Source organism: Camelina sativa, chromosome 9 (assembly GCF_000633955.1).
Source record: "Camelina sativa cultivar DH55 chromosome 9, Cs, whole genome shotgun sequence".
Taxonomy (NCBI): domain Eukaryota; kingdom Viridiplantae; phylum Streptophyta; class Magnoliopsida; order Brassicales; family Brassicaceae; genus Camelina; species Camelina sativa.
In genome coordinates this window covers 18,947,612-19,014,498 of record NC_025693.1, presented here as the reverse complement: position 1 = coordinate 19,014,498, position 66,887 = coordinate 18,947,612, and the positions used below count along the sequence as shown (strand labels likewise).

General features: G+C 35.3%; 14 protein-coding genes and 1 long non-coding RNA gene across 21 annotated transcripts; 9 read left to right on the top strand and 6 right to left on the bottom strand.

The window, feature by feature from the left end:
* LOC104711358 (protein INVOLVED IN DE NOVO 2) lies at nt 251-3,528 on the bottom strand. Of its 2 annotated transcripts, none has more exons than XM_010428058.2 (8): nt 3,416-3,528; nt 2,677-3,089; nt 1,798-2,519; nt 1,620-1,709; nt 1,243-1,530; nt 927-1,136; nt 599-837; nt 251-519 (listed from the first exon to the last, which is right to left on the bottom strand). In XM_010428058.2, exons 2-7 carry the CDS (start codon nt 3,074-3,076, stop codon nt 601-603), a joined length of 1,947 nt encoding a protein of 648 aa, XP_010426360.1. In that variant the 5' UTR covers nt 3,077-3,089; nt 3,416-3,528; the 3' UTR covers nt 251-519; nt 599-600. The 2 variants fall into 2 exon arrangements, with proteins under 2 accessions (XP_010426360.1, XP_010426361.1); XM_010428059.2 differs by having other exon boundaries at nt 2,677-3,084; nt 3,416-3,526.
* On the bottom strand, nt 4,404-4,822 carry LOC104711357. The gene has a single exon (XM_010428057.2). It carries the CDS (start codon nt 4,699-4,701, stop codon nt 4,492-4,494), a length of 210 nt encoding a protein of 69 aa, XP_010426359.1. The 5' UTR covers nt 4,702-4,822; the 3' UTR covers nt 4,404-4,491.
* On the top strand, nt 5,823-6,625 carry LOC109126562. The gene is made up of 2 exons (XR_002033461.1): nt 5,823-6,127; nt 6,412-6,625. It is a non-coding gene; the product is annotated as an uncharacterized LOC109126562 (long non-coding RNA).
* Nucleotides 7,226-10,038, top strand: LOC104711356 (non-specific phospholipase C6-like). Its single transcript, XM_010428056.2, has 3 exons — nt 7,226-8,112; nt 8,281-8,783; nt 9,470-10,038. The coding sequence occupies exons 1-3, from the start codon at nt 7,445-7,447 to the stop codon at nt 9,946-9,948; spliced, it is 1,650 nt and encodes a 549-aa protein (XP_010426358.1). The 5' UTR covers nt 7,226-7,444; the 3' UTR covers nt 9,949-10,038.
* On the top strand, nt 10,062-11,422 carry LOC104711355 (nuclear transcription factor Y subunit C-1). 2 transcript variants are annotated; one of them, XM_010428054.2, is made up of 2 exons: nt 10,062-10,866; nt 11,178-11,422. In XM_010428054.2, exons 1-2 carry the CDS (start codon nt 10,151-10,153, stop codon nt 11,179-11,181), a joined length of 720 nt encoding a protein of 239 aa, XP_010426356.1. In that variant the 5' UTR covers nt 10,062-10,150; the 3' UTR covers nt 11,182-11,422. The 2 variants fall into 2 exon arrangements, with proteins under 2 accessions (XP_010426356.1, XP_010426357.1); XM_010428055.1 differs by lacking the exon at nt 11,178-11,422 and having other exon boundaries at nt 10,062-10,870.
* Nucleotides 11,611-12,933, bottom strand: LOC104711354 (probable xyloglucan endotransglucosylase/hydrolase protein 11). Its single transcript, XM_010428053.2, has 4 exons — nt 12,682-12,933; nt 12,489-12,589; nt 12,201-12,391; nt 11,611-12,111 (listed from the first exon to the last, which is right to left on the bottom strand). The coding sequence occupies exons 1-4, from the start codon at nt 12,863-12,865 to the stop codon at nt 11,760-11,762; spliced, it is 828 nt and encodes a 275-aa protein (XP_010426355.1). The 5' UTR covers nt 12,866-12,933; the 3' UTR covers nt 11,611-11,759.
* LOC104711353 lies at nt 15,319-16,399 on the top strand. The gene is made up of 5 exons (XM_010428052.2): nt 15,319-15,536; nt 15,606-15,695; nt 15,778-15,885; nt 15,966-16,217; nt 16,298-16,399. Exons 1-5 carry the CDS (start codon nt 15,327-15,329, stop codon nt 16,382-16,384), a joined length of 747 nt encoding a protein of 248 aa, XP_010426354.1. The 5' UTR covers nt 15,319-15,326; the 3' UTR covers nt 16,385-16,399.
* Nucleotides 23,403-24,624, top strand: LOC109126174 (protein transport protein Sec61 subunit gamma-3-like). The gene is made up of 3 exons (XM_019229267.1): nt 23,403-23,623; nt 23,723-23,857; nt 24,430-24,624. Exons 1-2 carry the CDS (start codon nt 23,530-23,532, stop codon nt 23,836-23,838), a joined length of 210 nt encoding a protein of 69 aa, XP_019084812.1. The 5' UTR covers nt 23,403-23,529; the 3' UTR covers nt 23,839-23,857; nt 24,430-24,624.
* On the top strand, nt 24,978-28,297 carry LOC104711352 (acetolactate synthase, chloroplastic-like). 2 transcript variants are annotated; one of them, XM_010428051.2, is made up of 2 exons: nt 24,978-25,513; nt 26,537-28,297. In XM_010428051.2, exons 1-2 carry the CDS (start codon nt 25,069-25,071, stop codon nt 28,090-28,092), a joined length of 2,001 nt encoding a protein of 666 aa, XP_010426353.1. In that variant the 5' UTR covers nt 24,978-25,068; the 3' UTR covers nt 28,093-28,297. The 2 variants fall into 2 exon arrangements, with proteins under 2 accessions (XP_010426353.1, XP_019084811.1); XM_019229266.1 differs by having other exon boundaries at nt 24,978-26,506; nt 27,530-28,297.
* LOC104711351 (protein SHOOT GRAVITROPISM 5-like) lies at nt 35,034-35,895 on the bottom strand. The gene is made up of 2 exons (XM_010428050.2): nt 35,388-35,895; nt 35,034-35,296 (listed from the first exon to the last, which is right to left on the bottom strand). The coding sequence occupies exons 1-2, from the start codon at nt 35,753-35,755 to the stop codon at nt 35,164-35,166; spliced, it is 501 nt and encodes a 166-aa protein (XP_010426352.1). The 5' UTR covers nt 35,756-35,895; the 3' UTR covers nt 35,034-35,163.
* On the top strand, nt 40,536-42,641 carry LOC104711350 (deoxycytidylate deaminase-like). The gene is made up of 9 exons (XM_010428049.1): nt 40,536-40,846; nt 41,009-41,084; nt 41,176-41,215; nt 41,378-41,436; nt 41,634-41,671; nt 41,841-41,904; nt 42,036-42,089; nt 42,301-42,402; nt 42,510-42,641. Exons 1-9 carry the CDS (start codon nt 40,650-40,652, stop codon nt 42,582-42,584), a joined length of 705 nt encoding a protein of 234 aa, XP_010426351.1. The 5' UTR covers nt 40,536-40,649; the 3' UTR covers nt 42,585-42,641.
* On the bottom strand, nt 42,648-44,844 carry LOC104711349 (SNF1-related protein kinase regulatory subunit gamma-1). The gene is made up of 6 exons (XM_010428048.2): nt 44,640-44,844; nt 44,045-44,217; nt 43,773-43,928; nt 43,411-43,686; nt 43,171-43,334; nt 42,648-43,086 (listed from the first exon to the last, which is right to left on the bottom strand). Exons 1-6 carry the CDS (start codon nt 44,842-44,844, stop codon nt 42,786-42,788), a joined length of 1,275 nt encoding a protein of 424 aa, XP_010426350.1. The 3' UTR covers nt 42,648-42,785.
* LOC104711348 (cyclin-B2-2-like) lies at nt 45,498-47,303 on the top strand. Of its 4 annotated transcripts, XM_019230321.1 has the most exons (6): nt 45,498-45,946; nt 46,187-46,312; nt 46,413-46,501; nt 46,638-46,659; nt 46,752-46,930; nt 47,042-47,303. In XM_019230321.1, exons 1-5 carry the CDS (start codon nt 45,889-45,891, stop codon nt 46,754-46,756), a joined length of 300 nt encoding a protein of 99 aa, XP_019085866.1. In that variant the 5' UTR covers nt 45,498-45,888; the 3' UTR covers nt 46,757-46,930; nt 47,042-47,303. The 4 variants fall into 4 exon arrangements, 2 of the variants coding, with proteins under 2 accessions (XP_019085866.1, XP_019085867.1); XR_755262.2 differs by having other exon boundaries at nt 45,522-45,946; nt 46,203-46,312; nt 46,413-46,659; XM_019230322.1 differs by lacking the exons at nt 46,638-46,659; nt 46,752-46,930; nt 47,042-47,303 and adding an exon at nt 46,575-46,613.
* Nucleotides 47,618-49,261, top strand: LOC104711347 (probable sucrose-phosphatase 2). The gene is made up of 5 exons (XM_010428047.2): nt 47,618-47,842; nt 48,228-48,355; nt 48,442-48,543; nt 48,647-48,841; nt 48,933-49,261. Exons 2-5 carry the CDS (start codon nt 48,254-48,256, stop codon nt 49,239-49,241), a joined length of 708 nt encoding a protein of 235 aa, XP_010426349.1. The 5' UTR covers nt 47,618-47,842; nt 48,228-48,253; the 3' UTR covers nt 49,242-49,261.
* LOC104715426 lies at nt 56,988-58,544 on the bottom strand. Its single transcript, XM_010432833.1, has 3 exons — nt 57,912-58,544; nt 57,690-57,806; nt 56,988-57,521 (listed from the first exon to the last, which is right to left on the bottom strand). Exons 1-3 carry the CDS (start codon nt 58,542-58,544, stop codon nt 56,988-56,990), a joined length of 1,284 nt encoding a protein of 427 aa, XP_010431135.1.

The following is a 66,887-nucleotide window of genomic DNA, read 5'->3' as shown; positions in this document are numbered from 1 at the left end:
GAAACATATGAGGCGAAAAACTTATATAGTTGGATGATTCAGAATATATGGACAAAAACTTTTATAGGGTCATATGATGAAATTGGTGGTATTTAATTTTCAAACGTTAGCTTAATAATTAAGGGTCAATAACTCAATATTCAAGTTTCACTTCAAAAAGTAACTCATGTCGACCAAGTTTGTGTTACTAGTTACTTTATTAGCTTTCAGGTAGGAATTTCTTCTATTGATTTTAGTAACGTACGGTCTAAAATCTAAAGTTGTTTTACAAGTGAAATATATTACAACAATAATTTGTTACGTTTTATTACTCGATTGTCCAAAGAGGTCAAACTCCTACAAATGTTACAATGAAACATCGATGCAAAGACATCAAAGCTGTGTCCATTATTTTCACCAACTTCTAAAACGGAAAACAAATAGAACCCATCACCAAAGTTCCATCAAACCAAACACATTTCTCTGCAGCTACAAACCGCATTAGCTTTTTTATTCAGTACCCTGCCCGTCCTCTTTCACCTGCAAAACATCAATCGAAATCCGACATTAGCGTAAAATATTGGCAAAAAGAACCATAAGTATCAAATAGGTTTTAAACCTTTAGGCCATTCCGCGCTTGCGTTTCGCTTTTTCCCATTGATCAAGTAAACAAGTGACACCTTCTTCAAGTGTAGCTTTCCTATCTTCTTTTATGTTCCATAGCTCTGATGTAATATACCTTCCACTCGGGTTATACTCGTTTATCTCCAACAAAGCTTGCGTTACCGCCTTGTATGGACCATCTCCCAAGTCTGCCTTCAGCTCCCTCAGCTTTTCGTCTGTCTCATCTATCACTTCCTAAACCCAATTCACAACAAAAATCTTTCAGAAAGATTCAATATAAACCACAACACCAAACCCTGGTCGGAAAGACAAGTCTGTCTTACCACTTCTGTTTCTTGATTTTCAAGCTTAACCCGCTTGTATGGTTGCCAATCAGGATCTTTGAGATAGCCTTCCCAAAGTTGGAGAACATCAACTGCTCGGTCTTCAACATCTTGCTGACAATACTTTTGCTGCATTGCATCCATGAATGGTTTCGTCACGAGCTCTCCCATTCTCTTGACACCGATATTTGTTTTCCATTCTTTCATTATCTACAAATGACAATGAAACAAATAAACCAAGATTTAGGCAAAAACTGTCAAGCTTCGTCAGAGCTATATTAGATATGATCCAAAAGAACAATACTATGATACATACGTTTACCAATTCTTTACGAGCTTCTTGAAGCTCATCATTGGTTCTGCGCTCTCTAAGGATAAGAGTTTGGTTAAGTTTATCGAGGTCTGAGAGTTCTTCTAACTTCTCATTTAAATCTTTATAGATGGTTTCCACCTTTTGCACAATTTCAGCATCGCCATCTGATCCCATGTGCTTCATCACATTAAGCTGTCCTTTCAACTGCTCAACCTCTAGCTCAACTGCTTGTTTCTGATCTCTTTGTCTTTCTAGTCTTATGATTTTCTCATGAAGCTCCTCCTTTTGCCTCTGTTAAGAACACATCAACACATGGTATTTCTCAATAATCATGAAAATAAGCCAAACCATTTAAAGAAAAGAAGAGGGAAGTCACTAACACTCTGATCCTCTGCCAATTTTTTAACTTCCTCGTCAGCCTTTTGTTGTTCCATGGTTGCTAGTTCAAGAGAACTATTCTTAGATGCATTCTGGTAAACAAAAAAACGAATTAGTTGTCGAACTTAAGCCTACAAATATTTGTAGAAGAGAGATATAGCGAGTAAGTAAACACAAAACCTGTTCAAGATCTTGAGTCAATTTCTTTCTCTCGGCTTCATTGTGCACTTCGCGCTTTGCCAACTCAATACCTCTGATTTCGAGCTTCTCCTTCTCCGACTCCAGCAGCCTCTTCGATTTCTCATGATCATCAACTATCTTTTTAATGTGACGATATGTTCTCTCATCCAAAGCACTCAGCTCTCGGTAATGCTTTTCTTCATTCTTTTCCTTCTCTTCCATCAACTGATTAAGTTCCCTTGACTTCACTTTACACAGCTCCTCCATCTCCTTCATGTCTTTTTTCTTTTCTTCCACAATTTGTTTCAGATTCTGCACAAGTTTTTGCTGTTTCCTCGCCTCTTCTTCCGTTAGCTCAGCTATAGTTTTCAAATCACCCGTCTTCCTCAAGTTTTCTCCGATGATATTATTACCGTTATAATCATCCGCACGAGCAACCCACGCGTAAAGACCTGATTTTGGACAGTCTTTTTTCAACCAGTCCTTTTTACCATGACCGTCTACTCGATAAGCCTTGTCAAACAAAAGAGCATTGTGAAGTCCATTCCAATCTTTGTTAAACTCCACTATTGCTGTTCCTGAATGTCCCCAGTAATTCCACAAAGGACGAACTCTAGTCGGATTAAACCCTCGTTGAATGTACTCATCCCTAAGCTTTGATCCACTCTCACCTGCAGATCGACCATCCACTCCCTTTGTAGTTGGTATATTAACCACAATACCTGTTTCAACCATATTGCAGTTCAATCTTTAGGACAAAGTAATAACCTTTCGAGACATATTCAAGAAACCCACACATTGCAATTCAAGAAACCTATTTTCAAGAAAACTACATTACTCTAATTCTCATATCTTAAGATAAGCTAACAAAGTGTGTACCTTTCCAAGGACACACGAGCTTCTCGTCCTGGTCACAATCTTGGATAGCATTTCCATTTTTCTGACGTTTCGCGGAAGGCTCTGCTGCATCTGAAGCTGAATCAGCAAGATCTTGTTGAAGGTACTTGACAAGAGCAAGGTGGCTTGCTTTCTCCTTGGCACTTCTTTTCTCAGAATTGCTATTACCAACTCCAGAAGCATGCTGAAGTAGATCTTTGTACTGAAAACTCGGTTTCTTCTTGTTTGGACAGTAAGGACAAAGAAAAGCTTGAGGAGAGAGTTTCACTTTCAGCTTCCCACCTTTTAGATTTAAGTACATTTTGTCTCCATACTCATCCATTTCAGATTCACTGATATCTGAATCTTCATCATCTGAGCTCAATATCACCGTGCTCCCCATCTTGTTTCCTTTGCTTAGGGTTACATACAAATCAAAATTGAAATCGATTAATCAAAAACATGATCTGCTTTTGATTTTTCGACAATGCAACTCAATTCCATTACTTTTTTCTCCGTCAATTTGATTCTTTTTATAAAGTTATTCTATTCGTTCTTTATATCTCTCTACTGGGTCTTTTCATCACAATTATGATTTGCATGTTTGATTTTTTAATGTGTCTAGAGACAGTGAGTTTGGAAATCAAACGAGATCGATCTTTAAACCCTAAATATCTCTGTTTTGGTTTCAAGAATGTGGAAACAAGATGAAAACAGAGTAATTGGGGAAGGAGAAACTTACAAGAAGAAGGCTTGGAGAGTGTGGTGCCCAGTGGTCCGGAAGATGATGAAGAAGAAGAAGAAGCTCTCTCCTCTCTCTCTCTCTCTAGTCTCTCTACACTTGTTTATGTGTTGTCCTTGTACTTGTAGGGTTGAAGAAAAATTATGTCCTTTTTCTTTTTTCTTTTTTCTTTTTTCTTTTTTTTTTTTAACTTTTTTACATCAAACATAAAATAAATAAATATAAAAAAAGTCAATAAAAGTAAAGATGAGAGAGAGAGAGAACACATCGAATATAACGTTGTTCTATCCAAATCAATTTTTTTTATATTTTTTGTAACTGTGGGATGAATTTTTAGATTTTCTTGAAATAGTTACAGTATCTTGATTCTCTATAACGTTTCTTGGAATTTGTAGAAACATTGTTTATGCCACACACTGCAATTTACAATGAGTTAATGGAAGGAAACATCTGTGTGTGTTCGAATGGTGTCGACGCGCTTTACTTACACGCATTAAACGGGACTGACTCACTTTGAAAGTTATACATGGTACGCCGTGAGAAACATCTTCACAGGTGTGCGTAACTGTGTACTTCAACGTCCTATCACATCACATGAGAATCTAAAGAAGACTCACTCCTTCCAGATGGGTCATATCTTGGCCCATTAAAAACTTAATTTTTAAAAGCCCATATTTGTCACAAACCTTTTTTACACGCCTAATATTATTTCTTTGGCATCCAACCAAAAGAACTCAGATATGCATGCATAACCGGGTTAGTTAATACAGTACTTGATTCCAAATTTTGATTCGGAAACCAATGAGCTAAACCGGATTCTAACAAAATCACTAACCCAGAACCAACCAAGTTAAACCAGAAACCAAACAGAGCCACAAAAATCAAAATCAAACAGAACAGATATTTTGAAGATAACTTAATGCATTACATTGAGATATTCAGATTTCAAATGTTTTTTTACACTAGACACAGAATAATAATAGAAAAAAACAAATACAGAAAAGAAAGGAAGCAATTTAAAAATGGAAAAAACATAACCATGAACCAAACCAACCGGGTCCGGGGGACATTACGAATTAACCGGTGTAAATGTGGAGACGAATGGCGATGGTGAAGATGGTGATGAGACCGAAGAAAATGATGGTGTGGACTAGAATAGACGCACCACTAGTCTGCATATTCCCGAATTCGACGACACGACCTCTCGCCGGAATCTGAAAGAGAAGTCCCGGTGTCAGAAGCACGAACAGTATCACAGCGATCACTACAGGTCCCCAATCCGCCATACTTTTCTCCCACTAGAGAGACAGAGATATATATATATATATGTATCAGAGAAAGTTATAAGAGAGAAAATGGTTTTGAGAGTTTTAGTTTGGTTTTGATTTTTGCAGAAACCAAAAACTTCCTCGTGCGGTGTGTAAAAAAGAAACGGCCGGTGGCGATGTCACGTGCGGAGACGTTGTTATCGAAGGATGTGGACACGTGAGTCCGTGACTAATGTGACAGTTAATGTGTCGCCGGTTAAAATTGAAATGGGCCAACTTAGGATCTAATTCAGTTTAGTCTTCTCAAATCAGGCCCAATAAAACATTTTTATTGCTTGTTGCCTAGGTGGATTAACTCTCTTAATCTCTTCTGTCTTTGCAGTCTTGCACCGAGCCACCGAGTCACTAACCTATACTTCTCTCCTGTTCGGGAAACTGTGAATAAGAGAGATAAATTATACTACTTTGAAAATTGGTTAAAAGACAAACTTAAAAGCTTTACGACCATATCAATATGATAACAATGTGTACTGATTACACGACCAAATCTAGTTGATTGCTATGAGCAGTTCACACTACTGGGCAAGCTGCTTGGTGGTGAACTTGTGGGCGATTGTTTTCAGTTTCAGTCCCTTGAATCTTTCTCCTAGTTATTTTTATCGTTTTGGCTTCACTTTTCACTCTCTTGTAGTAAAGAAATGTAGTTGTTCCTTCAACATCGTCTAATGTCACAAAATAAAAATACCACCACCATCTAGCAAATAGGTGATGAGATTTTCAGGTATGGAAAAGCACAAACATTTTTTTTGGGTATGAAAAACAAAAGCACTAAATATTTGTAGTTGTTCTTTAATTTTAAAATTTTTGATAAAGGGTTTTCCAAATTATTTATTTTCCTTAATGGAAGATAAGTGGGACACATTAGACAAAAGTAAGAATTAATTATGAGATCGGTACTTTTTTCAATGGGTATTATAGAATTAGGATCTTCTGTCCGGTTTTACAGGATTAGGTACTTTTGTGTGCATAGAATTACTAAGTTAGCCTCGATCTTATATTCAACATTTATCTCAGTTACGACATTTATTTTTTATTGTTCCTGTTTGACGCCACGCGCTTCCAATCTATTAACCCTACGTTTATCGGGGTCCGTTATTGCTGCCGCGTCCTGAGTTTCAGGTTCTCTTTACTCTCCCATTCTGGTGGCTAAAATTGAAGCTTCATACCACCAACAACTCGTCCTTTACATTCTCCCACCAATATCGTCCGCACCTTACTCTATTAATTATCGTCACAGGTATGGTTTGACTGTAATAGTTACACATCCGACCGGATCTGCATATTTATGTAACTGCACTTGTTCGGCCCGTTTCCGATCACTCTGTTTTCCTTATTCTAGATATGCAATCGCCAGTCAGTCAATCCATTCCTTCTGCCTCACTGGGTATATCCGTATACACTATTTGTAATCAATTTCCCGTACCCTAGGGTTTAATTGTCCTCAACTTTTGTTCCTCACAACGGGATTCTAGGGTTTAGTTGTCCTCTACTTTTCTCCCTCACAAACGGGATTCTAGGATTTAGTTTCTATATACTTTTCTCCATAACAAACGGGGTTCTAGGGTTTAGTTTCTATGTACCACATCTGCTTCAACCGATTTAAGTGCCTCACTTTTTTTTCAATGTGATGAAGTGTAGTTAAAAGTAATTTAACATTTTCTTTTTCAGCTGATTTGCCGCGACGCCTTTTTGACCTCAATTGTTATCCTTCTCATCCAGTTCGTATCAATTCATACTCAAGGCCACGATACCTCCTTGATGTTTTAAATGTCTTGGATGGGATGCCTGAGCTCCAAGAGTTATTGGCATCTCCGCTTGGATATCTTTTCTTGATTCATGTACGTCGAATTGCAAACCCTTAACCTAATTCGCTGTTCACTTTGCCACATCTCTAATTCTTCGCCATAGAAATTATTGTACAGTCCCAGCGCGTGTAATACCGTCATAACTTTCCAATTTCGAAGTCATTTTAATCCCGCTCAATTAATCGGGTTATATCCGTCATTATACAGTAGTAAAACTACCGAAATCTGTAAGACTGGATAGAAGTGCTCAAAATGAAAGTTTCAGAGGAAAAAGTACCTACTTCTATAATAACCCCCAAAAGTAATTAGCATAATGATGACTCTTTATTGGTAAGACACACTATATTTAAACTACATTCTCTCAAGTCTCAAGACTCTCGGTGCGGAGAATTTATACAATAGTCCTAAATTAGCTTTTTACATCAGATCATTCCATTATAAACATTTGTATAGATTATATAGATTGTAGATCCAAAATAAATACATAAAAGTTATACTATACATCTGTGGTCATCTACGCGGTTTTCTCAATGCCATGTCTTCACGTGCATATGTATTTCCAAAATTTAGCTATAAATAATAAAATCAGCCTATATTTAGGAATTTCATTGACCGAGTAAATCTAAAATCTCGAGTTTTAAGTTATTTTTCCGCAGTGAGAACAGAATCTTCTTTTACAAATCGAGAGCCCACCTAAAATCAAAGCCAGTAGTAGTGGCAACAAATATAAAAAGCAGTAACTATACACCATAGCTTTTCTTGCTTCTTGCTCTCTACACTTCACATTTACCCAAAACCTTTATAATTCTTTTGTTTTTTTCCTTTCACTTTTCTCTTTTTTGTTTTTGTTTTCAAAGACAAGACAATTATCTTCAGATTCTTCACCACTGTCTTTTATGTTCTTTCAAGAAACCAATCTTTTAAGGCAAAACAAAACCACAGAATCAAATCCTTCACAAAAGAAAAGCCTAAACCAAATGAAACCATCATCAGTTTCAAGATTTTCTTTAACTTTCTCACACTTACTCACACTCTATTGTCTTCTCATACCAACCCAAGGATCTCATCAATGGGACTCACCAATCAAAACCGTCGTCGTTCTAGTATTAGAGAACCGATCTTTCGATCACCTCTTGGGATGGATGAAGAAATCAGTTAACCCGACGATAAACGGTGTAACGGGTCAAGAATGCAACCCGGTTCCAAACTCTACACAAACCATATGTTTCTCTAGTGATGCTGAGTTCGTGGATCCGGATCCGGGTCATTCGTTTGAAGCTGTTGAGCAACAGGTTTTCGGATCCGGGTCCGGGTCGGGTCAGATCCCGTCGATGATGGGTTTCGTCGAGCAAGCGCTCTCCATGCCGGGCAACTTGTCGGAGACTGTGATGAAAGGCTTTAGGCCTGAATCTGTACCGGTTTACGCTGAGCTGGTTAAAGAATTTGCTGTTTTTGACCGGTGGTTTTCTTCGATTCCTGGTCCGACTCAACCTAACCGGTTATTTGTTTATTCGGCTACCTCACATGGTTCGACAAGTCATGTCAAGAAACAACTTGCTCAAGGGTACGTTATCAAACTCTTTCTTCAAATATATAGAAATTGAATTAGCAATAATTTCTAATTTTGGACTTTTTAAAAATATTGTTTTACGTAAAAAGTAACATAAATTACCATTTTTCTTATATAATCATTATTGTAAACCAATTTATGTATTATAATTTGATTTTTCAGGTATCCACAAAAGACTATATTCGATTCGCTCCATAGCAACGACATCGACTTCGGAATATACTTTCAGAATATTCCGACCACGTTATTCTACCGTAATCTCCGACAGCTAAAATACATTTTCAATTTGCATCAGTACGATCTGAAATTCAAGAGAGACGCAGCGAATGGGAAGTTACCGAGCTTAACCGTAATTGAACCGAGGTATTTCGATCTCAAGGGTCTACCGGCCAACGATGATCACCCGTCGCATGACGTGGCTAATGGTCAAAAGCTGGTTAAGGAAGTGTACGAGTCACTTAGGTCGAGTCCACAGTGGAACCAGACGCTCCTAGTCATAACTTATGATGAGCATGGTGGGTTCTATGATCATGTCAAGACTCCTTATGTTGGTATACCAAACCCGGATGGGAATACTGGACCGGCTCCTGGTTTCTTTAAATTCGACCGGTTAGGTGTTCGGGTTCCTACTATTATGGTTTCGCCTTGGATTAAAAAAGGAACCGGTTAGTTCTCTTTTTCTTTTTATTAATTAGTTAGTGTTTTTCTCTATGATAATTTTATAAATTTTGTTAGTGTGCATTGCTTTTTTTGGTATAACTTTTTTGGTCAAGATTATTATTATTATTATTAATTTAGATAAATTATGGTTTTGAACATGATATATTGATATATAAATAGATTTGAAACTGTTAACAAAGGCGGAAAAAAATTATTATAGGAAGTAATATGCCCATTGCATATATGTTTTAATCGTTAATGATATTTACTTATATTATTTATATATATTTTAACATACTATAGTTTTTTTAATTCACATATGAATTAGAGCCATAAGTTTAGTTGAAAAAACTATTTATTTCTCAACCCCAAATAAGAAAGTCATTTGTTTTTAATGTGTTTCCACTTTCTACTACTATTTCCGACAGACTTGTAAACATTAAGTCTGCAAAAAACCAAATCACATGGATAGGATTTGTGACAACTATAATATAAGATTGAATCCATTAATTGTGGTGGAGAAAATAATTGAATCTGTTTACTATTCCATTGAAAGATGTTTAGTTATTATAATATGTCGGCGTCGTCGCGTGACTCATGTTTTCAACCATCATCTGACCCCATTTGATTAATTTGTTTTTATTATATAGTTTAATAACAATCTTATATGATTTTGTGTTTTTGATTGAAGTGGTGAGTGAAGCAAAAGGACCAACAGAGAGCTCAGAGTTTGAACATTCATCAATACCAGCGACCATCAAGAAACTCTTCAACCTCTCTTCCAATTTCTTAACACATAGAGATGCTTGGGCTGCAACTTTCGAAGACGTTGTATCTCACTTAACCACTCCTCGAACCGATTGCCCCATGACTCTACCTGACGTTGCACCAATAAGAGCCACTGAGCCTAAAGAAGACGCAGCGCTTTCTGAGTTTCAAGGTGAAGTAGTTCAGCTTGCAGCTGTTCTCAACGGTGATCACTTCCTCAGTAGCTTCCCTGACGAAGTTGGGAAAAAGATGACTGTAAAACAAGCTCACGAATACGTCAAAGGAGCTACATCACGTTTCATTAGAGCTAGCAAAGAAGCAATGAAGCTTGGTGCCGATAAATCTGCCATTGTCGATATGCGATCTTCGCTTACTACACAAACCACGCAACCAGTAAACTGATTAAACAATATTGGTGTGATTTAATGTTTGGAAACTGGAATTAAAGAACAAAGTAATAGACCAAATTTAATTTTAAGTGTCATTATTTTATAATCAGCTACATCGCTGTCTACCTTATCCACTTGTACCTCAATCCCTTTGGCAAAAAAAACCCATTTGATCCAAAAAAATCAAAAAAAAATCAAAAATCCAAAACCGACCAATGGACACCAACAACAACAACCACCAACCACCTCCCTCCGCCGTCACCGGAATCCCTCCGCCTCCTCCACCACCAGGAACCACCATCTCCGCCACCGGAGGAGGAGCCTCGTACCACCACCTTCTCCAACAACAACAACAACAGCTCCAATTGTTCTGGACATACCAACGGCAAGAGATCGAACAAGTGAACGATTTCAAAAACCATCAGCTCCCACTCGCTAGGATCAAGAAGATCATGAAAGCCGACGAAGATGTTCGTATGATCTCCGCGGAAGCACCGATCCTATTCGCCAAAGCTTGTGAGCTTTTCATCCTCGAGCTCACAATCAGATCTTGGCTTCACGCTGAGGAGAACAAACGCCGTACGCTTCAGAAAAACGATATCGCCGCTGCGATTACTAGGACCGATATATTCGATTTCCTTGTCGATATTGTTCCTAGAGATGAGATTAAGGACGAGGCCGCCGTGCTCGGTGGTGGGATGGTCGCTCCTCCCACCGCCAGTGGCGTGCCTTACTATTACCCGCCGATGGGACAGCCAGCTGGTCCTGGAGGGATGATGATTGGGAGACCGGCTATGGATCCGAGTGGTGTTTATGTTCAGCCTCCGTCTCAGGCGTGGCAGAGCGTTTGGCAGACTTCGGCGGGGACTGGTGATGATGTCTCTTACGGCAGTGGTGGAAGCACTGGTCAGGGGAATCTCGACGGCCAAGGGTGAGATTTCATTTTATTTGTGCAATGTAGTTACATTGATGATCATTTTAGGGTTTTAGGATTAATTGGGCTATTATCATGTCACCATTTGCAATCTTTAATCTAAGATTTGATTGTGAAATTAAGCTCATGAGTATGTCAAGGAAGCCACTTTTAGGTTGATTAGGGTTTTAGGATTTGAAATGATAGCAATCTTCAAATGTACTGATGTATAGTATAGTCTCTTGCTCTTCTGCTGGAACTTGAATGGATCAATCAATGAAGTATCACTCCTTAATGTATCTTTCAATGTCTTTGTATTATGTTTGCAGTTAGAAGCTCAGAGTAAATCAGATGATGTGAGTTTACCCTGCTGCTTGAAGACAGCAGATGTTATTAGTCGACCTTGCCTTGAATTTTGGATGTGTCTGATAGATTATGCCTGAATTCAATTTAAAAGGCTTTACATTAAGAAGGAGTAAAAAAAACTCTTATTTCTCTCTGGTAACTTATATGTTATTGCAGCAAAACAATCACTCCTAACTATATATCTAATGTGCAGTTTCTAATTCTCGTATTTTGCTCCTCCTCTTTCACTTCTTCTGAGAAAAATGCAGTCTTGTAACTTGTAAGGTTCTTTTCAGAGGTTTCAGTGTTTGTAAAGCTCAAGCAAACTCAATCTGAACCAATATAATTTATCCAGCTTGGTTCTGTGTACATGTGTATCTGTATATGAACTTGTGACATAGCAATGGAACTAGCAGCGATGAAAATAAATTTGTTATTTTAGTTGATGATTAAATGATGGAAACAGCTAGTTATATATAGAGCATGTCACAGTAACATAAGTTGTTTTTTTTTCCTCAAGATTTTTGTTTTGTAGGCTTAACCCTTTGACAGGTATTGATCCTTCTCTAACTGTAACTTGCGCATTCTTGAGGCACCTTTGGATATCGCTGTCTGTCAGAACAATAGTCATAATCCAGGTACATCTTCCTTGCGTTAATGTACAGTTTCTTCTCTTTAGAGCTTAGCTGTTTGCGATTCCACCAGAATGAAGGACCAGTGCATTTATCTATTCCCATGAAGTCAGTTTGACACCCTTCAATCTTTGATGCCTGGAACTTAGCAATGTAAGGCATCTGCTTCGGGTCAATTATCGATCCGTTTCGTACACTTCCCATTAGGAACATTGTCTGCGCCGATGGGTAGTAAGCATTTGGATTCTTCCTGTACACCCTGATTGGTGTATCGTCGACATAAAACCTGAAAATGTGGAAAAACTTTTTCTTTTGTTACCGATGTTAATCAATGGATTAGGGGATGATCTGATAAAAGTGTTATAGGATACTCACACAAGTTGATTTGGCTTCCAAAGTAAACTGTAGGAATGGTAATCTTTGGTTGGATCAAACCAGAGACGGAACCTTTGATCCTTTCCTCCTACACCGTACAGATACATATTCGTATTTAGCAAATACGGTGACCCATTCCTTCCCAATATCTGGAAACAGAGCTCGTCATGGCGGCTTGATCGGGAGATTAACTGCCATATAGCAGTAAACATATTTCAAGAAGCTAGTCAGGTACGTAATTTCATCATCTTTATTTCAGACAAACATGAGTGAATGTGATTCACGTACGCAGAAGGAAGTAATGACTCCCGTAGACTTGGTTTGTGGTGCTTTGATTCTTACGTTGAAGTATCCTGATCCGTATATTAATTGGGATTCAAACCCGGATCCTGAAAGGAACATGAGAACAATCATCATCATCGTCTTGACACACAGGTTCATCACACATAGAGACAAAGAAATAAAGAGATATAAGAGAAACCAGAGTTATGATCGAGGGTGAGGTGGAGTTCAGAGGTTTCATTAATAACCAAAGCTTGATGTCCCCATGTCAGGTAGTTGTTGTTTGCCCATGTCACGAACCCGCCACCAGTCTCTTCACCTCGAGCTGTGGCTAAAACCACCAGAACCATCATCAGTAGAATCTTCTGATTAGATCCTCTCATCTTGATCTCTCCCTCTCTCTCTCTTTGCTTTTCCCTCACTTTACTTAATCACACTAGAACACGACACTCTTGGGCTATGTTATATAGGCATAGATCAGCCACGTACGTTACGTTCTTTTTTTTTTTTCTCTAAACAAAGTAGTCAAAACTGACAAAAAAACAAAGTAGTCTCTATCCATTGCTTCATATAATCCCATTGAATTAATTAATATCCTTTTTAAATAAATTTTCAGTTTAATCCATTATAATTTTGAGCTGTTTGCGATTAAGTTTGTTTCTTAGCGTTGTGAAAGCTGTTCCAACTCGTTTTACACACATCAATCGTTGCATCCAAAAAAGTTTATATTTTCACGTTTTAATACTTAGGTTTTGTTAGCTAAGAAAGCTTCCTATACAAAGTAAAAAATTTTGGATTGGGGAATGTTTGATGCCAAAAAATGAAAGAAAGAATAAGGGTGTGTATTCAATCCTATACAGTAAAACCTTTATAAATTAATATTCTATAAATTAATAAACACTACAAATTAATAAATTTTGCTTGTCCCAAATTGGACCAGTGTCAAAAATATTTGATAAGATAATAAGATAATAATTTTTTGAAATTCCCATGTAAAATATGGTCCCAATAATATCATAAATTAATAATCATGTTAATATATATATATATATATATATATGCTTTAAAATTTGGAATTTTCTTCTAAAACTCATATCTATAAATAATTATTATGTTGTAATTTCAAACTATAATGATAAAGAATATTTTATAACATGTCATAAATATAGCTAAGTTTTTTTAAAGTTTTCAATTTCTACATATGCACAATTTTCATTTTGATAGTTTTATAGATTATATGTAATTTATTGTCAATAATGTTTTCTAAATATTACAAATTCAATTCTAAATTGATAACATCCTAAAGGCTAATCTTATTTTGCTAAAAATTTCTCAATTCGTAATTTTAAAAAAGTTAAACAATTAAAGTATATATCTAAAAATTAATAATTATTAATATATACTATAAAATAATTATTATTAATTAATAGATAAATTAATATCACTATCTTATTATATAAAGCTTGATGTCAAAGTTACTCATTAACAATATCGTGAAACATGTTAAATATATTGATTAGATGTTGGCACGTGTCAAAAATTTCTTTTTTAATAAACGTAGTAGGACAGGTAATTATATTTACAGGATTTTACATGTTTCTATTATAAAAAAAATTATTTCTCTAAATAAAAAAGAAAAACTAACAAAATCAATATATTTTCCATTGTATGCTAATTATATTATACGTGTATTCTCAATAAAATTTAACATATGTAAGCAAAAACTTAATTTATTAAACATGTATATTAATCAATAAATAATGAATAACAAAGTTAAAAAGAATAACATAATTTTAGTCGGATATAAATTATCTTTATCATTGTAATATAATATTTTATTGTAAGTAAATACATAAAACCTTGAAAGAAAATGAACTTAAAAAGAAAAAAAATTCAATACATGATGTGTATTAGTATAGTTTTACATGTTTTATTTTAAAGATCTTAATGCATGTAGTAATATGAGAAATCTGGAAAAAAAATATAAAAAATGAGTTTGTAGGAATGAATTATGGTTAATTGATGAAAATTGACAAGTATTACTTATGAAATTATGACATATAGAAGCATAATTTTTAGGATATTTTTAGGTTTCCAAAAATTTTGTGGATGTTAACTGATTATATTTACTGTTAAATTTAAAATACTAACCAATATACATATTATCTCATATGATGCTCATATGATTTTTTTATTAAAATTTTAACTCTAATCCATGAAGAAGTGAATTATGGTTTTACGATGAAATATATAGTTAAATGTGATTATCACTACAACAAATATGTACATTGATAGCAGACGGATATAGCTCATTTTCCGTCACTGCTATGAAAGATGAGATTTTTTTTCGCTTACTTTTTAATAGCATCTTATTAACGCTATGATAGGAAAATTATGTAGCGGGAAACAAAAGTGACTTTTGTCCGCCAATACTTAGTGAAATTATTCACTTAATCGCCAAATAAAAAAAAAACCCAAAAACTCGACACACTCTCTCTCTCTCTCTCGTTACAACCTAAGCTCAACCTAAGAAGATTTCTTCTTCTAAATTCTCTGTGTGTGCTCAAATTCTTCTAAATTTCTTATCAATTCTTCAGTTTTATCGCCGTTTGTGAAAAGCCCCAATTTCGCCGTTTGTGAAAAGCCCCAATTTCGCCCTAAATCTCCATATCCATCGCAATTGATAGCTCGAATCCATTTTTGAGGCATGTCTTTCTTCTTCCTCCTAATTTCGTTATTTGTTTCGATTATTTGTGATTTCAAACAGCTTTTGATTTCGATAAGGGTCAGATTTAGTTATCTGTTTTGTTAGGGTTCGATTTATNATGGTGTGAGTGTAAGTGAATGCAGGCAAGGTTTGAGCTTGATGAAGATTGGCAAAGGATATCTGTGATTCACCAGATGGGACATTTGTGGCGATCACACAAGTCTGTCACGGTGAAGGCTATAAATTTGGCTGCAAATAACCAAGAGAGGATGAATTTGAGACCACCAAATATTGGTCCTGTTGATTGGCAAAAATTTGTCAAACTCAAAACTAGTGCTGCATTTAAGGTAATTACTTGTGATTATAATTGTTTAGTAGTTGATTGGTGATTAGTAATTAACATGTTTCATTATTAGGCCGTGAGTGAGAAATATAAAGCAAAAAGAAAGAATCAGATACCTCACACCACTAGTCGTAAAGGGATCAGCAGACTAACAGAAGAAATGGCAAGCATATATACTACAACTATGTTGTTTATTATTATACATAGTGCTTGTACTGTTACTGAAATTTTGTTTTCTGGAACAGAAAGCTGAAAGTGAAGATCCTTCCAGCGTGACAAGACTAGATGTTTGGATCAAGTCTCGCACCAAAAAGGATGGTACACCAGTAGATACGAATGCAGCTGATTTGATTGTAAGTCTGAATAGAGTTGTACACCAGTAAATAGTGTGTTATCGACTAGTAAAACCTGAAACTGTCTTTATGTTTTTCAGCAAAAAGCAGCTGAAATTGGTGGAAGTGATGCTCCAGCATTTTTAACAAATCCAGATGAAGATCACCTCGCCAAGCTTTTAGGACCTGACAATTCTGGTAGGCTGAGGGCAATGGGTAGAGGCATGAGTAAGACCAAATTAGCTTGTTTACAAATGCAGAGCAAGTGTATGGCTGAAATGGAAGAGCGGCAAGTAAAATTAGTAAAACAGGTCAATGCCTTGGAAAGTGAACTTGGCAGAATCAAGAATCAGGTTAGATACTTAAGAGTTCTCTACTATTCATCAGCCAGTTAGAGTAATATAAATTGATGTTATTTTTGTTTATGTTACAGAGACCAGAAGCTGAAATGGATGAAAACTCAGCTGCAAGAGTAACATATTCTTACTTCTTTTCATATCAGCTAAGTGATTCTTCTTAGTGTCGTTTATGATTCTTAGTTGCTCATGAAATTGTTGCAGAGTGTAAACAAAAGAGCACATCCTAAGTGTGTGTTTGTTGATTGGTCTGACATTGATGAAAATGTTGGTGAGGGTCGGATTCTTTCTTCTGATCCGGATGACATAGTGAATGACTGTCGTCTTGGCCCTTATGATCTCAAAGTGTTAGTTGAAGCTGCATATAAACCAGATGCATTTCTATGGAGACCTGCACAAAAGATCTTTCATATGAAAGAAGCTGTTGGACATATAATCGCATGGCCAACTGATAAGTGTAGACTGGTAGACAACAACATCCAAATGGAAGACATTGCCCCTATGGTATTTATAATTTCTAGCAATGTGTTAGCAATGTATTACCCCTGTCTATAATGCTAATTAATTATATTGGATTTGTTTACTGATTGTGTTTAACAGGGTATACAAGGAAACAAATGTAAACTATTGGATTTGTCTAAGGGTGACGTCATTGTTGCTGAGGGGCGTTGGGAGACACAAGAACCAAGTGCGTTGGTTAACGGAATTCCTCTTGGACCAAAAGCAGTTAAAGTATTTGTGGATTCAGTAAAGCAGCCTGATACATCACTATGGAGACCTACAGCTGAAATGTCATTTCTTGAGGACTGTTTGATGGCTTACGTATCTTGGCCCCTGAGTAAGGTTGATTTTGAAAATCCCTCAACTCCAACTGGTCAGAATGCTACATCACATGCTTCTTTGTCTGCATCAAAGGCCAAGTCTGCAGCCACAGCTTCTAAGTCTGCTACAGAGTCCAAAACTTCAGCAACAGCTTCAAAGGCTGCATCGCAGGCCAAATCTGCATCTATGTCTTCTAAGTCTGCATCTGGTTCTGAGTCTCCTGTTGATGATGCAACGGGTCCAATATCACCAATAAAGAATACTTTACCATCACAGTCTCCTCTCAGGAAGTCTCCAGTAAGTGTTTTCATATGTTATGAAGTTGTTTTTGTTAATTATATGATGACTGATGGTTTATATTGTAAACATGGCAGCGCATTAATAAAGTTATTTCCAAGGAGAATAAGAAGTGCAAGTTGATGGATTTAACTGAAAAGAATAGGGTTGTGGCTGAAGGACGATGGGGAACAAATGATCCAGAACATAAGGTTCACTTTACTCGCTTGGGTTCTAATGCAGTTAAAGTGTGGATAGATGTTGTGAAGGTGAAAAATGTAAAAGTTTGGAGGCCATCCGATGAAATAGAGATTATTGAAGATGCACTTAGCTCCTGCATTGCTTGGCCAGAGAACAAGGTCATTATGTCTTAAACTGATGGTTTTATTGTGTAATGTTAAGTACTTGAGATTGCTTGTTTATTTTGGATGTTCTTGAGACTTTGATGGTAAACTGATGTTCTTGAGACTTTTGTTATGTATTTTGGATCTGAGACGTTTATTAATCAGATTTTATGAGATTTTATAAAACAGGTTATGTGTGCTATAATCACATATCAGAAAATGCTATAAAAGTACAGGTAAACGTTATGATAAAAGAATATACCATAGCACAGTAAACAAGATAAAACAGCATTTCGCAACAGCTATATTAGATATGTATAACATAGCACGAAAAATTAAATATTGTATAAATTTTTGCAAAATTATAATCTTGATAATACAGCAGTTTATTAGAGCTATGCTATAAAACTATAACATAGCACGAAAAAACAAATGTTGTATAAATTTTTTCAAAATTATGATCTTGATAATATAGCAATTTCTTAAAGCTATGTTATATTTTTATAACATAGCATACGTAATAAGTGCTATTGTATATGGGGTACATATAATAACAGTGCCCTAAAACAGCGCTCATGAAAACGCTATCAAAGACCTATGATAGCGTTTTTCTCTGGTTAACAATGTGCATATTTGTTGTAGTGTATGAAACTTAATGTCTGACGATGAAATTTATTTTAGATTTAAAAATTTTCAAATATTAATATGTATAATTTTAAACAAATTCATTTAAGAATATTAGTCCTTTTTATGTTTGATTTTATAATTTCAACACATGTATTTTTGTAACGGATATGTTAAAACACAAGATAATTCAAAATAAATTATAAATTATAGGAATGAATCTTCAGTTATTTGATGAGAATGTCTTTATATCTTTATATATGTTTTTATTTTATAAATTTCACTCATTTAAAATTGATTATGACATGAAGTAAAATTAGTACTTATGAGATAGCAACATAACAAATATATCCTAAATAATGTTGATTCAATTTTTTTTACGAATTATATTTTGTTAGTTTTTATTTTTATTTTCAATTCTTACTAAGATATAGATTTGATATGATGTATTAATTGTGTTTGATATAAAATATTTAGTTCTATGCATTAAGATGAAATGTGTAATTAAACTTAAAATATGGTTTATTATGTTGGTATAGATATTTAAATGGTACTCCTTGTGCTATAAGAGTTTTTGGGTAAAAGCACAAAGATTAATAAACAATAAATATTATGTCATTCATAAAATTTCAACCGATAGGAAAATTTACTGCATAGTTCAAATAGTCATAGATTGTTATATTAATAAACATTGTAAATAGAAAATTAAAAAAAAAATATTATAAAATAGAGCAATAAAACCTTAAAACTCTTAGGGGGGTGTATTGAAACAATGATTTTGGAGAATTCTATGGGATTTAGAAAATTTGGAATTTTGATAGATTTTAGGGAAGTTGATATGATTTATGGTAAAATTCTTTCAAATCCCACCTAAAACCATGAGATTTGGATTTCTGTATTTTTAACTAAACAAATCTTCTCAAATCCTCCAGAATCCTTAAAACTTATTAAAATCCAAATCCACAAACTGTTTTGAATAATAGTGGATTTTAAAGTAGATTTTTAAATCATCAGTTCAATAACAGTAGATTTCAAGAGACTTTTTAAAATCCATGATTGAATAACATAGGATTTGTAACTTTTATACAAATCACCTAAAATGTCAAGTTGAATACACCCCCCTTATATAATGAACTGAGAGAATATTAAAATGAAATATGAGAGGTTCATATTCAATATTAAAATGTTACAAGATAAAATCTAAAAACAAGTATATTACTACTTAATTATTCTCAATAATGTTTACCCGCATAATAACGTGGATCTTATCTAGTAAATTAATAAAATGTCATGGTCCCAATATTATTAATTTAAAAAGGTTTTACTGTATTTCAAATGATATGAGTTTTAGTGATATTTTTAATGTAATTTTCCATTTAACTAAGAAAATATTAATTTTTGATTGAAATCACTTACATTGGGTTTTAATGGTCATGCTTGGACTATAAATGATGTGTTTGAAATCCTAATTATTAATTAAATTTTTATATATTTACATTTACTCCTAGTCAAACTGGTTGTCACTAATCAAAGTTAAATTTCATTTTCCATTTCATTCGTATTTTTTTGTAATATATTAAATTTGTTACTGTATCTTCTTCTTCTTTTTTCTTTCTTTCTTTTTGGCCTTCGTTCTAATCCGTTTATCACGAGAAATCCGTGTTTGTTTGTTTGTTTCAGTAGTCTCAGGGAAAAAATGACTCGTAGTGTGAAAGCCGTTATGGTGACAATTGTTAAAGCTGTGATATATGTATAACGTGATCACCACCATACCACTTCCCACCAGTCATAGATTCTCCGACCTAATATGTCTATAATATAAAAAAAAAATTCTTAATCATGTCTTTGTCAATTTCACTTTACTAACCAAATAAAAGTTGTCTTATGGTTTTATAATAAAAAGAATGAAAACAATTTTAATAATTTGATAGATGATAAGTTGAGATTTGTAGAAAATGATGGTGACTATAGTCTATATAGGCTCTTATATAAGTTTGGATTGACTCATTAATTCGGTGACTTCTAACTTGATAAGCTTTTCATATTTTTGCTCAGTTATGGTAAATGTTGAAAGATAAATTAAGTGAATGCCAAAAAGTTGCCACCAAGGCGACAGCTCATTTGACAACATGTCAATACGACAATTACGTGTCTAGATGATCCTATATTATATTTCATTAACCTTATGAAAATTGTATTTTCAAAGTAGTATTTTGAAACATTTAAATCTTAAACATTTAAATCCTACCTCTAAATACTATATCTAAATGTTAACGTGATTGTGTACTATACTATTAATCTAAAATTGTCAACACAAATCTAAAAAAAAATCATACTCATAAAAATCATTTTTTTGTTTGTGACTTTTTTGAAACAAAATTTGTCGGCAGTTGTTACTCGAGATAAATCAAAAATTCCTATGCATATTAGTTTATCATATGAGATAAGATCATCACTCCTCAACTTAACCATCATTTTGATTCCGGTGAGTAGTAATCAATTTCATGGTTTTAAGAACCATATGATCGTAAAGATGGTTAGAATGTACATAATAGTTATGAATGAAAGCAAGGGTTCGTAAAAGGTATAGAAATAACTATTTTCGTTAAAAATACAAATGTATAAATCTATTATCATAGTTTTTTTATAGTGAAAAATACAAATGTATAAATCTATTCTAATGGTTTTTTCATAGTTAAAGATACAAATGTATAAATTTATTCTAATGGTTTTTTCTTAGTTAAAAAAACAAATGTATGAATCTATTCTAATGGTTTTTTTTTAGTTAAAAATACAAATGTATAAATTTATTCTAATGGTTTTTTCTTAGTTAAAAATACAAATGTATAAATCTATTCTAATGGTTTTTTCTTAGTTAAAAATAGGAATGTATGAATCTTGTATTTTGAGTGATTTGATTTTAATCGAGTTTTTCTATGAGTTTGATGGTAAAATCTTTTTAATAATGTATTTTAACTTAAAAAAACATTAGAACCTTCCATAATTCTTAAAAACAATCAAAATTAAAATCCTCAAAACATTTTGAATAACAATAGATTTTAAATCACTAATATAATTCAGTTACAATATATTTTACAAGATTTTTTAAAATTCATAATTAAATAACATAGAATTTGGTAGTTTTATACAAATTAGTTAAAATGTTACATTGAATAGTCCTGAATTTTTTTTTTTTTTTTTGTCAAACAAATTTTGCATTAATCTTAAAGCCTCAAAGAGGAGAATTCATACAAAGTGAAATTTAAAGGGTTAACAAGATTACAAAGCATAGATAGATAAAGGTTCCATGAGTTTTCCAAGGAGGTGCAAATTTTTGGGAGGCTTGCAAGGCTTGAAAGATCTGTTGGGACCAAGGTGGAAGTGCCTTTGAAGACTTGCTCCGCAACTTCCTTGATTAGCAGGTGATCAACAATGGCTCTTACAAAAAATGCATTGGAGCGTTGAGAAAAGAGGTACAATAGGGAACTGAGGGATGTGGTTCTCGCCAACGGGAGAAAATTCAAGACCAAGTGATCAAGGATTGCTAGATATTTTGGCACAAATCTCCTAACAGGTGGTGAAACTACCAAGACTCGTAAGAGGTAAACACAATGTCGTAACAGAGCAGGTGGATCCTCCCTCACATGAAGCCCTTGGCCATGGAGGTTAAGGAGTCCCACACAAAGCTTGTAGCCGAGACTGCATTGTTGAAACAGACATACTCCAAGCTTACACATTAATGACGGTTGAAAGGGGTAGAGGGATAAGGTTGTTCTGAGGTTAAGGCAAGTGAGATGCAAGAAAACTCGAAGCATGGCAGGTGGGTCCTCCCTCACATGAAGCTCAAAGCCATGGAGGTTAAGGAGTCCCACACAAAGCCTGTATTCGGTTTTGGCTTGAGACGTTATAAGCAGCACTAGGTTAGTACCAAGAACCAAGTGGTAAAGGTAACGTTTAGGGGTTTCAGTGAGCTTTTGGTACATACTAATAAGTTGATCTTGATAAGGATGGAGAACTACCCAAACTATAGAGGCTTTAGCAACGCTATTACAGTTTCTATGGCCAGTAAAACTAGACGCAGAGGGAACTGGAAGGGTTGTACTCGATGCTCTACTAGGGGGTCTAAAAAACTTCAGACTCAGATATGTAACAAAAACAAGTCGAGGAGCTCTATCTACCAGGGTTCTCAAGTGTGATTTGGGCTCAAACCTGGATCCAAAAGACAGAGAAGAAATAATTCTGGTTTGGTTTGTGGATTCAAACTGCAGCAGGTGAAACGGCAGATCGATGAGATTAAGAGCAGCACCACGAACTGAAATGGCCAGAGGTGTAGGAGGAGGTAAAGGAGTCGCCAGGGTTAAAGCTTTTCCGGTCACCATCTCGCTCAGATCCGACGTCAAGACAGAGCTCCCTTCCGACATCAACCAAGTAGAACACTTGGTGATTGGGGATGAACCCAAAGAGACAGGAGGTGATAAAAATGACTTAGAGTGGATCCGGTAAGATAGACGGCAAGCAGGAACCATAGGACACTCCAAGATCTCAGATTTGTCGTCGAAAGGCTGGGGTCTCGAGAGAATCACCTCACCAAGACGACCCACCAGATGAGCTGAAGGGGAGAAGAGGAATTGAAGCTGTAGCAAGGCCGGAGTAACTTGGCGAACCGGTGAACCTTCGGTGGGTTCGAGAGCAGTCCAAAATAGAGCGTGGAAACAGAGGAGGGGATGGCGATGGCAGAGCAAAGGCCCGCGGCGTCGATCTGATTCGACGCTGCCGAGAAGAGAAGTCGCAAAGGTTGTTCCAGAGAGAGAATGCTAGGGCGAACGCACTATTGAAAAATTCCAATCGAGCTCTTCTGAATACTCCTGAAATATGATAGGAATCCCTCTTAAACACTTTTTTTTTTTTTCTTTTTAACAAAAAAATTAGCTCAAACGAGCAAGGACTCTTAAACACATTATATAGCATCAAAATCAATTGTAAACGTCATCATTTAGTTGAAGACAGAGAAAAGAAAAAGAAAAAAAAAAAACTAAACCGGAGTAGTTGTGTTCAGACCGGACGGATCAATCTGAATTGCGTAATTATTGAGGAGGAGAAGTCAATGGAACACAAAACTCAAAAGTATATAAAAGTCAAAATGTCAAATTAAAACCAGCCCAGCCAACACCAAAAACGACGAACCTTTCCTCCTCCTCCTGAAACCCTAATTTCGATACCAAATCCGATCTAAGAAGAAAACCATGGAGGCCATTGATTCAGCAATCGATCCTTTCAGAGATTTCGCTAAGAGCAGTATTCGTCTCGTCCAGCGCTGTCACAAACCCGATCGCAAAGGTACGCCTAATTTTAAGACTTTTATTTTTTTTATTGGATCTGGAGAATTTCATTTTCTTTAATTTCTGTGATTTGATTTGGATTTGATTTGATTCTCAGAATTCACGAGAGTTGCTGTGCGTACTGCGATTGGATTTGTGGTGATGGGATTCGTTGGCTTCTTCGTCAAGCTCGTCTTCATCCCAATCAACAACATCATCGTTGGATCTTCTTAGGATACTTACTTTTTACCAGGTTTTTTTTTCACTTCTTCTATCTGCTTAGTGCTTAGTAATAATAGCCAAATATGTGTAATGGGTCTCGCTTTATATTTGGTTATGTTTCTTGAATTATATATTGCATTGATTCAATTTGTTCTGTGACTTCTTCTGTCCATTGCTTTTAAGGATCATTGACTATATAATAACCACATTTCTTGGTTTTTTATGATGCTCATGGATTTGTCAATGACATTAGTAGATAGAAGTTGATGTTATAGAGTAGATATTGGAAGACTTATGGAATTTAGGATGAATTTTAGCTAGTTCTTGGCTTTATTGCTTCAAAAAGATTAGAGCTTTGCTGATCTGCTATTGCCACGCTTCTGTCCACTTGTATCTTAGTTAGCTCTCTATCTTCTCTCACAGTTGAGAGTTTTGTTTGTTCTTGAATTCTTTCTCTGTGTGCTGTCATGGAGTCTCTGTTGTTACCTCTTTGCTTATTCAGTCATACTTGCGTATTACAACAATTCGGGTTGTTTTCATGCAAGAAATTCTGAAATAAACACTCATTTGTAAAAGTATCTAAAACTGTGAAATCCTTTACAGACTATGCACCGAGGAGTAGGACAAGAAGAACGGCATTGTCAGCCTCAGTGGGAAGCTCTATCCCCTGCTATGTTTTTGTAGCCAAATTTTTATGTTCTTATTATACGATTTTCACTTATATTTTTGCTCTGTTTTCATCATTTTTACGTATGCAAATTATATCGTCATCAAGGAGTATCTTTTTAAAATTTCAAATTGGGAACTCAAAGTCATCATCATCATCATCCGAACTGTTTTTTTGGTCCCAATTCTTAGAACCAACTTGCAGCCGCCTAGGTTCAAAACTCACAATCAAGACAACCACAACTTGTATTCATCCTCTTAAGTCTTTTAACCAACCAAAAAGAAAAAAGATAGATTTTGAGAAATTTCTCAGCCACAAATTCTACATTTAGGATTTTACTCTTTTAGAGTTTTAGTATATTCAAAGGCTCAATCACAAGACTAGATTCCCTATCTATAAATATAGAAGACACAAATCAAATCCTGAGGGCAAATCCGTAAATACATCACAAAACCCTTAAACTCCCCCAAGTCTCATTTTTTTTAAACGATTCATCAGGTTCACACAAAAGTCTCTTCTCTCTGTTTTTCTCTCTCTCTCTCTCTCTCTCTCTGGCTTCGTCTTTCTCCTGAACCATGGCGGCGGCAACAACACCATCATCATCTTCGATCCCCTTCTCAACAAAACCTTCCTCCTCCAAATCACCATTACCAATCTCCAGGTTCACCCTCCCATTCGCACTAAACCCCACCAAATCCTCCTCCTCCCGCCGCCGCGGTATCAAATCAACCTCCCTCTCCATCTCCGCCGTGCTCAACACAACCACCAATGTCTCAACCACAACTCCTCCATCAAAACCAACCAAACCCGAAAAAAAAAAATTCGTCTCCCGATTCGCTCCAGATCAGCCACGCAAAGGCGCTGACATCCTCGTCGAAGCTTTAGAACGTCAAGGCGTAGAAACAGTCTTCGCTTACCCAGGAGGTGCATCAATGGAGATTCACCAAGCCTTAACTCGTTCCTCCTCGATCCGTAACGTCCTTCCACGTCACGAACAAGGAGGCGTATTCGCAGCTGAAGGCTACGCTAGATCCACAGGTAAACCAGGTATCTGTATAGCAACCTCAGGTCCTGGAGCTACAAATCTCGTTAGCGGATTAGCCGATGCCTTGTTAGATAGTGTTCCTCTTGTAGCGATCACGGGTCAAGTCCCTCGTAGGATGATTGGTACTGATGCGTTTCAAGAAACTCCCATCGTTGAGGTGACGCGTTCGATTACTAAACATAACTATCTTGTGATGGATGTTGAAGATATTCCTAGGATTGTTGAGGAAGCTTTCTTTTTAGCTACTTCTGGTAGACCTGGACCTGTTTTGGTTGATGTTCCTAAAGATATCCAGCAGCAGCTTGCGATTCCTAATTGGGAACAGGCTATGAGGTTACCTGGTTATATGTCTAGGATGCCTAAACCTCCGGAAGATTCTCATTTGGAGCAGATTGTTAGGTTGATTTCTGAATCTAAGAAGCCTGTGTTGTATGTTGGTGGTGGTTGTTTGAATTCGAGTGAGGAGTTGGGTAGGTTTGTTGAACTTACTGGTATCCCTGTTGCGAGTACGTTGATGGGTCTTGGTGCTTATCCTTGTGATGATGAGTTGTCGTTGCATATGCTTGGCATGCACGGGACCGTGTATGCTAATTACTCTGTGGAGCATAGTGATCTGTTGTTGGCTTTTGGGGTGAGGTTTGATGATCGTGTCACGGGTAAGCTTGAGGCTTTTGCTAGTAGGGCGAAGATTGTTCACATTGATATTGACTCGGCTGAGATTGGGAAGAACAAGACTCCTCATGTGTCTGTGTGTGGAGATGTTAAGTTGGCTTTGCAAGGGATGAACAAGGTTCTTGAGAACCGAGCTGAGGAGCTTAAGCTTGATTTCGGGGTTTGGAGAAGTGAGTTGAACGAACAGAAACAAAAGTTCCCTCTGAGCTTCAAGACGTTTGGGGAAGCTATTCCTCCACAGTATGCGATTCAGGTCCTTGATGAGCTGACTGATGGGAGAGCCATTATAAGCACTGGTGTCGGTCAGNGCGTGTTCGCAGCTGAAGGCTACGCTAGATCCACAGGTAAACCAGGTATCTGTATAGCAACCTCAGGTCCTGGAGCTACAAATCTCGTTAGCGGATTAGCCGATGCCTTGTTAGATAGTGTTCCTCTTGTAGCGATCACGGGTCAAGTCCCTCGTAGGATGATTGGTACTGATGCGTTTCAAGAAACTCCCATCGTTGAGGTGACGCGTTCGATTACTAAACATAACTATCTTGTGATGGATGTTGAAGATATTCCTAGGATTGTTGAGGAAGCTTTCTTTTTAGCTACTTCTGGTAGACCTGGACCTGTTTTGGTTGATGTTCCTAAAGATATCCAGCAGCAGCTTGCGATTCCTAATTGGGAACAGGCTATGAGGTTACCTGGTTATATGTCTAGGATGCCTAAACCTCCGGAAGATTCTCATTTGGAGCAGATTGTTAGGTTGATTTCTGAATCTAAGAAGCCTGTGTTGTATGTTGGTGGTGGTTGTTTGAATTCGAGTGAGGAGTTGGGTAGGTTTGTTGAACTTACTGGTATCCCTGTTGCGAGTACGTTGATGGGTCTTGGTGCTTATCCTTGTGATGATGAGTTGTCGTTGCATATGCTTGGCATGCACGGGACCGTGTATGCTAATTACTCTGTGGAGCATAGTGATCTGTTGTTGGCTTTTGGGGTGAGGTTTGATGATCGTGTCACGGGTAAGCTTGAGGCTTTTGCTAGTAGGGCGAAGATTGTTCACATTGATATTGACTCGGCTGAGATTGGGAAGAACAAGACTCCTCATGTGTCTGTGTGTGGAGATGTTAAGTTGGCTTTGCAAGGGATGAACAAGGTTCTTGAGAACCGAGCTGAGGAGCTTAAGCTTGATTTCGGGGTTTGGAGAAGTGAGTTGAACGAACAGAAACAAAAGTTCCCTCTGAGCTTCAAGACGTTTGGGGAAGCTATTCCTCCACAGTATGCGATTCAGGTCCTTGATGAGCTGACTGATGGGAGAGCCATTATAAGCACTGGTGTCGGTCAGCATCAAATGTGGGCGGCGCAGTTTTACAAGTACAAAAAACCAAGGCAGTGGCTATCATCAGCAGGCCTTGGAGCTATGGGTTTTGGACTTCCCGCTGCTATTGGAGCGTCCGTTGCGAACCCTGATGCGATTGTTGTGGATATTGACGGAGATGGAAGCTTCATAATGAATGTGCAAGAGCTGGCCACTATCAGGGTAGAGAATCTCCCAGTGAAGATACTTATACTAAACAACCAGCATCTTGGCATGGTTATGCAATGGGAGGATCGGTTCTACAAAGCTAACCGAGCTCACACATATCTTGGTAACCCGGGAGCGGAGGACGAGATATTCCCGAACATGCTGCAGTTTGCATCAGCTTGCGGGATTCCAGCGGCGAGGGTGACAAAGAAAGCAGAGCTCCGAGAAGCTATCCAGAAAATGCTGGATACCCCAGGACCATACTTGTTGGATGTGATTTGTCCGCACCAAGAGCATGTGTTGCCGATGATCCCAAGTGGCGGCACTTTCAATGATGTCATAACGGAAGGAGATGGCCGGACGAAATACTGAGAGATGAAAAACTCAGAACTGTTTTACGGTCTTGTATCCATATGGTAAAAAACTTAGTTTGCAATTTCCAGTTTGTGTTTTGGTAATTTGAGTTTCTTAGTTGTTGAACTGCTCTTTTTTGGTTACCTCAGACTACTACTGCTACTGTTGTGTTTGTTTTCCTTCATATATAAATAAATAATCCGGTTCGGTTTACTGTTGTGAATGGCTCGGTTTGGTTATTGCGAATGGAGAACTGAGTGATTGAATTTAAAAGTTTTTATATCTCATACTTCTAAATTTCTAATATACTTGTTTGAACAATATAACTCGGTTCATGTCTCTCCAATCTATCAAGAAAAAGTAATTCTCAACTCTGCACTATCTCCAATGCCTGAAAAGAAAGCTTAATAAAAACATCGGCTACAAAGTCAGAAGAAAAAAAAAAAACAGAGAACTCTTATAAATTGATGTTTGAAAAATATACTTGAATTAGGTATTAGTTGATTTTTCTGATTTAGGATTCACATGATCCAAAAAAGAAATTCAGAAGCACTAATCAGACATTGGAAGTTGGAAAATAATCCAAAAAGTTTTTTGTATTTTATTATTATTATGTAGTACAAAAGCTTTTTAGTTCAAAGTTCAAACTAAAGTAATAATAAACCGAAAAGAAACTAGTTTTAAAGTTGTATTTTAATAAAAAGAAAGAAAAATAATTGTTATTTAAATTATTTTCATTTCTTGTTCCAGCATGAGGTTATGATGGCAGGATGTGGATTTTCCTTTTCTCCCTTTTATAGTCTTTAATTAATCTATTATTGTTGACAAAATTTATTAATTTATTATAGTTAGGGATTTACATATTTTAATTAGAAATTAAGATCTCCCAAAAAAAAAAATTAGCACCTTTTTGGTGATCAAATTTTGTGCCCCAGAGTATCTCTTAAAGATGATGCATTGATGCTCTCTTTATTCAATGGTTAGTCAAAAATGGAGTAACTGAATATTTTTATGTTAAATTTAGCATTAGAAGTTTATATTTTTGTTTCAATTTAATGTCGTTTTGAAAAAATTCATGCATGGGGAAAAATATGAACTTTTACTAATACAAAACCCATTTTTTGCAAGCGAAACGATATACATACCTCTCTTATTAATAAGGTAGACAATCTCAATCTCAATCTTATTAATAAGGTAGACAATCTTACTATTAAAATGGGAGACCTTTTTTTTTTCTTTTTGTGCAAAGAGGGAGACTCTTTCGCCTTTCTCAGACATTTAAAAGTAAGACTCTCACTTTCTCTCCTTTTTTTACTTTTGGCCCATTTATATACAAAATAAAATCTCTGGACTTGGGATTTTATTTTTTAGTTTTCTCACTTTTTCTTTCTATTTGATATTTGTCAATGAGAGAAAAATATTTAAAATAATTATAGGTTATATAGAAGGGTGATTTGCAAAACTAGCCACTTCTGTCTACTTGGGCCATCTGTATAGTACTGTATAATACTATTGCTGATCTCAAATTATACACGCACATCAATGAAATTGTACTTCTATAAGATTTTTTCTTTTTTGCAAACAATTGAAATGTTTTGCTTTGTAATTTTATGGATCCAAGAGACTGTTTTTCGGTAATCGAGTTTTCATGCTCTCATTCGAAAAATGTCCTGCTAATATCGGAACGACGATCAAACATTGACAATCACCAAGAAACTAGATCATGAACTTTATAGTCTTTAAAACAAAACTATTTATCTCTCAAAATATTTTTTAAGAACCACGAGGTAGTGGCATAGTGGTTCTAGTCTTAGTGCAAGAGTTGTTATGTTGGTCTAGGTCAAAGATCGATTTTACCCAAATACGTAATTGCTTAGTTTTATCCCTTTGCCCACATGGGTATGAGTCCATTGTTTACTGTCCATTTGCACACTTGGGGAACTCTGGAGATTTACACTTTTAGATATAAAATTTTCAATATATATAAAATATTATGGTCTGATATAAACAACAATCTTTATCTCATTTACAATATAATATTTTTCTTTTTCTTGTTTGTTAATTAATTATTTTGAATAAGCATAAATAAATAATAAGAATGCATGAAATCATATATAAATATATATAATTGGTAAATATTTGGGTCTTTAATGAAATAATATACGTAAAATTAGATATAAGGTAGTGATGGATCACATGATGAGAGTAACTTCCATCATCCATTGTCCCCTCTTCCTTCCCTAACACTGTCTTTTCATTCCCTTCCATTCTAAGGGCATTGTCCCTTTCTCTTTTAAATCCAACCAAACTTGGCTTCTTCTTCTTGTTTTATTTTGTCCCAATTATTAGAACTAGTTAATACTTCTATTTATGTGCAGCAATTAATAGCTAATCTATCATCAAAGATCTAATATTGTCTTTTCAAAAACATTACTTAATTAAGAATTACAGATATACAAAGGTTCATATCTACGTTGTACAAGATTAATCTTGACTATATATTCCAATCCATGATGAAGAGACCTAATTGTTAATTTAAAATAAACTGAGATATATAATATGGAAAATGAAACATTTGAAATATGTTACAAATGAAAATTTTCTCAGTATACCTACATTTCTAGAAGGTGGAAGTAGAGAGATATGAACATGCATAATAATGAACACAAAGGGATAAACATGCATAATAATGAAGCTAACTTGTGTAAGGACCACAAAATATATACACACTGAAACTAAAAAAAATCTCTGTCATAAGGATATAAACTATAAGAGACAACACAAATTATTATTAAATAGTTTGTATTGTAGAAAAGAATTAGACTGAGGTTTATTTATAATTTAAGGAAAAAAAATCTAACAAGAGGGGACAAGCAAAGATCCATCCCACATGGGATTCAGAAAATATATGAATTTGTGAAAAAGCTGAACAAAGGAAAACAACACTTGGAAAATGATGGCTCTCTTTGATCTCTTTCTCTCTCACAAACACCAATATGATTGATTCTATATAACTGATGATAAACATGTATGTATGTATATGTATGTGCATGTATGTATGATGTACATACAACATATTTATGTAGAGATACGCTGATACAATACACATTAATATCTATATCTAATATATATATATATATATGCATGTGTGTATATGTAAAAAATTGAGTATAAAGACAAATGTGAAAAGACAAATGTTAAGGTTGTGTCACAATGGGCAAGATTGCTATGTGTATTGATGTATCTTATCAGTTTCCATTATCTTCCAATTTCTTAGACACATCTCTTTCCTTCTGGTGAATTCAATTGTGATTATATATTTCTACTTTTTTCTGGTATGTACGTTGAGACACACTCATAATATTCATACACGTACGTATTCGTGACTGTACATCAAATATCTATATATATGTATGTATCTTTGTATACGCCTTCGACAATTTACTAAATTAATTGATTTTTGTTTTATACATATACATCTGCTTGGTTCCATAATATTTATGAATTATAAGAGATGAAAGTAGTATATTTTTACAGGGCATGTAAATATTATAACTACGTACAACAAGGAGATTATTTGGAATCACCAAAAAAATATTCAAAAGGCTTTACGGAGAAAAAGTAGTTCATTGAACTAGATGATCTAAAACAATGAATCTAGATGTCTTTTACTATTGGTTCTTCTTCTTAGAAAAAGTAGAATATATGAACATATAAATAATACATTAATTCAAGAAATAGGCTTAAATTTGGACGATGAGATAGTAGTAAAAGGTGAATTGAGGAAACGAATTCGATCAACTTCAGCTAAGTTTTTGGTTTAAATTAAGCTGTTTTTGAACCAAGGTAATTAACTACATTCAATCTTCTGTCTTTAGTTAGCAACTTAAATAATAAAATCAGCATATCTTTAAGTTATGTGCAACAGTGCAAGCATATATAGCAAGAGTTTAATTAGAAAGCCGAATTGGGTGAATGTTGGGCAATGGGAAGTGATATTTTGTAAGCACTAAGTAACAAAAAAGAGTAATAATAATTGAATTTGAATATGATAAAGAAAATGTAAATTCTGCGACATTAACTCTGGAGTTTGTGTATAGAGAAAGGTCTAAGAAGAAGAAGTTGAAAACAAGTGGATACTCCGACTCCTTCCCACCCTTTGTTGTCTTGTAATTCTCTCATCAATTATTTATCATTTTTAATAACATAATTAGATAAATCGATTGTAGTTTTATTTTTCTTTTGTTTTGATCCATTTGCTTCTATCTTTCATTATCAAAGGTTCCTATCATCAAAAATATGAGTCGTGGCCCCTCATGTTTCACTCCATTTTGTTACTATAATAGCTTAATGATCATATATACAGTAAAACCTCAATAAATTACTAATGTCGGGATCACAAAATTTTATTAATTATATTTATAGAGGTTTTAATTTATCGATAAATTAATAAATATTAATTTATAAAGAAATTTTTTTATTTTCATAATTTTGAATATTTTTAATTAAAAATAAGATACTTTTGTTATAATTCACACTTTTATAGAATTTTCTTAATTTATAATTTTGGCTATCGTAATAGGATTGATATCAATAGTTTAATAAATTATCCAGGTGAAAATGATAAATGTTTAGAAGTTCAGAGTTTAGAAGAAATTGATGTTACTACCTTTTATGATGAAGTCCAAAAACTATTGCGGCATCTTTAGAACCAATTACACGTAAAGAAACAATTGTCGCGTGTAGAAAACTCCACAATTTTTGGATGCAATTTGAAAAAAAAATTATGATGCAATGAAAATAATTATAGATAGGCTGCAACAAAGATGCAAATTCAAGAATAGTCAAACACCAATAAAGTTTAATTTTATATATATATAGTTTATATCATTATTAATTTATGATATTGATGAGACCATATTTTTACAAAAGATTTCAAAAAAAAAGTTTTTTATTTTTTATTTTATCGAATTTTGTTATTTTATATACCGGTCCAACTTGGGATTGAAAAAAATTATTAATTTATAACGAGTATTAATTTAAAGAGTATGAAATTATAGAGGTTCCACTAAATTATTATCAAGATCTATAAATTATAAGATATCACACTTTGCAATTTTCTGTAAAAAACGAATTTTGTTTTATTTTATTTAACGAGAACAATAATAATTCTGTTCGAAGCTGAACCAGATAAACCCGAAATAGTCATTTTCTAACTAGTTGAACTATCACACCAAATTCGTTTAGTTGTTGAAGAAATTTCAAAACTGATCTCATGAGAAGAAAAAAACCACTTGAGAGAGATTGCAACTTCAGACGCATGTAAGAAAAGTACTTTATGAAGTGCTGCACATATATATATCAATAACTAAATATTTGGCATTAGACTAGTACCCAAATTGGAATCTTGTTTACTATACTATTTCTTTATACCTACAAGTACATGTACATGTGTATTTATACACGCGTGTGAATGGAACTGTGCTTGTAATATGTAAGGTTTTTTTGTTTAAACAATATATATATATATATATATATATATATATATAAATTAAAGATCTTTATATGTTGACAATATAAAGAGATCTTTTTATATATACATCTAAAGAGCACACTAGGGTTTCATGGCCTTCATATATATAATATACGATGTTATTTGCGGCAACTACAAGGATTTATTAGATAGTCCTTCTCTAGCTAGATCTATTTTGTAGTGGATCTCTACGCATAAGAGTTCGCTCATCCTCAAATTTGGACGACTTGGCAACTCAAACACTTGGTTCTCACTTCTAACTGACTTAAAAAGTAAAACAAGATCAAACGACACAAGTACTTAACACTTACCAAGTGTATTGCTATTAATTATACGTATATAAGAATTTTATGTTTTTTTTTTTTTTTTTGAACAGCTTGTATCTTATCTTTTCTTGGATACTATTTTAATCGTGTAGTACTGTCTCATTTTATTTTATTGTATTGTGTTTCATTTTTCTTACAGTTAACATAAACACTGGACTATAAAGATCCAATGATTACATATCACAAAGAAAAAAAAACTACATCTGAATTTACGGTAATATAATCTCGACTTTCTCACTACAATACTAAATACTTATACACCTAGATTAATCCAGATCTTTTACATTTCCACGAAGATTAAATGTTAGTAAATAAAAACAGGAGACTTATAAATAAGATAATTAGTTTTCTAGTTTCTGTAAATGTACGTACGTACGCACAAACACACAATAATATTATACCCATGCAGTATTTAAATCGACCTAAGAAATTAAAGTAGATAAAATGAGCATGGTAATGCAATAATTATACCCATTATCTCCATGCATGTCTTTACGTGTGTGTTTGATTACTTATTTTCAGAAATCTCCACTGAACGAACATTTTCAAAGATGATTACAAGTTACAAACAAATAAAATGAACTATATATGTGACGTCAGCCGATTGTACTTTTTTATATTTTCCACATTCTTCTATTACGAATGTTAGTATATGTACATTATTTATTATTCACTCTATCTCTTGTTACTTATAAATCAAGTGTTTAATTAACTAACTGATCACAGTAATAAGGTTTGCTCTGTCGGTTAATTTATGTCATAGTTAGAATTAATACTCCATGTAGGATAGCATATTAGCTGATCGTTGCAGAATTGACATAGTTAATGTTGACACTGTAACTAATTATATTTGAATTGTTAGTTCATCATTCTCAACTAAAGATGGTTTTTAATATAAGTATGTGATTATCAATTCATAAACAAACAATTAAGAATGTTGTGTTCTTTTTATGTTGGCAAAGAAGAGGAAGTAAAGTAGCTGGAGACATAAATCATGTCTTATCTGAGCATATCATTGAGTAAAAAAAAAAGACTGAATATTACCAAACTCGAAAACGAAATCAAACTAAATTAATTAATCACAAAAAATAAAATAAAAATGAAAAGCAAAAGAATGTATTTTTTCAAATTATTTTCTCAAACTAATGAAAGTTTAATACATCTCTCTCAAATTTCAATTTATAATACCATATAATTAAAGAGAAACAAAGAAATACTTAAAAAAAAAAATTAAGGCCTAAACCTTTGCCTGCAAGAGTGGCAAGTGATCTCCAAGCAAGCCGTCGTATCAATCTTGGTCATTGATCTCTCCTTCAACCTCTCAGCTCTCTCCACCTCCTCCCTCGCCTTCTGCCACATCACCCTGTTCACAATCCAAAACCGTTAACAAGACCGAACCAAACCGAAATTATAATTACTACTTGAATATGGAGCTAGCTATAGCTTTAATTTACCTTGCACGAGCAAACTCAGACTGAGCCATCTCCATCTCACGGCGAGTCAACTCTCTAACCCTCTCGGCGTAAGCCTTCTCTATCGCCGCCAGCTTTATCTGCTCGGCCGCCTGCCACTTCAGCGCCTCCACACCACCACCACCACCGCTTGGATGCTCGTCCTCCGCCGTTGTGATAGAGCTGAGGCTGATGGAGAGTTTAAGGTCAAGATCGTGGTGGATCATGGATGAGGAACGATTGTGTTGGTGGTGGTGGTCAGTTGTGATAAGTGTTTGTCGTTGTTTCCTTACCACAGAAGATTCACTCGACGGTGGAGAAGGCAAAAGCTGAAGCTCTTTGTGATGATCTTGTTGTTGTTGTTCAGCCATTTTTGTATTCTTGTTTGTTTTTTTAGGCTAAAAAGGCTGCACTTCTCAATAAGTGTGGGGGTGGCAATTACCAATCACTTTATATGTAAGCTGCTTCGTGTGTCTGTCTGTGCACATATATATATTTATTTACCTATTTGTAATTTACGCTCATGCCCCCCTTTGTTCTAATCTGTTAGGTTGTTTGATAAATGGGTTTTATATATAGACAAAGGACCAAACCTCTCTCGATAATCCACTAACAAACGACCACCGTACCGCCATTATGTCAAGTGTGGTTCCATATGATATGACGAAATGATTTGATTGTACACCAATCTGTTAATTTTAACATTGGTAAAAAAACGTAAATTTTAATTCTAAGTTTATCGTGATAAATGTTGTTTTTACGTGCAAAACTATAAATTACAATTGCAACATTTTTTTTACTTTTAACATAGGAGCAATTGTAAAGTGAAAATTGTGGAGGGTAGTTTAGTAAAACGAAGATATAAATAGAAAGGAAAAAAATAGTTAAGGTGCAGAGAAAAATCTCCGTTGAAGAAAAGACAGATCGGAGATGGGATATAACGGATCACGTTATTGAGGCATGAGAGGCTTTTTGAAGAAACCTTTTCACTTTTTCATCATCTATCTCATTTTGTTATGTTATTTTGTAACTAATAACTTTGTGATTATTAATCCTTTTTTTCTTTATAGGGGATATGAAAATGTGGATGTGGGTTGTGTAATAATTGGGGATGCACGTGGGTTAATGGATTCCAAAAGCAAACTAGCTCACTATATGCTTAGTTCAATATTTTAGTCATTTAATCAAATTCTTGTCATATAACAGTTTACTCTTAAATCAATTTATTTTGTGGTGATTTAGTAGTTGAAGTATATATTATGGACACTATTAATTTTTTCTTTTATCAACCAAATATATAATTAGAAAATGACTATGAGGTTGGTTGTCCACACCGAATGATACGAATTTACAAAAAAAAATTCAGAAACTAAAGTTCTCGAAGAACGAGTAAGACAATCAGCTCTCATATTTAACGCACGCGAGTTCTTGGTAAAAGTGAAGGAAGGGTAGGAAGTTATGAGGAGACTGAAATCATCCAGCAGATTGAAAAAATGTTGTAACTCCGAATGTAGGAGGGAAGGACTATAACGAGAACACCGAGCTCCCAGGAATACTGTCATATCCTCACTATTGCCAAACCACCAACCCAAACCCACGAAAGGATCTGACACTATTAATTTGTTTCTTATGTTTTATAGTTTCATGTATAAATCTATTCTAGTTATCTGTTATTTTCCAAACTTAATTAATTTTCCTCTGTTTTTCTGTTTTAATTTATCTATTTCCTATTACATTACACTAATTATCTATTAAGTACTAACTCTTGATACAACATAAAATGTTATTTTTTTTTCAAAAAAAAAAAAAAAGGAAAAATTGCATTCTAGCACACTTTTTGAAACTTTAATATCACAATAGCACATTTTTTGTCCACAACACACTTTCTTAGATTGAATTGTCAAGAACACCCTTCAACTACACCACTTCTCTCTCAACCAATTCTTTTTATGCATACAATAATACTCAATTTTAAAAAACAAAAATACCATACTAGCCACATCTCTTGTTCAACAAACCTCACAATATTTTTTTATTTGATTTTTTATTAACAGCATTATCTTCTTCTTTTTTTTCTTTTGTTTTATAATTTTTTAATTTTTCAGATCCATCATCTTCATCTCTCTTTCTTTCTCTTTCCAATGAACATCTTTACTACCAAAAATAGGGAAACTCTAGATACTCAATTCATCTCCCTCCCTCCATGATATCATTCTAATACATGCTGTCTTACCTTCTTTTTCATATCTCTAATTTATTTTCATTCTCTAGATACAAAGCTTTGACTTGGATAAATACCAAATTATTATGAAATCCAATTTGGTTTTTAATCCTAATAAAACATTCAATCCAAATATTAAAAAAAAAATTTCACTACAAAATAAAAGGAGAAATAGGGAAAAACCATAGATCTCCCATTCATCTTCTATTGTTATCGTTCTCACTTGCTTCGTTCTCTCCACAAGGAATTTTAAGAAAGGTAACATAGGGGAATTGGTTGTTGATGGTACAAAGAAACTAACCATATGGTCACTGTTTCGTGGACATGACATGATCAATTTACATGTAAACTAACTATATCATCAATGTCTCGTGGACAACCCTTAAGAAAAACAACATATGAGAATTGGTTGTTGATGATAAAAAGAAAATAACCATATGATCATTGTCTCGTGGACATCATGTGGTCAATTTACATCTAACTAACTATATGACCATTGTCTCGTGGACAACCTTTTAAAAAAACAACATATGAGAATTGATTGTTGATGCCACAAAGAAACTAACCATATGGTCACTGTCTCGTGGACATCACATGGTCAATTTACATGTAAACTAACCATATGGTCATTATTTTGTGGACGTTATTGGTTTTGAGGATTAAGGGGAGACGAATTAGACATGAACAAAATCCAGAAAACGAAATCAAAATGTAGAACAAAACCCAGAAAACAAATTGAACTCACATTATATAAGCAAAGCTTCTAGATCTTCTTTCATGAAGACTGTATAAAAAAAAAAAGGAAGCATGAGTGCAATTTCCTTTCCGTTGACAAAAAAATAGAGAAATAACAACAACAATACACCTAAATCAGATATGAGGAGCTCTCTGATCGGTAACATGATTTATTAAAGTTGAGTTGCACAGAATATTATTATTCGATGTAACTTGCAGTAAAAATTATGTGGTAAAAACAGCAGTTTGATGTAATGAATAGGTTTTTAGGGGATATGATGAGGTTAAAATTGTTTGATAGTTAACAATGACTATTCCACAAAAACACTAGTTTTAAGTGGACATGTATAACTTATCGTCCATGTGGACTTGATTTTATGGACATGAAAAATTATCATCGTTTGATAGTTAACCATGACTACTTTACAAACCACAAGTTGTTTAATTAATTATGTATTCATATACTTTTTTCTAATCATCCAAAAATAAGTACACATGTATGAATGTTAACCATCCACATAATAGCGAACAACATCAATGAATTTGAAAAGTTATAAAGAATGTAATGCAAAAAGCCCAAAATTTGGCCTAATTTAAGGTTTAGGGTTTAGTGGTTGGGGTAGGTCAATTTCATGTTTTCTAGTAAAAGATCTTTAGATTTGGTTACACTTGTTAAAATTGTTGTGAAATTAAATTTATGAATATGGTTTATGATCTAAAGTTAAGGTCTAAAGTTTAGGATTTAGGCTTTAGGGTTTAGGATTTAAGGTTCAAGTTTAGGATTTAGGGTTCAAGGTTTAGGGTTTAGGGTTTAGGGTTTAGAGGTTTAGGGTTTAGGGTTTAGGATTTAGTATAGGGTATAAATGGTTTCATGCTTAGGTTTTTAGGAGATATGATAAGGTTAAAATTGTTTGATAGTTGACAATGACTACTTCACCAAAACACAAGTATAACTCATTTTCCATGTGGACTTGATTTTATGGACATGAAATATTTTATGGATTTTGTCACAAATAATAAGAACCATTCGATTGAAACTATTGGCATCCACAAATAAGTATCCACATGATAAAACAATTTTTGCATCCACATAACAGTTAACAAATATTCAACTATAATTGGATAATATTTATTATAATTATTCATTTTAAATATAGTAAAATGGATCTTAAAATGTAGAAAAAATAAAATTATAATAAATCATAAAAACAAAATCGAAAATATATGTCATAATAATTAAATAAAATGATCACAAAGAGAAAGAGGAAAAAAAAAGTGAAGAAGGAAAAAAGAAGAAGGAAGAAGACCAAGAAGAGAGAGATGCAAATTTTTTCTGTCTTTTTTTCAATCATTCTCAACCATTAGATTTAAATTAGTAACTGAAATCGAATGGTCTAGGATGCCAGTTATCTACTTTTACTTTTTGTTTTTTTCTTTCTTACACACAAACCCCTCATTTTAATTATACTCATCTCTAGCCGTCGGATCAAATCCTTAGTTAGAATCGGACGGACCATAATTCAACTGCATTTTTCTCTCTAGTTTCACATCTGTTTATATAATCAGAGCTAAAATAGTCTAAAAATCATGTGAACAGTAGAAAATTTGGCCAAAAAGTGTGCCATAGACCAAAAGTGTGTCAATTGATTAAGTTTCTTACAAAAGTGTGTCATAGTGTCAATCTCCCAAAAAATAATGTTAATTAATAAATAAAATATTTCAATTGAAATATCACATTGGATAATACAGTTTTTTTTATATGTTGATTTTTAAAATTTGTTTGACTAATTTCGATGTATGAAATTATGTTGTCAATGTCACAGTTCGATAATCTTTATGGTATAATTTGAGTTAGTTCAAATTTGGATTTGAATAATTTTATTTTGTTTTATATTATGATTGTGGACCATTTTTTTAGCTGATATGTGATGGTGAACAAATTTTTTATTTATCAGTTCAGTAAAATACTCTTATAACACAATAAATAATTTTCAAAATAACTAAAATCTAATAAGGGCAAAATCTCTAATTTTGTTGATTTTCTCTGCTTAGAAGGGAAAACAGTAAAAGTGTAAAACACAGTCACTTAAAACCAATCAGGTTATCAACCGCACCATAAACCGACAATTTTATATGGTACCGATAAACCAGCCTGAACCGGAATGGCGGGGGAGGGGACTTCTCACTCTCTAGTTTCCCGCGACATTTGTTCCGTTGATAAGAGTGAAACAGATAAAGAGAAAGAGCCCCAACACAGCCAAAACAAAGCAAAGATCTTTTGCAGGATAAGAGTTTCTCTCTAAGCTCCAATGAACTCTCGAGATATTGCACTCGTCTCTACCTCTGCAGTTCTCGGTGCTTTGATTTCAGCACTAGCCTTTCGCGCCTTCTCACCAAACCCTAAAAACCCCAAATCCCGACGAGTTAGTAGTTGTTCCACCGAAATCACCGCAATTTCCAGAAGATTCCCACCTGAAGATCCTTTCAGTCCTCTGAAACGAAAAGGGTTCGTCTCAATTTCGTTAATTTCTTCTGTTTTTGTTCCGATTTCGTTGTTCCCATATCGAAATTTTCCAACTTCCAGAAAAAAAAAAATCTCAAGTTGCTTTTGATTTTTTTTTTTTAATGTTAGTAAGTAATTTGGTTTTGATTGGTGTGACAAAAAAAGGTACTTATCATGGGACGATTATTTCATGGCGATTGCATTCTTATCAGCAGAACGATCAAAGGATCCTAACAGGCAGGTTGGAATCTCGTCTTGTGGTGCATTCTCATTTTAATTGCTGGAAGCATTCAAAATTTACAGTCTTTTTTCCTATTCTTATGCTTTGGCAGGTTGGTGCGTGTTTGGTGAGTCAAGATGGTATAATTCTGGGTAAGATAAAGGGATCAAACTTGTCCTTTTGATCTCTTTTGGAACATTGTGGTTTTGTGTAGTTTATTTCATGTTTTCACTCCAAAGTTGTGCTTATTCTAACAATATGGTGCAAGGCTCAGTTAAAACAATGAATTAAAATAGCTTTCATGTTTCATCTAGGGATTGGCTATAATGGTTTTCCAAGAGGCTGCTCTGATGACAGACTTCCTTGGGCCAAGGTATTATATTCATCTTAAATCTAAGAAAAATTACTGAAGTTGATTCAAAAGTAGTCAGTAAACTACAAGTGTGGGTAATAATGGGTTCAAGAAAAGAAACAATGTTATGGTAAAGAAATGAATCTCTCGAGATAATGCAAGTAACTTTATCCCCTAGATGTATTTTGGATGATAATTTGCTCATGCCATTTTTACAGAAATCGAAAACTGGGAACCCATTGGAAACGAAGTATCCGTAAGTACTAATCTCAATGTGCAAACTACAGCTAAACCTTTAACTTCTTGTTTTGCTGAGTATTGTGCACACTTTCATTTAGGAATCTGTAATACGGTGAGATGTTTACAGTTCTTATCCGTTTTGGCTCATTGCTAAGCACTGATGTTTATGATTCTGACTTTTGTAGGTATGTTTGTCATGCTGAAGTAAATGCCATACTAAACACAAACCATGCATCTGCAGCCGGCCAGGTTCGTTTCTTATATCGAATATTCTACATAATTTGATTGTCAGAATCTGCTATCTGTGGTCTCTGCTGAGGTTTCTGTTCCGTCATATTTGTGTGAGATGGTTTGTTTTTGCTTTCTGTAATGTCTTGCAGAAGCTTTATGTGACCATGTTCCCTTGCAATGAATGTGCAAAGGTTATTATACAGGTATGTTCTTCATACTATTTGGATTGATGTGTCAAATTCGGATCCTAAAATGGAACTATAGAAACGTTTGATGGTTAATGTCTCCAACAAACCTGTCATTTTGATATCGAACACCAGAACCCAAATGATCTATTTAGACCTATTAAACATTCTAATGCAAGTAGAGCATCAGAGTCAAGTGGACTTTTCATCTTAGCTTTCTTTCTTGCAGTCTGGTGTTAGCGAGGTCATCTATTTTGTGGAAAAGACACCAAATGACTCAGATGTTATTTATGTAGCCTCTCACAAGCTCTTATCCCTGGCCAACATCAAAGTAACTAAAGTCTCTTGAATTATCATCTCATGACTTTTCTATACAATGATTGTAATGGGAAATCTTGTTTTGGTATCTATATCTTACCGTAGCAAAAATATTTTCAGGTTAGGAAGCATCAACCGGAGATGGATCAGATCATGATTAAGTTTGAAGAACACTTACTCCAACCAGAGACCTAATTGTTCCAATTTTAGGACCAAATATTAGAATCTTAAGATTACTGTATTTCAGACGTATATTCATTCACTCAAAGACCGGCTCTTTCATCTTTTATTATTTCTGTTTGAAAGTTTATAACACAAATTCAAGAACTTTGCCACAAACAGACAGAAGCATTAGGAAAGAACAAGGACAATTTACACAAGAAAGACACTGTTTTGTCAAACTCGGTAGTTTTGGGGAAGAGGTATAACGCCGTCAAAGAAATCCCCAAAATAGCCAGATGGCTCATGGACAAGTCTTGCAATGATGTCTCTGAGAGTGATGAGTCCTTCGAGGTTACCAGAATCATCTACCACATATATCCTATGGATCTTCTCGACATCTAACATCAAGATCAGTTCCTTTAGTGTATGGTTCTTAGTGCAAGCGATCACACCGCTCATGATAGGAGCTGATGTATCCCCCTGCTTCTCCAGATGCTCTCTAACAGCTACTAAGAAGTTCTTTGTTGTGATTGACCTAAAAAAACATCAGTAGAAAGCATTAAAGATTGACAATGCGGCAAAACTTGGTATATATTACAAGGATTTATGAAGTACTAACCTGTAGTCATGGTAGATCTCTGGTGCAGTGAGGAGAAAGTGAACATCTCTAAGGCTTATGTTACCTACTGGCTTCTCACTTTTCCTTTCAACGACAGGTATGCCTCCGATTCTTTTTCTCCTCATCAGCTTGAACGCCTGAAGAACTGGTTCGTCCTCATATATCTGAAATAGAAAATGATGATCTGTTAGAAGAAGAACTCAACGGTGATATGACTTATGAGTAAGGTTACACACTGACCTTTATGATATGATCCTTTGACATAATGGGAAGACCAACTTCAGAGAGAGTTTTGATTCCCCAATCCTCAAACCAGTGAAGCCCTGCACATTCTGCCAGCATATGGATAACTCCTGATTGTGTGATTATGTTCTCAATCTTTGCTACACCTAAATCAACCACCGGAATGCTCTTCATTTTGTATTTAGAAAGAAGCAATAGCATGGTTAGAAAGGAGTTCTCCTTCTGCAGAGCCAGAAACGGTGCCCAGCGGAATGTTCCAGAGATATCTCGAACCTGTTAGAGAGAATATTCAATGCATTTCAGAAGCCATAATCTGGGGAAAAAGGTTCTATCCCCTTGATAAAGATTACAAGCCTCACCTTGGTATTCTTGTATAGCTCTGAAGAAGTAAGGACCTCAAAGAAGTTTCCAGAAGTTATTGCTGAATCTTCATTATCTAGAACATCGGTGGTGAAATCATGAGAAAATCCATTTGAAGCTGCAACAGCAGGGCTCCTTGGTGATGGAGGCTCCAACTGTTTTTTTTTTTTTTAAGTAGACAAGAAAAGCAAAGACATGAACATAATAGGTCGCTTCTCACATATTCTTCAGATAAAAAAAAAGGCGAAGGTGAAAAGGGAAGGAGAGTTACCTGATGCAAAAGCCAGACAACAATGCCTGGAAACTCTACAATACCGATGTAGCGATCAATCCAACTGGCGTCTTCAGGGGCATCAACATCTACAACAGGCGCGCTCAAGACCTTGAATTTCGATAGTGTCTGAACAGCTTCAGCCAAACTTGTATCTGATTTAATCTCGATGTCTAAATGGAGAGAAACCACAAAGAAATATTAGCACAACAACAACTCTTTATCTACTTTTGGTAGGTACATGAGAAGATTTTTCAAGAATAGGACCTAGAAACTGAACAATCAAGAACTAGTCCTGATTCCTTAAATTGAACTGATTGAACTGGTTTCCAAATTCTGACTTCTGATCACAAATTTGAAATAAATATTCACCAACAAATACTAGGCATATCAAGAGATCACGAAACTCATTAATAATAAGTATATCAAAATCAGCAATCAATTTCCAAATCTTCCATAGATGAGTCAACCATCAACATCCCATATTCCCCCATACATGAACATGATCAATCCTCAAACTTTAACACTATTTATCCAACTAAAGATCAGCTCATGATCAAAATCAAAAACCCACATCATCAAAATCCTCATATACCTTGAGAATCAGAAGAGAGAGGGAAAGCAGAGACGGGGATACTCTCGAAGCAGGCGTTGAGCTTCTCGTTAGGGCTCAGCTGTGGTTTTTGCTCATCCCAGAGATCTTCCACACGCATACCTAGCTTAGCTTCCGGGCTCGACACGTCACTCCGATGTCCCAAGCTCTCGCTTCTCATAATCTTTATCTCCGGTACGGCCGCCATCTTTATCCGGGTAAGTCAAATCAGTGAAAAAGGAACCGTCTTTATTCTCCGGTAACTCAAGAAGATGAAAAAAATCCTCTCTTTTATGTTTTCCGTCAGAAGAAGTATTCTATAATTAGCTGTTATGATCTTTTCACTGAACAAAGAGAGATTGAGATAGACACCATAGTAGAGATCTCGAAGCAGAGAGACATATTCAAAAACCCCTGTTGTCTTTAAATCTTATGAATAAAGCCCTAAAGTTTTTTATTTTATCAAAAACATCCCGGAATTTTCGATTTTATTATAAAGATTCGGGGTTATTTTGAAACAAAATGGATTTCATTGTGATTTGTTATAAATTGTGGAATTTGGTGGTTAGTGAAATGAGTGTAGAGTAGTAGCCTGTGACTGTTCTGTATGTACCCTACTCCTTCGAGTAGACTCAAGATCTTAGCCGTTAGATTTGTGACACGTGAATGGAGTAGCGGGGATTAATTTGGGGGTGTTGGTCGTAAAAGCGACAGGCACATGATTAAAATAATATAGAGAGGAATGAATAATAAATCTCCATTTGTCGAAGTCGTACTTATCTTTATCATCCTTTATATAGTTTCCTTCTACAATATTATATTTTTAATTCGATTTTCTATTATTAGAAAGGGATCCCCACAAAAATTAGCAGCCGACCTTGGAGATGGATGGATAAGACCTTCTCCAACGGGGCCTCTTATCAAGCCTCTTATGTTAAAATTGGGCAAAAAATAAATCAAAAACACAGAAAAGAATAAGAGGCAGTTCTAATTTTGGATCAAAAAGAGGTAGCTCTTATTGATACGTGTCAGCTTCTAGTTCGATGATGTTTTAATACTTCAAAAAAAATTATAATCGACTCATTTTCTTCTTCCTTCTCTCTCTTTCCCGATAATATCTTTGTGAGATCGACCATCAGAACGACAATCGGAGTAGCTTATGGTTATCTGAGGTGATCGGACGTTTTAACATCATCTCCACCGTTGCCAAGTTTCAACGTCGACTGTGGTCAGCGAATCGGCCAGTCAATTCATGGAAAACGATGAGTCTCCTTCACCAAATCGAAACTTATACAATTGTCTTTGTCATGGTACGTTTCTATTTCTGTTTGTATGAATTAGTTGTTTAGAGATTTGGGTATTTGATTTTGAAAATTACGGTTCTTCGTATCGTAATTTATTTATGTGATAGGCATGATGATTAAACTTAGGATTAATGAAATTATCCATGATTGAAGATGAGTTTAGGCATAAATTGTTTGTTTCCATCGGTCTTGTCTATTGTTTGAGAGTAGCAGATTGGAATTAATCTGATCATTATGGCGATTAAGTTTACTGGTTTGCCAGGTGTTTCTCCACGGAACACTATCCAAATCGAGAAAAAAAAAAAAGAATGGCTAATCCAGTGAATAATCGTAATCTCGTTGCCAAACCCATTATAGAGATTCATCTTGAAGGTAGTTTGTAAAAACGAGTTTGATAGAGAATCACAGAATTCTACGGTTTCAAAAACATGAAAAAAAATCTGATTTTTTTCTTCTGGGTTTTTTTTGTCAGATGATTATGATACGAGAAGCAGAAAAGTCGGAATAGAGATGAAGAGACAGAACAGGAGAGGAGCATTGAGTGTGATTAACCAGAATCTCGTTGGTTCAAAAGCTTATACTTGCGTTGTTAACAAGAGAAGAGGCTTATCTCACTACATTAACTTATGTGCAGACCTGATTTTGTTTTTGGCTGAGAAAAGAGAGAAGATCTAAGATTTTTTTTGAATATGTGCAGACCTCAAGAAGAGACAAAGAAGGTAAATCAGTTAATCTATCAGTGACTTGTACGTAATTTAACATATACTCATCAAACATTATGAATTACAACTATTTTGTTTACTTGAAACAGCTTGAGATCTTGGCGTCGTTCTTGATCGAGCTTGCCCTTGTGGACTACGAAATGCTTCGGTATTCACCATCCTTGCTAGCCGCCACTGCAGTGTACACAGCTCAATGTGCAATCCATGGCTTCAATGAATGAAACAGCACTTGTGAATTCCACAGTCACTACTCAGAACATCAGCTCCTGTAAGTCATTATTATCCATTTGCACAAAAGGGAATCCTAAAAGATTGATCTTCATAACGAAATCACATACATAAAACTGATCTTTGAGTCGATTTGTGTTTGTTGTTGCAGAGAATGTTGTAGAAGAATGGTAAGGCTGCATCAGAAAGCTGCAACGGATAAACTAACAGGAGTACATAGGAATACAGCTCCTCCAAATTCGGATACATAGCAACAAAGTATGAAGTTGCACACTTTCTTGTGTCAGATTCTCACTAAAGAGTGGAATTATGTTTTACTTAAAATATTTTCATTTCATAAATAATATTTTTGACAAATATTTTTTTCAAAATTAAGAACCCAATAAGAGTTTCACCATTGGAGGGGCAAAATTTTAATTAGTCTTTCACAAATTCTTATTTTCAAAAAGTACAAAATATATTCTTAAGAAATTTAAAAACCTCAAAATAACATCCTTATCGTTGGAGAAGCTCTAAGGCCTTATTTATCGGGGGTTCAGGGAAGAGCTCTTAGTCTTTTGTTAAAAAAAAAATAATCAGAAATGAAGAAAAATGGTAAGATCTCCCCTTATATAAGAGACTGAATCTTGGTTTAAGGGGCGGTATGTGTCACCATTCGGTTGGTTGAAAGAATAATACAAAAAGGAAAAAAAAAACATTTCCCCTTCGATTTTTTTCTTTTTTCCTCTCTTTCTCTCTCGCTCTCGCGCTCTCTCTCTCTCGGTTGCGATTGAATCTGGATTCATGAGAGGCGATTTGAATTTGGATTCCACTCAATCAGAAGTTTTTCTTTTTTCCTCTCTCTCTCCGTCGATTGAATCGACGATGCCTCGTCTCCGAGAGGATCTATGAGAGGCGATTTGAATTTGGATCCCACTCAATCAGAAGAGATTGAAGCAATTTGAATCATATGGTAAGTTTATCAATACAATTAGTGACTGAATCAGTCCCGATTAGTGTTTTATGATTAGGGTACTTTGATTTTTGATCGCAATTTAGGGGGTTTTTATGTTTGTTAGAAAATTAGGGTTCTTGGTGTTCATGTGTTCTGATATGATCCATATGTTTAGTAGATGTTGTCTTCTTAATCTCCGATTATGATGAATTTGAAAAGATTTGGCCTTCATGTCTCGCCGATTTAACTGATTTTGTCAAAACAATATCTCTTTCAATATCACTGTTTTTGTAATTGTTTGTGTTCTTGACACATGATTGTATAATTTAAGAGTACATTGTTCTTGTTTGATTTAGCTTGTAGTAATATCAAATAAGCTTGTTTAATTGTTTCTTTTGGTTAGGTGAAACGATTACTTATGGTAACTCTATGGTTCCTGATCATGGTTGGGTTGATACTTTGAAGAACCATAAATGGGATTTGGGTATTGTCAAAGAAGAAGCTTGCAAGTTTTCTGAGTTGAAGCTTCAGGTACTCACTCTCTCACTGGTTTTACAAAAGTTTCTTTATCTCTCTCTAGTGGTTTACTCAATGGTTACTCAATTGCTGATTTGTAGGCTGAAACTGAGCAGAGGCCACACAAGGTTAGCTTTTATGTTGATAAGAGTAAGGCTCAGGAAGTTACTAAGGAGTTATCACGACGGTTTGAGAAACGTGGGGTGAGTTTTTGATTTGATAATGCTATTGTAGCATCTGCAGCTTTTGTGTTGTTCTCTATTGAGGTTTTGTTACTTAACAGATTGTTTATGTTGGTTGTTTCAGTTGGATGTCAAAATCATTTACAGTGGAGGCATGGATTTGGATATTTTACCACAAGGTGCTGGAAAGGGACAAGCGCTTGCGTATCTGCTTAAGAAGCTGAAGACTGAAGGAAAGCTCCCTGTTAATACTCTTGCTTGTGGCGACTCAGGAAACGATGCTGAACTGTTTAGCATTCCTGATGTTTATGGCGTCATGGTTGGTTTTTTTGTTTTCAAATCATGTTCAGCCATCTCTCTGCATTTTCGTTTTCATATCGATGTTGAGAATTGTTAGTTTGTTCTCCCAGGTAAGCAATGCTCAAGAAGAGCTGTTGAAGTGGCATGCTGAAAATGCAAAAGACAACCCAAAAGTGATCCATGCAAAGGAGAGGTGTGCAAGTGGGATTATAGAAGCCATTGGTCACTTCAAGCTTGGTCCAAACCTTTCTCCAAGGGATGTCTCTGACTTCTTAGAGTGCAAGACGGAGAATGTGAACCTCGGTCACGAGGTTGTGAAGTTCTTTTTGTTCTATGAGAGATGGAGACGGGGTGAGGTTGAGAACTGTGAGGCGTACACTGCTAGCCCCAAAGCTTCATGTGTAAGTATTGTAACATAGTACAAAATGATGTGTTTCAGTGGCATAATAATATATCTGACTCTTGTGACTCTCGTTGTAATGTGTATTAATGTTTTATTATGTTTGAAAATTAATAAAAATGAAATATTTTTTTTTTATTTTTATAAAATCTTAAATGTTTACACATTTATACCACTTCTATTCTATTTAAAATTTTAAAATTTTAAAAAACAATATTTTCAAAAATAAGAAACAATATTTTCAAAAATAAGAGACCCAAAATAAGAACCTACCAATAAAAGAGAAAATTTTATCTAAGAGATTATAGGTTCTTATATTCCAAACAGCACACAATTAATTCATAAAAAATTTAAGAACTCAACCTCCCAATAAACCTCCCAATTCATAAACTATCTAATATTTATTTGAGTTATTTACGAAAAGAGCACAGACAATAAACAAATCTTCTGATCTAGGTACTCAGAGTACTTATCTTCGCATTCAGGTACTCCTCTCGTGTACAAAGACTATCCTATCCCTACGATTGTAACCAGATCATTTGTCTCTCAAACTGAGACTCCCACTCAAATCTACTAATCTGCACAGTTCATTTATTCTGTTTGGATGTTTTTGAAAAAATTTAATGTTTTTGAAATATTTGTTTCCTTAAAATGTTCTATCTAATATTTTCTTTAAAAATAAATCAAAACTAAATTAAAAAACAAAACAAATATAAGGAAACAAATTTTGTATACTTTTATTTATTTAAGAAAAATCAAATATTGACTTGGTTTAGATTTTACAATTAAACGAGGTTATATATCGGTTTGGGTTTATAAATAAGAATTAGGGTTTAGATTTTACAATTAAAATGAAATTATATGTCGATCTGGGTATATAAATGAGGTGGTTAGAGTTTAGATTTTACAATTAGAACAAAATTATATGTCGGTTTGGGTTTATAAGTCCTTGATTAGGGTTTAGATTTTACAATTAGAATAAAATTCTATGTCGGTTTGGGTTTACAAATGAGATGGTTATGATTTAGATTTTACAATTAGAACGAAATTATACGTCGGTTTGGGTTTACAAATGAGAGAGTTAGGGTTTAGATTTTACAATTAGAATGAAATTATCTATCGGTTTGGGTTCATAAAAGAGCGGTTTAAATTTTTAATTTTATAATAATATATACAAATTTTATTTACTTATTTTATAAAGGGGTGAATGAAGAGGTTCACCCCTAGGGGTGAACCCAAGTATTGTCCTAATTTTTTTGGTTGCTTGTGCGACTAAATGTTTATATTAATTTTTAATCCGCAGTAAATTGTATGACCATTTGTTTGTTATATTTAGTTTGTTTTATCGAGTGTTTAAGATTATACTTTGATTTTTAATTATTATAAAAAATTAAGGAATATAAACACATAATAAGTAATTTATACGCTGTAATTAAGTCATATTTTCCTAATAATTTAATTATTTTACACAATTTTAGTTAAATTAACTTTATTTTATATGTCAAATATTCTAATATTAGGAGTGTTGACAAATAATAAAATGAAGAATTAACCCGTGTTAGCAGAGATTTAGGATTTAATTTTTTTTTATTTTTTATGAATAATCTACTGTATATTAATCTGTTTGGGTTTATAAGTCTTTGATTAGGATTTAATATTCTCTTTTAAAATCTTATTTATAAATACATAATAAGTAATTTATACGCTGTAATTAAGTTATATTTTTCCTAATAATTTAATTATTTTACACAATTTTAGTTAAATTAATTTTATTTTATATGTCAAATATTCTAATATTAGGAGTGTTGACAAATAATAAAATAAAGAATTAAGCCGTGTTAGTGTAGATTTAGGGTTCATTTTTATATATTTTTTTATGATTAATCTATTGTATATTAATCTGTTTGGGTTTATAAGTCCTTGATTAGGGTTTAGTATTCCCTTTTTAAATCTTCTTTACTGGTGTATTAAGGTTTGTGTTCATGTGATGACGTCATTTAGTTCGTATCCAAACATCGGTTGAAGGGTAAATAAGTCAGCAACAGTACCGAATTAACTTATTTCCATGCCTCCCGAAGTGCGATGCCTAAATACGAAGATTCATTTGTTGGAATGCCTGTTTTAATAATAATCTCTATTTATTTTCTTTTCTTTTTATCACTCGGCCGACTTCTATTACACTGTTATGCAGATTATATTTGATATGCGTAAATATGCAGATATAAAAGGACATCATGTTCAATTGTAAAAAGTAAAAACGATGAAGAGCAAAAAGAAAGACAGTAGCGAAGCTTTCTTTCCTTGTTCTCTCTATTATGCTCTGTTTCCCACCTCTGCTCAAACTGAAGCAAAAACGTTGCTCCCTCTTTCTCTCATCTTCTTCTACGATAGAGGAGATAAACTAATTGTTTACACTTTACATTGATAACTTGGGATCCTTTTACACTTCCACACACACACACACACACACTTACACAGTTACACCTCTAATTAAGCAACTTACATTAGACTCTAACCAACACAACACTCTTTCGTGTTGGCTTAGCCAAACTTGTGGCCCATTGCTTCTTAACGCCACTCTTCTTAGTCTTCTTCTTGACTCGTCGACTTGCTTCTTCTTCTTCTTCTTCTTGTCGTTGACTCATCTTCTTCCTCTAGCTAGACATGAACTCTCTGTTCTTGTCATCTTCTTCTTCTTTCCTCTCTTATGAAAATTTACCATCTCTTGCTTCCTCTTCTTCTCACTGATTCTAACTTTCTCTTTTAATCAAAGGATTCAAGTCCAACAACAACCATTCATCATTACAAAAGGCATAGAGCTGAAGATATATTTATAACCTTCATAGAACACGTGAAGAAACCGATGCTCCTCCCTCTCCCACCTTTAGTATGTAAAGTCCATGTAGAATCCTTGTGAAGGAGCCTTCTGCAGTTGAATTCTGATCACCGTAACTAAACAAACAGAATGGTTAAGACTTAGCCACTTGGCTTGGCTTATATGCCAGAACAGCGTGTCTAAGCTTTAAAAATCTAAAAGCCTTAAAAATCAGTCATATGTGTGGAGTCTATTGCTACCTTTAAGCCTTCTAAGACTTTCTATCAAAGTGAACATACATGTTTCCTGGAATAGTACGTTCTTTCAACCATCTGAATCACTCTTCTGTACACTAACTAAGCTTTAGACCTCTTGTCATTTGATAAAAACTGTAGACCTTTTGACTTGGAAGAACTTACATTGTTCTAACACGACTACTGGATCAGGTTATTACTTTGTTCCATCCTGCATCTTCGTAAATCACCTAAGGCTCTAAGAGAGGAAATTATATCCTTTCCTGAATATATATAGCCCGGTTTTAGTTGGAGATGTTACAGGAAGGTGGCCAGATGGTCTATCAAAGTCATAGTTAGTTTGTGTTGTGTTTGCTCATCACCAACCGGAGACATATATAAGATCATGGTTTCTGGAACAGTGTAGTTTTGTTTGGAGGTGAGTTGTTATATATATAGACTTTGGTTTGATTTAGGTGTGTTATAGGCCAGCAGGTTTTCAGTAGAGAGTATGGGTCAAACGTTTTCAAAGAATCACCAAGTCTCAGTATTCTTACGCATCTAGAAGAAACCCCTTATTTATTTGTAATTCAATGCGTGAGAGGTTTTGTTCTCAAGCAAGTTTTTATGCATGGGCGAGTTATCTTTTCCTTAATGTCTTATTTGTAGGAGATGCTTGCTTGCTCTAGTGGGACGTACGATTACTTTTTGGACGTGGTTTGAGTGCAGGAACCTTCACTAGCTATGTCAATTCGTTCCATTGGAATTCAAGCAATACATATCTTTCTAGATTCAGACTGCAATACACACACACATGACACAACTTTTATTTATATCACAAAACCATACAAGCAAACACGATATGGTATGGTTAGTCAATCTATAGTAGAGTTTTCAACACTCGGAAAAGAGAACAAATCAAGGAAATAAAGAATGTACTCACAGCAGCTCAGCTCTTCATGCATGCACGGATCTTTAAGCACTCACAATATATAGTTTGTTCGTAGAGCCCTCATTCATGCTCTTGAACTTTCTCATCATCTCTCATCATCAAATCAAAGTAACTCACAAGTTTCTCTTTGAAGAATTTAACACCAATCTTCAACTATCTTATTATATAAAGTTGGGTTTTCAAAGTTAGTCACTAACAGGATCTTGACACACATCTCAAGTTATCAATCTCAGATTTTGACATTTGTAAAAGTTAATATTTAATAGGAGGAATTTGCTTACAATAAAAATAAAATATTTTGTTTAAAAAAATATTAATAATGTAAAAAGATAATTATCAAAAAATTTAGAATTTATAAAATAATATAAAGTTTTATAAATAATTATAAGGAGATATATATATATATATATTTCATAAAATTTGAAATTCTAATATTATTTATTTATTTTTAATTTTAAGTTATTAATTCTACAAAAAAATATAGAAAAAGAGATTAAGGAAAATATACAGTTAATTATTAATTCAAAATTTTGTAAATACTGACTTCTATATAAACATAGATTGTCTCATATTTAAATAATTTATTCAAAAATACTGCTTTCAACTTTGTTTGATTGGAATTTTTTTTTAATGGGAAGGTAAACTTTTCTTATTTTTTTTAACCAAAATTTTCTCCTACTTTCACCTTTTTCAGTTGGGAATAGATAAGATTAATATGTTGACCTAAAAAAGGTTAATATATGCGTCTTCTTTTCCTAATAATGTATTATAAAAATAGGCTAATCAAACACAAGCTTACAACAAACATAGATAAATAGATTGGAAAAACATAAATCGTTGTTGAGAGATCCATAGGAGCTCAAAGACTGTAATACCCATGTTTGTGGAAAAGTTTAAAAGAATTTATTTGGCCATATAGGCCGCATATGTCACCAAAATGCATTTATTTTTTTGGTCAAAAGTCCTCAGAGAACTTTATGATGGGTGACCTTCCTGGAAGTGATTGTCAGAACTGTGAGAGTGGGGACAAAACACAGGAAAAAATCATTTGTTGATTTGTAAGATCGGTAAAAAAGTTTTTAAAGCCTCTCAAACGTAACAAACCGGCCATCGAATATGGGTGGGTCCACGGGCCGGGAATAGATGTAAGGCCCACTTATGAAGGTGGGCCCATGGACTGAGAGTGGACATGGGCTCACTAAGCAAGGTGGCGGTTGAGGCGTTACAGAGACAGAGACTACATCATGGTGTGTCAAAGACACTTCTACGAATATATTGGGAAATTTAATATTAGTTACTATCAAAAGATTTTGTGACGTTAGAAAAAAGTTTTTAATTTCATTGATTGTCGGAGCAAGCCATTTTGAGATAGCAAAAAGACGTGAACATGTTCTCTCCACACAGGAGGAGGGCAGATCCGAGGTTCTCTCTATGGTGGAGAAGGTTGGATACAAGATTATCTCCCCAAAGGAGGAAGGTGGAGGAGGTTGGACGCAAGGTTCTCTCTAGAAAAGATGGCAGAGCCGAGGTTTTCTCCATGGTGGTCATACATTATTGTGATGATACATCATTGATTAGTATATTATGTAATATTTTTTTATTCAAAATGTTGTTTGAGCCAACAATTTTAGTAATTAAATAACTATGCAGAAGTGAAAGTAAAATAATTGGCTTAATGTATTCATATAGACATTTTCTAGGTGGTGATAGAGAATATATTTGTAACACAGAGTATATTTAGGTGTAAAAAAACACATTTTTAAAGTTGGATACATAAAAGATTTGTAAATGGATATAAATCAATGTATTATAACAAAATAAAATTTAGAAATAACAGACAACAAATATTAATATATTTTTGTTAAATTTAATTTAATTTATAAAACTTTAAACCCGCACATCGGACGGGTCCTCATCTAGTTATTATATAAAACTTGGTTTTCAAAATTAGTCATCAATTGTATCGATAATCTAATTTTACTATAAATATTTTTAAACAAAATAATATATAAAAATCTGTTTATATATTAATAAGAATACATTAAAGATTATTGAAAATTTTTTAAATTATTAGCCTAATTTTGTAATAAAACTTGTTTTGTTAATATACATGAACTAGATTAGGACCCGCAGTACACTGCGGAGCAAATTTTTTTTTTTTTTTTGTCAACCAAACATTTATTTAAAAGATAACTCCAAGGTAGGTAGCCCAAACCGGAGGAAAATAGTTTACAAAAGAAGATGCTGAAATTAACGTTCTCGAAGAGCGAGCAAGACAGTCAGCCCGGACATTAGACTTGCGCGGTATCCTCGAAAGCATGAAGGAAGGAAAGGAGGAGCAGAGTAAACTGAACTCATCTAGCAGGTTGGAGAAAACGGGCCAATCATCAGGGGACTGCACCATCGCCAGTAATTCAGCACAATCTGTCTCAAAAAATTGACAGTCAACGCCAGACGCTAAAATGGAAGCCATCGCCCAAAGCAAAGCTTGAAGCTCCGAATGAAGAGGTGAAGGACCGCGACGCTGACTCCGTGCTCCCAATAACAGCGTTACATCCTCACTATTGCAGAACCACCAACCTAACCCTTCCAAAGGATCTGATGCCTTCCAAGATCCATCGATCTAACACCGGGGAACGGGGATCCAGACCTCCAAGGTTAAAGCATCAGAAAGGGTCGAAAAGGAGGATCTGGCTTCCTCCCATACCAACTTATCAGTAGCCGCCTGAATAAGAACATCACCCGGTTCCGCCTCAATACCCTGATAAACTTTTTTATTCCTATCTTTCCAGATAGACCAAACGATCCATGGTAGGCGAAAACTAATATCCGAGACAGCCGACTGGGACGACGCCCGCCAAAAAAGGAAATCAAGATTTGAATAAATAGAACCAAAGGGGAATCCATCAATGCATATATCTAACGGAGACAAATCCCAAATCCGACGCGATCGAGTACACGCAAAAAGAGCATGATTGATAGTCTTCACCTCCAAGCCACATCGTGTACATAGAGGATCACACCGGACACCCCGATGAGCCAATCGTTCCAACACAGGGTGGGTGCCGGAAGTAATCTGCCAGAAAAAATGCTGAATCTTTGGGGGAACCTGAAGTTTCCAAGCCTGAGCCCTAAGAGATGTGCACGTCGGCCCAAACTCTACCTCTTTTATTAAATCGCGAGCGAGCCGGTAGCCAGATTTAATCGAATATTTCCCAGATTTAGTATATTGCCAGATCAGTTTATCCGGTTTAAAGGATTTACTAATCTCCATAGTTAAAATGATTTGTATATATGCCGGATCCATAAACTCCTCTAGATTGGCATATGCCACTCCTTCGTGTATGGATTAATCAAATGGTTGACCATTAGATTGGGATGTAACTGCCGACCTCGACCATTTGCTGGTCTCGGCTGAATATCCGGAATCCACAGATCTCGCCACACCGAGACGTTACATCCCGACCCAATCGCCCACCAAGATCCATGTTCCACCAAACGCTTAGTTGAAAAGATACTCCGCCAAACAAACGAAGGGGAATAAGGCTTCTTAGCCTGTAGAGGATGTTTATTCCGAAAATATCTACCTCGCAAAACTCGAGCCATCAGAGACGATGGATAATGAATTAACCGCCAATATTGTTTAGCCAACATTGCATCATTGAATTGTTCCAGAGCACGAAAGCCCAAACCGCCTTCACATTTGTCCTTACACAATCTATCCCAAGCGACCCAGTGCAAACCTCGTGCCTTATCATTAGACTTTTACCAAAATTTTGAGATAGCACTCGTTAAGTGAGACGTTAACTCCGTTGGCAACATGTAGCAAGACATAACATGGGTTGGGAGAGCCAGAGCTACCGATTTAATCATAACTTCCTTCCCACCCTTTGATAAATACTTTGCAGACCAACCATTCACACGATCATCCAAACGGTCACTAACGTATTGGAAAACCTTAGTTTTTGAACCCTGGAGATTTTCTGGAATACCCAAATACGAACCCACACCACCCTCGTTGGAAATACTCATTACAGCTTTTAACTGAGTCCTTACTTCAGGGGGTACTTTTTTGCCAAACATGATGGATGATTTCTCCAAATTTACCTCCTGCCCCGACACTTTTCCATAATCTCCTATAATATCCATAACCGTACTACATTCAGCAGCCTCAGCCTTACAGAAGAACAAGCTATCATCAGCAAACAACAAATGTGAGATGGTAGGGCAATCCTGAGCTATCTTGATGCCCGATATCATGTGCTCTCTTTCAGCCTTCTTAATATTGGCAATTAAGACCTCCGTACACAAAATAAACAGATAAAGAGATAAAGGATCTCCCTGACGTAGACCCCTCTGAGGTTTGATATAACCTCAAGGTTGACCATTTAGGAGGACTTGATACGAGACGGAAGAAACACACCACATAATCCAGGAAATCCATTTTCTATCAAAACCCAGCTTAACCATTATCGTTTCCAAAAAATCCCACTCAACACGGTCATATGCCTTGCTCATATCCGTCTTGAGAGCCAAAAACTCTGATTTACATCGTGGATTGGTATTTAAGCCATGAAACATTTCCTGATCCACCAAAATATTATCTGTAATTAAACGTCCAGAAACGAAAGCCGATTGGGTTTCAGAAACAAGGGATGGGAGAAACCGCTTGAGTCTGAAACATAGTACCTTAGAAATAATCTTATAACACACATCACAAAGGCTAATTGGCCTAAACTCCGTCATCCATTGAGCCATGTCCTTCTTAGGAATGAGACATATATTCGTTTCGTTTAACCGAGGATCAAACCGGTCAGTACGGAAAAATTCCTTCACCAAAGCTACCAAATCTCCTTTAATAGTGGACCAGAATCTCTGGAAAAACATTGTCTTCATCCCTTCAGGACCTGGTGTCTTCTCGGGATGCATAGCAAACAAAGCCTTGCGAACCTCTGATTCCTTGATTTCCCTGGTTAAACTCCTATTCATAGTGTCTGTGATCAAAGAAGGAACCTCCTGAAGCATCTGTGAGACACCCCGCACATCCGACCGTTTAAAGAGATCCACAAAATAGTGCGATGCAGTATCCTCCATACCCGAATCCGATTCGGTCCAGATGTCATCGGGTCCATATAATCCAGTAATCCTATTCCTTATCCTCCACTGTTTCGAGGAAGCATGAAAGTATTTAGTATTTTTGTCGCCATCCCATAACCAGAACTTCCTACTTTTCTGCTGCCAATATACTTCCTCATCCCGATAAGCCTCTTTCAGTTTTCGCTCTATGCTACAAATCTCCTCCTGCGAAATCAAGTCATCCATCTTCGCCTCCTGCAACGCGCCTGCAAAGAGGAAATAACCGTAGGCCCAGTACGAACATTGTTTTTCCGCCACCATGAAATTGAATTTCGACAATTCTTTAATTTATCCACGAGAACTGGAATTCGAAAGTTCTTAGTGCGATTCCACCCAAACTCCACCGCTCCAGACGGACCGTCTCTCCCCAGCCACCGCTTATCAAAACGAAACTGTCGTTGCCTCCGTAAGTTCGATTTTAAACAAATTGCCAGAATTGGACAATGATCAGAAACAATCATTTCTAAATAATCAACCTTTGAATGAGGAAAAAGACAATGCTAGTCTTCATTACCTAAGGCTCGATCTAAACGGCATCGAACCACTTGATTATTCTGTCTATTACCTTGCCAAGAGAGTTGCTCACCATAACAAGGGAATTCTAACATACCACAATGCCGGATCATAGAAATAAAGGGCGCAAAAGAAGAGGCTGACCGAATAACCCCTCCTGAGTTCTCATGGTTCCCAACCAATTCATTGAAATCACCGATCATAAACCATGGATCAATTCTGAATGAACCAATATCAACTAACTTATCACATACCTCCTGTCTATTTTGGGGAACGGGATCCCCATAAACAAAAGATAGATAAACCAATTGTTGTCCAAAATATGCTTGAGCATGGATTAAACGATTACTATCAAAAATAATAGAAAGTTTTATTTCATTCATATAGAAAACAGCCAAACCACCACGGGAACCACAAGGGTCAACCGTATACAAATTATCATAAGCAAACTTAATTTGAAATTTTTGTAAATAAGAATAACATTTTTTTGTTTCAGATAAGAATAAAACATCAGGATGATGCGTCTTCCACAAGTCTCCCAAATACTCATCTGTCAGGTCTGCCCCAATGCCCTGATAGTTCCAACTCATGATTTTCACGTTCGCGCCGGTGGTTTCGGGAGAGCCACCATCCCCTTCTTAACTGATCGACCGCCGCCAGCAGGTTGACTATCCACTGTCTTGGACCCTTGTTTCCCTTCTGTTTTTGACCATCACCTGCAGGTTTAGACAGAGCTTTATCAATCAAATGTTTGCCAGGAGATGCTAAAGACAAAACAAGTTTTTAAACTAATTTCTTAGACCAAGGGCTAGGAAACTGTAAAGCATCATCCACTCTGTGACCTAAAGTAACCCCTCCCATAGCAGAACTGACACCACTCACATCCAAAACAATCGGGAGAGGGGGTGTAGGAATACCTTCCGGATTAGCCTCGTTTGGAACATTACAACCCGTCCCCATACCCTCCTTGTAATGCCTCCCGAACCGTCCTATACCCCAGACGAGGACACGGACAGCCGTGGAATGCTACGTGTGGGATATCGCACCCTGGTGGTCCGGCCGAGAGACGGAAGCTGCAGCTTCCCGACCAGTCCTCCTGGACGCGACTCCGCCCGCGGCCGAGGTTCGCTTAGGCTTTGCATCCCTCGCGGCCCTGGCGCGTTGAGTTGGCCCGGACAAGGCCAATGTATCGGATGCAACTTGCCATGTTTCCCCCCAAAAACCGAATTATATTACTTTAATAAATTATTACATTGAAAAATAAATTTATCAAAGCAATATACATAATAGTCGGATAAATCATAGAATACATCTTGGAAAATATAGGGTTTTGCAAAAACAACACACAAAATCAACCCTATCTGGTACCCTAACATTTGCTTCGGCTCTACACTTAACTAAGCTCCCTGCACACAACAAGAAACTACAATATGAGTAATCTAAGATTACTCAGTGAGCCTGGGTACCCCTTTCCTAACATGCATTCTACTATTCCCCACCCCGACTACCCCAACAAGGAAGGAAACAAGCAAATCACGCAATCAAAGTTACACAACGGAAACGATAGCGGAAGCAATATCAACAACAAGCAAAAGGTTAGATCAGACAAGACTTGACTCGATCAACCTAGACTCATCTCTCGACAATAAAGACGACCTAAAGTAAAACAAAGGTTACTTGGATACTCTAGACTCTTTACTCCTACGCAATAACAAAGACGACTATAATACTACAAGGGTTACTTGAATACTCTAGACTCTTTTCACCTACAACAATAACAAAGACGACTAGAATACAACAAGGTCTACTTGATTACTCTAGACTCTTTTCACCTAAGGGCCTTCGATAATCTGTTCCGTTCCATAACACTTCCCATGCTGAAACCACCCAGGTAACCAGCATGAGCCCCCTTCAAGCTACTACGTCTAGTAGCGGTCATTCTAGTGGCCAACTAGACATGACTTTGTCGCGCGTGAGTGGTCATCAGGAACTCCCCGCGAGACAAACAACATTTCTTGAAACATAAGATCGACCACTCTATCCTAGCTACGACTCGAGAAAAATAACCAATATAATTCAAGAGACTAGCTAAGACAAGTACTACAACTCAAAGGTTAGTAAAAACGCTAAGAGATTAGTACTACCACCCAAATAATTAAAGCAAAAAATCAACCAAACAAGCAAGCAAATCAAGCAAGAATTCAAGCAACAATCTACAAGCAGCGAGAAATAATATTCAAGCAACCTAGATTGTTCTACATGCATGCATGCAACTAATCTATCCGATTTTTAAGCAAGAATTTATTGCAAATAAAAATCTATTAGTTCTCACCAACATGCAAGTCCGTGGTCCAAATTTTAAGCAAGCCGTATTGCTAAACATGCATCAAGTTCATCATGAATTTATGCATTTCAATTCTCATCAATTCTTATCATGCATGGTGATTCCTAGCATAATTCTTTGTGCATTTAAACATGAATCTAGCATGAATCCTACCATTTTACGCATGCAACATCTAACTAGTTCTATCATGAACCTAGACTAAATGCAGCAAGCAATGGGTACGTACACGGTCCATAGGACCCGTGCAGCACCCCACACAATCTACCATAGAACTAACACATCACAGGACTCACAGCGGTTAGCAGATCGATTTCCGGACTTCACAGCACCGCGGATCAGAGAGCTCTCCTCCTTAATTTGCGCCAACAACGACTCACTTCACGACAGCTCCTTACTTCGACAGCACCTCCCCTTGCTTCGAGAATGTCTCACTCTTCTTTGAGAGAGCAAGACATAGAGAGCTTGAGAGGTTTTTCTTTCTTTTGAGCTAAGTGGTGGAAATAAGAAGGGTGGCCTCCCTTTTATAGGCAAAATGGGCGGTGCAACTCGCCAATGTATGGCATGCACTTGCTCGCCCTTCGTCCTCTCTCTCATTTGGCTAACATTTGGCGCCCAAGCTTCCAAGATTCTTCTTCTTTCTCCCACGATTTGGCAAAAACAAGAGGAGATCTCTCTTGTCTCCCACCTTGTGCAATCTCATTGGCCAACATCTAGGAGCATAATGATTATGTCCGTCTTTTGTGTCTTCAAAGACACAATGATTAGAGTTCAGTTGTGCATGAGTTCCTATTGGTTGATTTGCAAAATAGGAATCTCTTTTGCGCCGCCGACAACCTCCTTAGAATTCGGATCGATGTCGGTTTGTCCGTCGATCGACCAGCTCGTCCGCAAAACTCGATTCTCGACCGCAGGCGCCTTGATCCTTCTCGGTCTCTCTCGGCACTTCGGTGTCTTGTCCGCATTCCCTCGACCCGTGCTGTCCTCCTCGATATGTCTCCATCTCTCTCAGTACTTGCCTGCTTTTCTTGGTACTTCTTGGTACTTGTCCGACATTCCTCGGCACTGGTCTGACATTTCTCGTCATTTGTCCAACACTTCTCGGTCTACACCGTTCTTGACCCGCATTCGTAGTTTTTTGCATGGGTTGCCGATACCCGATCGGTCACAGTGTCCTGATCGTGCCTCCGGTCACTTCGTCTTGGTTCGGCTACCTTTCGGCTCGATGATTTTTCCTCGGACATCCTCCAGGTCGTTCTTCTTCATTTTCTATTCTCCTTCTTTTTGAGTCTTGTCCGGGTTGTTTCTTTAGACTTTTTATTTCAGGATTTCTGCCCTTAGTGAGGGTCACTACACTCCTCCAACACAGTATCCTGCTCTATCGCAACCTCCCCCTCCTCATGAAGATTACCATCCGGAGCATCACCCTCCTCTAATAAATCATCAGTTGCTTCATCAAATTCCGATCCTACCAAAGACTTATCAACCCTGTGTTGAGGAGAACTCTCCATCATTGTATCTCGTTGAGAACCAACACCAGAACCCTCCTGCATCCTCTTATCCTTCTGACAAGGTTTAGCCTTATATAAAGGCTTAGGCCAACCTGATCCAGAACCCTTTCGATTCAGTGGAAAAGAAGGAGCCTGCCCCATCTATTCCCCAGGAACAATTTGAGCCCCGCGTTTACCTCCCACCCCCATCGCAACCGCACCATACGATCTTTTCTGCGCCCAGGCTGAACCATGATATCTCTCCTATTGGTAAAAACCGGAACCACCCTCCCCAGCAGAAGACTCATGAGCTTGAAAATCCAAGGCTCTCTTTACTTATTTTCGAGGCTTCTCCCAACCACCATCATTGTGAAACACACCCTGTTTCCCCATGCCTTGATGACGCTGAACCCCTCTTTTATCTGCCTGAAACTCAACACCTTGACTCCCAATATCCTTGTTGTGCTCTGGACATTCTCTCTCCTCATGAGTAAGCCGAAAGCAATTATCACAATAACCATTTAGTTTCTCATACTCTAGAGTAACTATAACCTCATCACCTGATTCGAAAGGCACAACCATCTTGAAGAGAAGGGGGTTGAAGCCGTTGACAGTAACACACACATTGCCTGTCTCCTCATAGATTTCTCTAATGATACCAAGCTTCTTACCAATAGCCTCCAAAGTAGCAACCTCCCATAGATGCATTGGGATACCAGCAACTTTCACTCATAAATTAATTGCAGAGAGATAGGTTGAAGATATAATTGGTTCCCATTTAACTAGAGAGATCATCCAACCATCAAAATGGTAAGGACCATTTTGTAAGACTCCTTGCAGGTCGAGCTCGTCTGCGAAATTAAACTGGAAGGTACCTTGACCCAAATCAGCACCCACCACTTTGTCTTCAAGCTTCCAAATCTTAGGCAGAGTGGAAAACAAGGACTCCATCCGTTGAATCGAAGGATTCATCAGTCTCCCGATAAGGGTGAGAGAAAACTGCTGAATTCTCTGAGCCAAAACTGAATTGGAGATTTTCACAGTTTCTGTACGCACCAGAGGAGCCTTACCCTTGATAAAAGCCGATTGAGTCATGTGGGAAATTGCCAACAACAACAACTGGACCCGTTGCACAACAATAGACCAGAAGCGGCACCAGCCAGAACAAATCAGAGAATAGAGGAATAAAACAAAGGAAGCGTGAATGAGACGAAGGAAACCAATACTCCAGCTATATACCATGATACTCCTCATAAAGCATCGACCCAAGAGAGGAGATATGCCAATCAACTGAATTCCAAAAAAACACCCAGATAACGATCTCAAATCAATCTCGAATCCCATGAACCACCAAAAACGGAAACAACATCTCTCAAGGTAAAGACAACATCGAAACCTTGCCTTAATACTCACAGCAAACGAAATCACCAACAGAAATACCACCAAATCCCAATCGGACACCAAAATCAATCCCGTAACCCTGATATCGCTCCAATCATTATCCCACATAAAAGATTTCAGATCAAACCAGATCGAATCGCTAAGATCCGATTGCAGCAGAATCCCTCTCCTAATATCGGGATCTACTACCAAAGGTATGAACCCCAAAAAATTCAGATGTAGACTTCCGGTCTGACCCCGAATAAACTCACCAATCGAAGATCGCGAGAGACCCTCTCTCCGTCTCCCATCCTCACCGGAATCCTTCATTCAAGAACTAGATCCAAACGCCATCGCAATCGCCCTCTCGTTTTCAATTCTTCTTTTTCTTGTTCTTTGAAGTTAGAATTTTGAAAATATCTTTACCAAAAGAAAAAATAATTTCGAAAATATTCCAAAAATAATTGTTTTATGGGCAAATTCTTTATAACTATAACATTTAAATTATAAATTATATTTGTTGGTTAAATATGTTATAATTATATAATAATTGTTAATTTTATGGTTTAAGTTTAAACCATATAATATCGCAATATAATTTATTTTTTACATAATATTTATTAATCAATTTAATTATATATGTCTATTCTCTGATACCGATAGTGTTAACAAAATAATGAAATGATGTTTTACCCGTGTAGCACCAAATTAATGATATTTTAAATTTATATAAATATCGACAAATCTGTCCCGCTATATAACTTTGTTCCGAGATATTTTAACTCACACTATATCATTTTAACTTTTCATATTTATTGTTTTGTATCATAAATATTAGATTGAGTTGATATGTTATTTTATTAAGATTGTAACCATTTACATTTTATAAGATTGACGCTTCCTATAAAGTTTAAATATTTATAATACTTAGAATTCTTAAAACAGTTGAGTATTTTTCATATTTAAAGTTTCGTAAGAGTTTAAATATATTATTAATATTTTAAAGGTCTTCTAACTTTTTTAAAAGTTAAAATATTTATAATATTTAAACTTTATAAATTTGAAACTTCATAAATGTTTAAATATTATTAATATTTTTAACATTTGATAAAGTTTAACTTTCTAAAAAATATAAATATTTATAATACATATAATTTTTATAAAATAGAAATATTTATAATAGTTGACAAAAAAAAAAGAAATATTTATAATATTTAACTTTTTAAAAATCTTTAAAATAAAGAATAAGAATAAACCAAATAAAAGTTTTTTTAAGTTTGAATGCCTGATAAATCAAGCTTTTTGTATTATGAATCATTTTGGTCTTTTTTATAGTATGACTCTGAACCATTGCCCAACTTTTTAGGCGATGTGGGATATTGGACCCGTAAATTGAGTAATATATGTCCGTTTTAAAAAATTTGTATTACATCACATGCAGGGAAATATCACAATTTTTATTAACTAAATGTATTATAGAATAATTCAAGATAATTTAAATATAAATTCAAATAAAAATGAAAGGAATCATATATTTATGTTTGAATGAGGTAGAAAGATTTCCTTATTTTTCTAAAACTTACCTATAATTAATTTTTAAAATTTTTGTAACTAATATTAAAGTCAATGCATTAAATGTAAAAATTTTCCAAAACCGATTTTTGAGAAAAAATTGCTGCAAAAATACATTTAGAAAAGGATTTGAATTTCACTTTCCTGTGGAAAACTTGTTAATCTTATTTATAAAGTTTGAACCTCTCACCAAATTTATAGACGTGTCAAAACTGTAATTATTAATTAACACAATAACCACATGCATGTTCAATTAATTGCTGAGATTTTAACACATATTAAATAGTTTCAATTATTTTCTTGATAAAGGATAGCATAAAAAATGAGTAAATCACATATCTACATAATAGAAATATACATATCTATATTATAATAAAGAGAAATACCTTAGGATAGCACTACTTTAGGTTTTTGTTCCAAATGTAGCACACACGCTTAAATATTCATAATCTAGCATTTCTTAATATTGATTAATTAAATTAAATAACAAAATTTAAGGATAAAAAACGAACTCACGATCTGTTTTACTTTAATCCGATGAAGCTTGTGATGGATCTTCCGATCTGAGATCTTCATTTCTATAATATCAACGATCTCTCGCCGTTGTCGTGTTCTCGTCGCCGAAGACAACTTCCTCCACCGTTCCTTGTCATCGGAACCCCAATTCTACCATCTCTGTTCCATCATTGATTTGTCTATTCAACGCATCTTCGTGAGTCACAGTTTAATATTCATCTTTACTTTCCTTAATCTTTGATTTTTCTGTTTACTTCAAAGTTGGACTGATTAATTTTTGAATCAGATTAAGGATCTGCAATTCTATATTGTCTCCAATGATTTGGTTTTGTGGGTGCTTAAAACAACCCGACCTCCTTTTTTTTTTAATAATTAAAAACAATATATAATTAAGCATTCCATACTACTTAATTAACCAACCCAAACCACAACTCAACATTAAACCAGCAATAACATTAAGCATAGCGGAAACATACCAATAATACAAAACCAACAAATCATCAATACAATAACATTCCTAACCATTCTATCCGGCAACCTACCATAACACTAACCAAGGTTCCAACAACATAACCAACAAATCCAATAACACACAAACGAGACCCTAGATCATCCTCCTCCTCATCGCCATGATTCCACGATCACACTTTTGCCTTTACCTGCACACCACAAACAACAATTGAGATGCGTAAGTATTATCATAAATACTTAGTGAGG

Excerpts from the sequence above, each read along its gene's own strand:
- LOC104711358 (XM_010428058.2), bottom strand. The coding sequence starts at position 3,076 with ATGGGGAGCACGGTGATATTGAGCTCAGATGATGAAGATTCAGATATC. Across the intron at positions 2,520-2,676 it reads GCTCGTGTGTCCTTGGAAAG|GTATTGTGGTTAATATACCA; the intron begins GTACACACTTTG and ends TGGTTGAAACAG. Across the intron at positions 1,531-1,619 it reads AATTGGCAGAGGATCAGAGT|AGGCAAAAGGAGGAGCTTCA; the intron begins GTTAGTGACTTC and ends TGTTCTTAACAG.
- LOC104711357 (XM_010428057.2), bottom strand. The coding sequence starts at position 4,701 with ATGGCGGATTGGGGACCTGTAGTGATCGCTGTGATACTGTTCGTGCTT.
- LOC104711356 (XM_010428056.2), top strand. The coding sequence starts at position 7,445 with ATGTTCTTTCAAGAAACCAATCTTTTAAGGCAAAACAAAACCACAGAA. Across the intron at positions 8,113-8,280 it reads AAGAAACAACTTGCTCAAGG|GTATCCACAAAAGACTATAT; the intron begins GTACGTTATCAA and ends TTGATTTTTCAG. Across the intron at positions 8,784-9,469 it reads TTGGATTAAAAAAGGAACCG|TGGTGAGTGAAGCAAAAGGA; the intron begins GTTAGTTCTCTT and ends TTTTGATTGAAG.
- LOC104711355 (XM_010428054.2), top strand. The coding sequence starts at position 10,151 with ATGGACACCAACAACAACAACCACCAACCACCTCCCTCCGCCGTCACC.
- LOC104711354 (XM_010428053.2), bottom strand. The coding sequence starts at position 12,865 with ATGAGAGGATCTAATCAGAAGATTCTACTGATGATGGTTCTGGTGGTT. Across the intron at positions 12,590-12,681 it reads CACCCTCGATCATAACTCTG|GATCCGGGTTTGAATCCCAA; the intron begins GTTTCTCTTATA and ends TGTTCCTTTCAG. Across the intron at positions 12,392-12,488 it reads GAGTCATTACTTCCTTCTGC|TTAATCTCCCGATCAAGCCG; the intron begins GTACGTGAATCA and ends GCTATATGGCAG.
- LOC104711353 (XM_010428052.2), top strand. The coding sequence starts at position 15,327 with ATGCAGGCAAGGTTTGAGCTTGATGAAGATTGGCAAAGGATATCTGTG. Across the intron at positions 15,696-15,777 it reads GCAGACTAACAGAAGAAATG|AAAGCTGAAAGTGAAGATCC; the intron begins GCAAGCATATAT and ends TTTCTGGAACAG. Across the intron at positions 15,886-15,965 it reads CGAATGCAGCTGATTTGATT|CAAAAAGCAGCTGAAATTGG; the intron begins GTAAGTCTGAAT and ends TATGTTTTTCAG.
- LOC109126174 (XM_019229267.1), top strand. The coding sequence starts at position 23,530 with ATGGAGGCCATTGATTCAGCAATCGATCCTTTCAGAGATTTCGCTAAG. Across the intron at positions 23,624-23,722 it reads TCACAAACCCGATCGCAAAG|AATTCACGAGAGTTGCTGTG; the intron begins GTACGCCTAATT and ends TTTGATTCTCAG.
- LOC104711352 (XM_010428051.2), top strand. The coding sequence starts at position 25,069 with ATGGCGGCGGCAACAACACCATCATCATCTTCGATCCCCTTCTCAACA. Across the intron at positions 25,514-26,536 it reads AGGCGTATTCGCAGCTGAAG|GCTACGCTAGATCCACAGGT; the intron begins GCTACGCTAGAT and ends TCGCAGCTGAAG.
- LOC104711351 (XM_010428050.2), bottom strand. The coding sequence starts at position 35,755 with ATGGCTGAACAACAACAACAAGATCATCACAAAGAGCTTCAGCTTTTG. Across the intron at positions 35,297-35,387 it reads TCTGAGTTTGCTCGTGCAAG|GGTGATGTGGCAGAAGGCGA; the intron begins GTAAATTAAAGC and ends GATTGTGAACAG.
- LOC104711350 (XM_010428049.1), top strand. The coding sequence starts at position 40,650 with ATGAACTCTCGAGATATTGCACTCGTCTCTACCTCTGCAGTTCTCGGT. Across the intron at positions 41,216-41,377 it reads TCAAGATGGTATAATTCTGG|GGATTGGCTATAATGGTTTT; the intron begins GTAAGATAAAGG and ends TGTTTCATCTAG. Across the intron at positions 41,437-41,633 it reads ACAGACTTCCTTGGGCCAAG|AAATCGAAAACTGGGAACCC; the intron begins GTATTATATTCA and ends CCATTTTTACAG.
- LOC104711349 (XM_010428048.2), bottom strand. The coding sequence starts at position 44,844 with ATGGCGGCCGTACCGGAGATAAAGATTATGAGAAGCGAGAGCTTGGGA. Across the intron at positions 43,687-43,772 it reads AGCTATACAAGAATACCAAG|GTTCGAGATATCTCTGGAAC; the intron begins GTGAGGCTTGTA and ends TCTCTCTAACAG. Across the intron at positions 43,335-43,410 it reads CAAAGGATCATATCATAAAG|ATATATGAGGACGAACCAGT; the intron begins GTCAGTGTGTAA and ends TTTCTATTTCAG.
- LOC104711348 (XM_019230321.1), top strand. The coding sequence starts at position 45,889 with ATGGAAAACGATGAGTCTCCTTCACCAAATCGAAACTTATACAATTGT. Across the intron at positions 46,313-46,412 it reads TATAGAGATTCATCTTGAAG|ATGATTATGATACGAGAAGC; the intron begins GTAGTTTGTAAA and ends TTTTTTTGTCAG. Across the intron at positions 46,502-46,637 it reads GTGTGATTAACCAGAATCTC|ACCTCAAGAAGAGACAAAGA; the intron begins GTTGGTTCAAAA and ends GAATATGTGCAG.
- LOC104711347 (XM_010428047.2), top strand. The coding sequence starts at position 48,254 with ATGGTTCCTGATCATGGTTGGGTTGATACTTTGAAGAACCATAAATGG. Across the intron at positions 48,356-48,441 it reads TTTCTGAGTTGAAGCTTCAG|GCTGAAACTGAGCAGAGGCC; the intron begins GTACTCACTCTC and ends GCTGATTTGTAG. Across the intron at positions 48,544-48,646 it reads GACGGTTTGAGAAACGTGGG|TTGGATGTCAAAATCATTTA; the intron begins GTGAGTTTTTGA and ends TGGTTGTTTCAG.
- LOC104715426 (XM_010432833.1), bottom strand. The coding sequence starts at position 58,544 with ATGGATGACTTGATTTCGCAGGAGGAGATTTGTAGCATAGAGCGAAAA. Across the intron at positions 57,807-57,911 it reads GTTATAAGATTATTTCTAAG|GAAATGTTTCATGGCTTAAA; the intron begins GTACTATGTTTC and ends TTGGTGGATCAG. Across the intron at positions 57,522-57,689 it reads ATTTTTTGGAAACGATAATG|GTCTTAATTGCCAATATTAA; the intron begins GTTAAGCTGGGT and ends TTGTGTACGGAG.